The sequence below is a fragment of the Pinus tabuliformis genome, chromosome 1_2 (genome assembly GCF_031772625.1).
Source record: "Pinus tabuliformis cultivar Carrire ecotype Pingquan chromosome 1_2, CPIR1, whole genome shotgun sequence".
Classification (NCBI taxonomy): domain Eukaryota; kingdom Viridiplantae; phylum Streptophyta; class Pinopsida; order Pinales; family Pinaceae; genus Pinus; species Pinus tabuliformis.
The window spans coordinates 62,423,631-62,495,719 of record NC_142298.1 but is presented as its reverse complement, the minus strand read 5'-3'; the positions used below and the strand labels follow the sequence as shown (position 1 = coordinate 62,495,719).

Below are 72,089 nucleotides of genomic sequence, written 5' to 3'. Positions count from 1 at the left end.
TCGGCGTCCGGATGAAGGAGATATTGCTGATCTAAAAATCAGTGGGGTTGCAGACAATTTTTCAGGGTAGCAAGTTTGCAGCGCAAATCTAGACGTCCTGGTGCAAGATCTGCAAAATATAATTGTAGATCTGGATTCTATGTGAAAAAATAGCCGATTTAAAAAAACATCGATCGAATCGGAGTCCGGATGAGGGAGATATAGCTGATTTAAAATCAGCTCTTTTTGCAGAAATTTTGGTGACGGCAGGAGAGTTGCAGCACAAATATGAAATTCCAGTGCCTGGATCAAGATTTCTATCACATGGGTAGATGCAGAATGATTGTTCCATTTCTAAAAATAGGCCATAATAGGGATTCTGAGCAATATTGACTACACTGTGACAACTTCAAATTTTTGCCAAGTTTTTTCAAAACCCTCTTCATGGCGGGTTTAGGTTTTACAGGAAAAGATAATGGTCCTACTATTGAAGAATACATAAAAGAACAGAAATCATTAGGGAAAAACAATTGGAAATGGTGGGTAGTGGAGCTATTTAGAGAGGAAGCAGCCACATGGTGGGGATTACTTAACAAAACGAAGTGTTACAACCTGCCCGATGAAGAATTTGAAAAATTACTTTTAGACTGATGGTCTCATGCTAGAAAACACGATAAGGAGAAACATGTGGGGCTATTTCATACTGGTATATCCTTATTGCAAGTTCATGGATTGATTCAGAAGGAGAAGATCATTGTTTCTATAAATCCTAGTTGCAAGCATAATTTCATCAATGTTAATTTGGCAAAAAAAATTGCAAATTCTAGCAAAACACATTGAAAACACACAAGTGGATAATGAGGATGTTCTAGTGTATAAGGATTTGAAGATTTCTATGGATAAGTATGTGTTGCATGGTGATTTTTATACTTCAGAGATGGATGATATGGATGTTGTTTTGGGATATCCTTGGATGGAATCTGCGGGTACTATCAATATTAATGTGCAGAAGAAATTCCTGAAGCTCTGGCATAAAAAGAAGAAAATTACATTACAGGATATTTCCATCAATAAACAGGTAGAGTACATGGAGGCTGAAGCAGAAGATGTTCCAGGGACTGACATATCAGATGATGAGCCTTTGATGATCGACAATCAAACACAAACAGAGGCTGAAGCAGAAAAGGTTACAGGTACATCAGATGAGGGCTCAGTGGTTGAAGTCATATTGGAAAATAAGACACCACAACAGGCACCACAACAGGGTGAATTAAAGAAAAAGACACCGTGGGTTAAAACTTCAACATATCATCAGCCACATCACCCCGCAAGAAAACAACCAACAAGATGGCAACCAATTAGCCACAACGACAACAACCCCCGTATGACGGATAGCGAGGAGCGAAGATCCACCTACTACACATAAACACAGAAGAGCTGCCATGGTCAAATTCCATCTCAAGCGAGCGAGGCACCAACGAGATCAAGGGTTCACCTTTCTCTTAGATGGCTAGATGCACGTGCATGGTACCAGTGGACTACTCTTTTGAGTAGATCTTATTATTTGTGTTCTTCCCATGTTTCGGGGACGAAACATGCTAAGGGGGGTGGAATGTTATATACCTAGGGGGGATAATATGGGGTACCAAGGGAGGTACCCAAGGTAATAATGTAATAATGGGATGGGCCATAGTAATAAATAAGGTGGTTAACCCATATCATGTAAGGGACCACAAGTAGTCAGTAATAATGTAATGGGCCCATGGTATTAGTCGATGGTATGAGGGAACCATGGTAATGATCCATGGTATTGTATGTATGAGGCCTATATAGAGGCTAGAGACTCCACATGGAGGAGGTGAAGGAATAATGTCAAGGATTATTGTATGAACAGGCATATGGCTTGTGGAGTGTTCTCCTTCCTTAAGGAGTGAATGTATGGTGTTGCCCTACCTTAAGGGTTTGATATTAATAAAGTAAATCATTTCTATCTATTTCAATCTTGTTATTTCTTGGGTTTAGTCTATTATCACATATTTTTGGATCAGATCTATAACAAGCTTTGACCAGTTCTGAGTAGTTTTTCATGGAGAACTTCTGGGAGATGATGTAATCAGCTGACCTTGTTCTTTTAGGGGTTGGAACAACACTTTTAGGGACTTAGGAGCCCTTGTTTTATGGACATATATGATTGGGGTTGCAGTGCCCAAAAATGTCTATAACACCCCCCCTCGCTTTTCAATGTTTTAATGGTTATTATTTTTGTTGGACTTGGTATAAAGCCTTAAATAACCAAACTATCATCAAAGGCCATAGTTGCTTATATTTTCATGTGGTGCCTTGTCCATGCTTGCCTTTCCTCATCCTAGTTATCATTTTCTGAATGCATTATGGTTTGTGTCATATTACAAAGAATTATTTTCAAGCTTTGCTCCAGTGCTTTCTGCATTTCAGTCTACTATAGGTGAAAAGTGCATTTAGCGGATTGTGAGAACTATATTTATTTATGTTTTTCCTTTCCATGATTTGAGTGAGGCTGTAGTAGGATCAATAAATTTTCCACACTAGTAATGTTAATAAATCCAACAATTACATGAAAAGAACAAAGGACACCTTCATGGTCACAGTCCTATTGAGATAAAGGAAAAGGAAGTGTCTGGTCACACCAAAGCCATAAAGCAAGTATTTATGGAAAATTTTGGTAATTATCTCTCTAACATATATGCATCATTTGATGAGAAACCAATTTCTTTGACTTCTATTTCTCAAGAGGTAAAAAATGCATAAATAACAACAATATTTTTAAGAAACAGAAATTAGTTAGGTTCCTTCATATCTTCTGGGTATATCATCTGAATACTTATTAAGAAACAAAAATTAGTTAGGTTCCCTCATATATTATGGGTACATCATCTGAATACTTATGCCATGAAGTCCATATTTGACCACAAGGTTGAAATTTATTGGGAATATTTTATTGGTGGAAAGAGTGAAACCATTGAGAGGAAATAAAAACAAAGATTTAAACAACACATAATATGGGCATCATGCTCCTCAAAAGACTAATTATGGAATTCCAAAGGAGAATGAACAAGTTAGTAGGGGATGCAACTAGCAAGAGACCATATTAAGGCTACATATTTGTTGGTGAATCCATTTCTCCAATACGTGGTGTTCATTATACTTTTCCACGTCATCTTCAGTATGCATATCCTCCCCCATATTTGATATAATGACAAATATTGGCAATGCTCTTATTGATGCACCAATTTTATATACACAGGTGTTGCATTTAATGAAGATAATAAACTTACTATTTTGATTTCGTCCAACATTTCCCACACCAACTCTACCACTGCCACTACTTACTTTTCCTATCCCTGTTATTCCAAGAACTCAAGTTTGGGAGGTATCAAGTGACAAATCTGAACTAGAATCCTCAAATGAGGGTGAGATATACAATATAAAGGACACTGCAGGAGTCGATAAAGCGGTTGAATTAGAGAAGAGGAAGCCAAACTCTATCAAGAAACTTCCAAAGCATGAAGGAGTTGTCGTTTTAGTCCTAGATAAAGTTACATCATATGTAGTTGTTGGAAAAAATATAGTTTCCTTTTTATCAAAGGAGGTTCCTATAATAAAGAAAAAGAAGTTTGGTTTACATATAAACATCATTTCAAAGGGACTACATGGAATTAGTATGCATGAAATAAAATATATTTAAAGTAGTGAATGGGATTTGAATGAAAGGCTCAATACATATTTTTTCTGATTAAGGAAAACCCATTATTCTTTTGGATCATCATGAAATGCAATATATGGTGAGCACCCTAGTGTTGGAAAGTATTACCAATATTTTCCTGTCGTTTTTATAGATTGTATTATTAATATTAAATCCGATTTGGGAAAGAGTATGCCAATTGAAGAAAGGAAGCATTTAAGTGAGGAAGTAAGTCATTTTTGTTACTAATTTCACACTAATGAGGATTTGGAATTCCATTGCAAGGAATAGAGGCAAATGGTCACTCAGTAGAAGATTAGGAATTTAAATTGTGAGCAATCGCATGCTAGGGAGATAGATAGAGATCCTTCGCACTTATTTGTGACTCGTCGCATATAAAAATAGCAACTTGCTTCTATAAATTGTGATTGTGCAATTTCCCTTAGCACAGATCGCTATCACAAATGATGATAGGATCATACCTCCTGTCTTTATGATATGTGACTACAATTTGAGACTAAGCTAATAATAGTTTATCTCTCTCAAATTGCATTCTAACTCTGCAACTTGTGACCTCCTTCAACTTATTGCATCTTTCCTCGTAAAATTGTGACTTATCTCAAAGGAATCACACATTGATGATTGGTCTCTTCATCCTCTGATGAGTTTCCAATCAATATATAATAGTGCATGTAGGTCATTATGAAACTTTTTTTGATCCCATTCATGAGAAATTCCTTCCCATAATGTGGTCTATTGTGTATAAAGAGATACGTACGGCCAAGCTCATATTATAGCTCATTAGGTAACTTATTTGGTGTATGGATTTATTGCTCGATTTGTATACAATAATGGGGAACAATGTACACTGGATTGTAGGACGTAACAATAGTAGCCTCTTTGTGCAACCACTCAAATCAAGCATACACAAACATGAATCTGATCTATGGATAGGATTAACCAAGAAACCTTTGCTATTTGTTTTTCCCCTTTAGTGAATAGTGTGATCATAATCACCATAAAGGTTCCCATGTGATGAGTTAGGAAACATTGCAAAATGTTGCAAATTGATATAATGAGAAAAACTATGGAGGAAAAAAACCTTAAAGTCCATGCCATTGGGATTTATATCAGAAAATGGCATGACATAGATTCATTTCTAGTTTTTGTGGGTCCATTTGTAAGCTAGTTGATGAGAAACTCATAAATACCTTGGAAGAAAGGATTTATGTACTAACGACTGACAAAAATGCTCGAGTAATAGAGTTGGAATTTTTATGTGTATAGGAGGTGCTTTGTAGCATCCCACTTTTGTCTCTTAGAATAGGTTCTCAACCTCTACATAAACCTTCATTTACGTGCAACTAGTCACCTACAAGAGAAGCATGCACCTTTTATTGACCTCAATCCAACTACATCTAGGTGATTTTTCAATTCCTTTGCCTTTCATTATCTAGTGCATCTTTCTCATGTCTGCCAATTTTCAGCATCAATATAGATGTTTGAAACTAGCTCATAAGGTGTCAAAGAGTTCATTTTGAAAATTGACTCCTCTACACATTCTATCATCTCTATATTGTTACAAATGCTACAAGAACTAAGCAAACAAATCCAAGAAAAAACATCAGGTTCTATAGAAATTTCTCTATCAAGTCTAGTGCTTCATTAAGATGCCTAACATAGCTAAGAAGGTTGACCAACATTTGTAGTGTTAAACCTTGATTATAATGTAATAATCATAGAACCAATCAACTTCGAGTCCATCATTCATAAGGCCTAAATGGCTCTAATTTTAATGATGTAAGAATGGACTGCTTTTCCTTATTGTAGAGCTCCTAAATGTGTGAATGTTATTAGCAAAGTTTCCCTGGTGACTGAGTTCGGTATAACATCTTCAAGAGTAAGAAAGGATTTATGTACTAACGATTGACACAAATGGATTTTTGTTCCCCTGTACACATTTGGCATTAATTGGAAGAACAATTACAACATCAATGCTAAAATATGATTGAATAGGATATCATTTTCATATGTCATATGGTGGGCTTAGACATAGAAAAGCATAAATCACAAAATTAGGTTAAAGGAAAGAGTAAAATATTTTGGAAATGCTCTATAATTTAATAATGGAAAATGATAATCAACATGGTAGTATGATTGCTCAGCTACATTAGTAATCTAGACTTCAAATCTGATATAACATCAAAGTCCATTGCATTCATTTTTTCATATTGCAAATGTTATTTTATTTCATAATTATAAAAATAAAAAATGTTAAAATAATTTTCATATTGCAAATGTTATTTTATTTCATAATTATAAAAATAAAAAATGTTAAAATAATGAGCCGATATGAATAGGAAAAGTCATTAGAATTAAAAGTTCATGAGGCATATGAAAAGTCATGGGGAAGGTGAAAGATCACCTAACCTATTTGTATAAATATGTCATCATAGCTCAAGGGGAAGGGGCTTTTGGCACTTGAGCTCTAGTAACATTTAGATATTTGTTTGTGCTTAGGTAGCTAGACCACTCTTGCTCATGGTAGCTTTTATACTGAGTGGTGGTGAGGATATGGTTTTAGATTGGAGATGATATGAGCACCCATCATTCCACTATTGGATTTTGATGGGTTTGTGGCACATGTACTTGGATTTGCAATATTATTAAAAAGAATTTCTTCATTTTCACATAGATTCTCATGCATTCCTCTTATTGATGTTGTTGTAACCTCGAAGACAGTTCCTCGAAGTACGTGGGACATCTAAAGATTGATAGGAAGTTTTAAAATATGTGGCCGAGGGACAAGCCATGAGGGTTTGCAACCAAAACTTCTAATTCTGAAACCCTATATTTCCAAAACAAAATGGCCAAGGAAACTCTTAGGGTTGTAGGATCTTAGATTAAAGGAATGGTATGAAGAAAATAAATATGACAAAGTTGATACCGAAGAAATTAAGAATCTAAATATAACTTCTGCAAAAAAAATAACGGAAGGGAAAGAATCATGGGTGAATTCACAACATGGTGGAGCACTTTTTAAAGCTTCTTTAATTAAGATTTGCAAGTACTTTCAGCTAAGAAAACAACATTAGTAAATATGGTAAATAAAAAAACAACATTAGTAAATATGGTAAATAAAAAAAATTGACAACGTCATTACACTCACGCTAACAGATAAAACACATTTATGAAAAATAAAAACCAGAGAAAAGAAACATGACTGCAATTACATAAAACTGAAATCAAACTGCAATTTATTTTTCATATTTCATAAATATTTTCTGCTTACAATGCCGAGTCCTGAAAACTAGACTCTGAACCCCTACCAAATATTTCCCGCTAACTTTTATTCCCCTCACCCTTGAATAACGGTCGAATTAGTTTTGGAAACTGATTTCCAAAATAGTCACCGAACTGTTAACTTCTAAAAGGATTTGAAATAATTAAAAAATTCAGTACAATGTTATGATATTATATATATATATAATATTATCTTATCTTAGCTCCTTTAAATGTTTATTTAATGCACCTCTTTTTGACTTTCGACTGGAATTGATGATTCAAATATAATAAAGTATAAACACGTGGGTCCCAATCGATGTCACATAGGCATCAAAAGAACATTATGTGGTTTAATAAAACCCAAAACCACCTCAGGGATCACATTTGGTAGTTTCTGGAAATGATGAGGGGTGATGTCGGAATCAATATGGACCGTTGATCTCTTTGATGGTAGTTTAAGGATACTGGTTACATGACTATTCCTTTGCATATGTTTTTTGCACTTCATGTTGTCGGGACTCTATTGATTTGAAAAATAACGTTGTGGGGCGTTGATATATATAATGGCTAGGGTACAAGGCAATAAGTTAATGTTATGCTTGTCTTTGTTCCCATAAACTGCATTTGACCCAGTTCGTTCACAATCTGATAGGACAATATTTTGCTTTGAGAATTACTCTCCCACACAAGTTCATTCACCACCATATCAAACAATCTTGGAGCATGTCGTGAACAGGCCATTGTTGCTGGAGCTTTTTGCGTGCAATACCTCTTCTATACCAAGACAGAATGGTCGCCCTTCTTCCCAATTGTCTCAATAGCATTCACAAATGGTTATGTTTTTTAAGATGATGGAAGACCATATTCTAAAGGTTGATTGACCACATCTGCAACTAGCGATTGTTTCTCCATCAAACCAATGACAAATAAATCACCACAGGCTGGGAATAACCCAGAAGAGAGTAAAATTGATTACAAATACATGTTTGTAGGGGCATTTCATCCGCCATGATGAAAATATGAAATGAAATCAAATGTGAGAAACCAATAAAATGTTCCTCTGGTCTTTTCAGGCCTTGAGTCTTCTATGATGTCACGAATTCATTACTCTAAATCACTGAGAAACCCCAAGCACCTAACCTTCAATCACCAAATCATAATTAAGCTAACAAAATCGTTACTATTGCGGGCATATACTCTTTGCTGAGAAAACAACATTAGTAACATGTCCTCAATTAGTAACGATTAGTATGTACATGTTATTCATACAAGGTCTATCACTCCCACATTATGGCCTTTGATGAGCCTCAACGCTACCTAGCATTATATTATATAGAAATCGTTCATTGCAAATTTTCTTCATCAATCCTATGAATTCAGCAATTTCAGTTTTCAATCCATATACCAATCTATTAGAATGCTTACCAAAACATAATAACGCCATTCAAGATTGGAATAACACTGTTTCAACAAAGTCAGAATATCAACATCGACTGGAGAAATCGTAGAGTGTTTGTCATGAGCCAAAATATTTTCTTTAAAATGCACCTTGTTGTGTCTCAATATCTTTTTTATTAGAGCTAATTTCAGGTGTAACAGGAGATTCAAAGAGGGATTGAGATAAGGTGGCATCTCGATTTCCTCTCATATCTGAATCTAACTCATCCTTCTTTCCTGCACGAAATCTGTTATCAATCTCTCAATTTATAATTATCAAAGATAGTTTGGTGACCACATTTTTGTCTAACGATCATTGTAAACTATGAGCACCATAACAGCATCATAACCAACATTCTCAAGAATAAAATTCAAAGTTGCATTTGTAATTTTTAACTGAATGCCACCTCTCTGTCTAAAACAACTTTTTAAATCTTTCATCTATAATTTAGAAACTATGAGGAGCCCAACAAGACACAAAAAAAAATTAAGCATAACTATTTCATTAAAGTCCACTTAACAGCTACGGCCTCAAACACCTTCTAATTTATTGCATAACATTCTTTCTTGATGTTTCTATTGTTGTGTGACCAGACAATGCAGCAAGGGATCTACTCCAATGCCGGATGAAAAGATAATGATTGTGTTGGAGAAGCTAACCGTGCTTATTTACAAGTAAGAACTATACCAAATATCCCATAAGTGAGTGCCCTCCATATGACTTATTCAACAATAAAAGAGTGATTGGTGGTGGTGGACTTTAAAAAGGATACAACAACGACCACCCTTGTTTGTGAGCGATAGGTGATTCTTTTGCTTGTGAGCTAGCATTTTTTACTTTGGAGCTCAGATTTTAATAACCTCAAGTTGGAGATTAAAAAAAAAAGCAAGAGCGCAATAATGCTCATAAAATTTTGGTAAAAATTTAAAAACAAAATTATGGATTTTTTGACATATAATATCACCAACTATATCTCGTCCTTTCTTAGAAAGAAACAACCAAAAAAAATCAACCTCTATCATTTTATGTATTCCACTTTTAAAACCATCATTACTTTCCTTAGCAAAAATTGGCTATAACATATTGGCTTTGAGCGAGGACAATGCTTTCGTTACAAAGTGTTAGAGAACTGTAAAGAAACAACCAATAAAAAAAATATAAAAAGCAACATCTATCATTTTATGTATTTCACTTTCAAAACCATCATTACTTTCCCTAGCAAAAATTGGCTACAACATATTGGCTCTCACTGGGGGCAACAACGCTTTGGTTACAAAGTGTTGAGAACTGCAGACCAGTGGCCTCTATTAGGCATGGAGTAAGACCAAAATTGAAACTAATCCCAATCGGAAATCTCTGAAAGTTCCCATCTCATTGAAACCTTAGTCTTCCAAGCTCTTTATGTTTCTTTCCATCAACTAAAGAGAATAGTTGAAAACTAAAAATTAAATGCTTAGTTTCTGAGCTTAATTATACACAACTCCTAGCTATATATAGTACTGAATTTGCTCAAGTGAAATCCACTTTCCAGTGGTACTAGGCCAACATTTGAGTGCTAGACCTAATGGCTTCGTGCTTCCAAAATTTACAAACTTGCATGAACCATAAAATATTTTTAGATAAAAAGTTTAGCACATACCCCAAAATCGATAATCGTTGTTGACCAAAGAAAGATGTAATATAGTCAGCTACTGGGTCATAGAACTGATGAGAAAAAATTTCAGTTGCCTCCTTTTCTTGAATAGTCTGCAGACATATATCTTCTTGGATAGGGCAGCCACAAACATTGTTCAGCGCTTCACCTTTGGGCTTTCTTGGAAGGGTTTTTGTAGGACATTTTCTTGTCATTTTCCAGTAAGCCAATCTTCTTGGAAATATGCAACAAAATCTTCATCTTCTGAACTATAGGTGTCATAAATTGGAGAATCTGCTGAGGAATCAAAACCCTCATTTGAAAGATAAATATCATAAACAGGAGCACCAACAAAATAAACAAAATATGACCTTCAAGGGTTTGTCTGCAAGTGAATCAACTCTTTTTTTTTTTTTTTTTTTTTTTTTTTTTTTTTTTTTTTTTTGTTTTTTTTTCTGGAATAAGATTTTCAAAACAAAATGCAGAGAATGCCATCCTTAAAACCTAGAAAATTAAAACCCCAAAGTGAAGACCACAGGGGAGAATATACAACCAACTATTGAATCTTGTCACCTTCAAGAATCAACTCTAAATCTTAATGAAACCGAGGGAAAAATCTTCTAATCCCTTCCCTGTCAATGACGCCAAAAGATGTTGTAACCCCGAAGAAAGCAGTGCCCAGGACATCTGAAGATTGATATGAAGTTTTAAAACATGTGTCCGGAGGCACATATCATGAGGGTTTGTAACCAAAAATTCTAATTCTAAAACCCTAGGATTCCAAAACATAATAGCTAAAGAAACTTTAAGGGTTGCAGGATCTTGGATTGAATTGATCTGAAGAAAATAAAGATGACAGAGTTCATACCTAGGAAATTAAGAATCTGAATATAAATTCTGCAGAAAGAATAATGGAAGGGAAAGAATCATGGGTGAATTCACAACATGGTGGAGCGCCCTTTAAGGCTTCTTTAAATAAGATTTGCAGGTACTTTTAGCTGAGAAAACGACATTAGTAAAGATGCTAAATAAAAGAATCCAACAACTTCATTACACTCACTTTGATACATGAAACACATTCATGAAAATGAAAACAAGAGGAAAGAAACATGACTGCAATTACCCAAAGCTAGAATCAAACTGTAATGTATTTTAGAGATATTTTCTGCTTACAATTCCAATCATAAAAATTAAACTCTGAACCCCTACAAAATATTTCCCTCAAACTTTTATTCCCCTCCCCTTTGATTAAGGGTCAAATCATTTTTGGAAACTGATTTCCAAAACAGTTAAGGAACTATTAACTTCTAAAAGGATTCGAAATAATTACAAATTTTACTATATATATATATATATATATATATATATATATATATATACATTATCTTATATCCTTTAAATGTTTATTTAATGCACCGTTTTTACTTTCGACTAGACTTGATGATTAACAAACATATATATAATATTATCGTATGTCCTTTAAATGTTTACTTAATCTAGCATTTGCACCAAATGTTGCGAAGGAAATGTCGTAAGGCATAAATTGAATTAGTCAGGTAACATAAGTATAAATGGTTCCATATATTAAAATCCACAGGTCTAACAGATCTTGTCTAGTACCAAGGAGATCATCATAAAACACACTTTGCAACTTTGAATAGGGCTAAGACATATCACATACAAGAGTCTTCAAGCTGCAATGAAACCCAAACAATAAACATTGTTTCAAAGAATCAAACATAATGTAGATACCAAACTAAGAATTGAGCACAGGTCTAACAAATCTTGAGCTATGGTCTATGAGCTATGGTCAAAGGACTGCCCTTGTCCTCAGAATCATTACCAACAATGGAGATTATGGTAGTTAAGTAGAGGGTCCTCAGAATCATTACCAACAATGGAGATTATGGTAGTTAAGTAGAGGTAATAACCATCATCAAGGTCTGCTCATTCTTCGCATTTGCAATTTCATTTTGTAGAGTAGAGCTTGACTCCTAGGATTTTTTGCCTTGTTAATACGATTTGATTTGAGTTCATGGTTGTGTTGGATAACCAGATCTCGAAGGCCATGAAATTGTCATGGCACAACCTTTCAAGTGTTACAATGGCTATTTTGAGTGATGGTAAGAAACCCCTCCCACCTTTGCTTGCAACCATTATTTTATTTTTAATTCAGCATTGGTTCTTAGATTATGAATAATAAATTTAATAATAAATTTCATGTTTGCATTTGCAATTTCAATTTGTAGAGTAGAGCTTTGACTCCTAGCGTTACGTTATGTTGTGACCACCAACAACCCCCCTACTTCTTTTAGTATTAGAAATAACACTAAAGAAGTGGGGACCCTTAGTAAAAAATCCAAAAAGATTTTATAATTTTTTTTTTGTATTATACTCCTCAAAAATACATCACACGGAGAAGAGTGAAGCATTTCTTTATGAGCACATTAAAACAACTGCGAAGAAGCAGCGCTAAATTCATCACATCGCATACATTAAGAAGCACCCATAAATGAGAATCTTAAGAAATCTCCAATGGCCGATATGCGACATCGCATATCGCAATGTCGCATAAACAGCACACGAATAACTTGACAAATTGCAGCGATCTGCAATCTGCGATTTGCGATGCCGCGATGCTGCGATAAATGCGATCTGCGATCAATGCAATCTGCAATCATGCGATCTGCCATCTTGCGATCTGCGATAAATGCAATCTGGGATCTGCGAGTCACAGAAATTACCCATCGCAAATTTTCCTTAGCTCAGCATTCAAGAAAAGCTGTCCCTAAACCCAAAATTGGGCGCATGCCTTAAAGAAAATTAATGAATGTACGCCAAGGTATTAATGAAGGACAATTTTGTGTTTTTCGAAGAGTCAGTTCACTGTGGGTGTCATGATTTTACACATTCATAGAACTTGAAGCTTTCATGTCAAAATTTATTATCATTACTTTTTCCTTTGCGTGAACTGCAGGAAACATCTAAGGAAAAAGGGAAAGCGCCAATGCTCGGAGAACAAGGAAGAGATGCCCTCATAAATGGATACCGCATGCAACAGAAACACAGATTTCAAAGTGTTACTGAACAGATGCTGATATCAATAGGTGATTCGACACTCAAGGTCAAAAACTCACAAAAGCAGCATGTTTGCAAAATTCTGAAGCTCATGCCCGATAAAGGAAAAAGCGCTAAAGGCGGAAAACGCACCAGAAAGGCCCAGATCAAAGAACGGAGGCAGTTTTTGATGCGCGATTAGCGCCTAGCGCTAATCACGCATCGCTAAGAAAATTGTTCAGAAAGAAAAGTCCCTAACTTGCTCAGTCGTCCGCGAGTCCGGAAGCCGAGATAGCAAAAGCAGAGGCAGTTTGAGAGGAATCTGGGTTGTTACCAAGCATACACGTTGTAAATTCGCCCAACCAGAAGATGATTCTCAAAAATATCTTCTAGTTTACTAAAAAGAGGTGCCAACGCTTGCCATTTCTATTTTCTTAGCTCAAAGAAAAGCAGAAGACGACCAGCCGACTCTTCCCAAGCAAATGTTGCATGCTCGCAGCGCTAAGGAGCAAATGCAGAAATAGTTAGAAATTAGATTCAATTTTTAGAAATAAATTTGCTTAGATAAAGGGCAGTCATTTAAACTGTATCTGAAATTTATGTAATTAAGTTATTTAGTTAGCAGTATTTAAACCCTTCTCATGCATTTAGAGAAGGGTACGGAAATTTGTCAAAAACTTGTCCTCGGAACATGCACTTTTGCACCCTCAGAGGAGGTTTTGATGAATGAATGGATCAAGGTTTATTAATTTTCGCATTTGATATCTGCTACTGATGTTGCACTTCTGTACTCTTGGTAGATATCAGAATAAGGAGAAATAAATCATTATTACTTGAAGCTTATAAGTAGGACCAGTCATAAATGGTATTTTTATCTCTTGGCTATTTCTGCTTATATTCTTAAAGTGATATACAGTTTTTAGTTGTTTATATGTTATTGCATGAATGTGTGAGTTACCATTTGGCACTTTTGTATGGTGGAGTCATTTATTTATGTTTGATATATGAATAACTTACTATGCAATATGTTGTTCACAACTGTTTTGCCTATCTTTTTATGTAAAGTGGTTCATCTTAATTGATTTCCATTCTTATGATAGCTGAATGATCTTTATTACCAGTTATTGTTTGAAATCTCTTTAGATCGCATAATAGAAGAAATACACCCCGGGTTAGCATAGATTAGATGTGCTGTTTTCATTAGATTACAATAGCATAGAATTAGATTAAAGTAGATTAGATTAGAACTCTTATATCAGCATCATCCAACTTTGCACACACACACACCCTTAGATTGGGAAACTGGTCCCATTATCCCCAGTCGGACCCGCTGTACCAAACGGATAAGGAGCTGCCAACCAAGGTCCAGACCGGGTGGGTATCCCCTTGTTGTCAACCCAATTTTCAGGGCTTCAACATATTTGGTGCTAGAAGGAGGGCATGAACTATGAATGGCACTTAAATCAAAATCTAAATGCCATTCTGAGAGTAAATCGCCCTTATCATCTCCCCCGACTTCTCCAGTATATTTAAATCCAAAGTCGGAAGTCGCTCAAGTATCAATCACTGCTACACACCGTGATATTTCAGACCAATTTACCATTAAACCTCCTGGAGTCGAATCTCTGATTCACAAACTTCAGGGATTTTCCATTTCTCCTCAGAGGTCTGATAAATCTCAAGGCAGTGTGACTTCAGAGTACAATCCTGCTCATCGCCTAACTAGATTGAAAAGTGAAAAATATGGCATCCAGCCAACTAAGTTGCCTCTTCCCACCAAGAAAAGAGCGAGGAAATCACCACAAGAGTCTGACAGTGAGACTCTTTCGTCTACATCACCCATTTCAATTACCTCACTGTGAAGTCAACCACCCACGCCTCCATTCCAAACCATCATTCATCCATCTACCACAATCCCTCTTCAATCATCCACGATCATAATATCCTCATCTTCCCAACCACAGAGATCATATCCTGCACTTTTCTCTACTAGCAACTCAACGATGGCCCAATCTCCATGGAACAACCCTGGGGTAGTCTTGATGCCTGCGCCCTTGAGCCCAATACCGGCCCATCCTGAGAAATGGCTGCCTAAATTCAATCCAGAAGTAGGCATGCTAGCAGAAGAACACATAAACAATTTCATGCTTTCTATCAATCTCAACAGAGTTACTAATGAAGATGTTGTTGTTCAGCTTTTTCCCTACACACTGCAAGGAACAGCCAGGTCATGGTATTTTTCATTACCTTCCGGGTCTATCACAAGTTGGGATATCTTCCACAATCAGTTCCTTATCAAGTTTGGTGATGACAGATCAACAACAACATTAATCAATGACCTATCCAATATTAAGGCCAAAGCTAAAGAACCGGTCAAAGATTTCGATTTACGGTTCAATAAGATTCTGAACAAAATTCCTACTGCTTCCCAACCCAGCGAAGAAGTACGATGTGAATGGTATATTACTGCTTTACCATCAAACATAGCAATTTTCGTGGATAGAGCAAATAAAACAACCTTAGTTGAAAACATGACAGAGGCGATAGCAGTAGAGAAACGCGTAATAGCCCTGGAAAAGAGATCCACGATAGAGGAACGAAAGTCCAAAAAAGTCACCTTCAAGGAAGATTCCAAGAAGAAACAAACAAAAGACCCTTTCGATTTGGAAGGATTGTAGAAAGTATTAAAGACCATGTATAATGAGATGATTGACATAAAAAAACAAGTAGCAGAAACTTCTTTAAAAAATCCCTACAAAACTTTTAAAAGAGGTCCTTCAACGGATGCAAAACCACCCAATGCCATCTCCAATGCTGAAACTAAGGAAGAGGAAGAAGAAGAAAGTGCCACTGAAGGGCAAACCGATGACGAAGAAGTTGTGGAATTACAAGGAATGTGGGATTTCATCCTCCCACAAGAAGAAGATCAAGAAGTATTTAAGTTAGCACACGAAGCAAAAATCAGCTTGATCCTCCCCAAACTACCCCTAAGCAGAAGGGCACAAGCCCCACAACAAAAGATAAAGTCGCAACAAAGAAAACAACAACTAAAGCGACTCAATCTAGCCCAGTCTGAGCAGATCAAACAACTCCATCAAAAACACTGATAGTGTCGGATGAAATGGAGTACAATATTGTAGATGACATGAAAAAGAATAGGGCTAATATTACCTTTTATGAATTGAGCAAATTGAAGCATCAACAGAAGATAATGATGAAAGAATTACATGCTGTGCCTATTTTACCTTTGCCTGCCGCTGTACTCTCTCAAGCTTCCCATAACATGGGAAGACCTCCAACTAACGCGATCAATAAGATTGATCCAAATGATATCGCCTTAATTGGAGGAAGAACAAGATCTCACACTCCCCTGTTTCTTCTCACTTACGAGATTTTCAACAAAAATGTGCACAATTGTTTGGTAGATTCCGGTGCTTCTTCGAATATTTTACCCAGATCAATATGTGTTAAGCTAAATGTTCAACCACAAAAATCCACAGTGTGTATAGTTCAGCTTGATCGATCTCAAGTCGAAGTGATTGGTGAAATTAATCAAGTAACCATAAGATTGTCATCTAACCCGAAGGTATGTCAGGGTATTGACATTCTAGTGGCCGATATCCCATAATTCTATGGATTAATTCTTAGCAGGGATTGGTTCGAGAAACTCCACGGATACTTTGCAACCGACTGGTCGCACATGTGGTTACCCTACAATGGTAAACTGAATCAGATAAAGGTTGAATGAGAGTTACACCAGAAGTACATAGTAACGGAATTAGAGGGAGAAAATGAAGCAGTATCGTATAACAGCAGTATCATAGGCAATTACTTGGTAGATTCTTTTCTCGGTAATTTCAATGCTCACCCATCACCTTACTTAGAAAATTCAGTTTTTTCCCAAGTCGAAATTTTTTCCCAAACTGATAGTTCAAAGTGTGTTAATTTTGTAGATGAACCTGTAAATACATCTTTGTTTTGGAAATTATATTTCGATGGCTCTAAATCTAACGAAGGAGCAAGAGCAGGATGTGTTCTGATTAGTCCAGAAGGAAACAAGACCGTGCTTACATGCAGACTTGAATTCAATTGCACAAACAATACAACAGAATATGAGGCCTTGGTACAAGGCCTATACAAAGCAATCAGGTTAAAAGTCAAGTATCTTCAGGTCTTTGGAGACTCTGAGATTATCGTCAAACAGGTACGTAACACTATACATTGCCTATTAGGTAATTTAAAACACTATCAATCTTTAGTACAAGATCTGACTCAGCATTTCATAGCATTTAATATCTCTTCAATCCCGAGACTCCAAAACGCGAGCGCAGACCTTTTGGCTAACGTAGCCTCTAGGCTTATTCCCTCCGAAGATTTTAGTCCAGATAGATTCTCAATAGAATTAATCTTTAGACCATCCATCCCTGACAACATTACAAATTGGAGAGTATTCAATGACGATCCTGATATTGTAAATTTCCTAACTTCTGAAGGATCCTACTCCAATCAGATAATTGACGAAGACCATCACGATTGACAAACACAACAAAATAGCACTGATAATGCTATACCTAAATTGGTGGTTAAGTTAGAAGACTTGTACGATTTGAAAAATCAGTTTAAAAGGTCTACCAATTCAAAGCTCTACAGTTCAACTCTGAACTACGAATTAGTAAACCTAGGAACCGATGATAAACCACAAAACGTTAATCTAGGCATAGGCCTCACCCCTGAAGAAAAACTAGCGTATATTGGTCTTTTGAGACAATATAAAAATGTTTTTGCCTGGAATTATGATGAGCTGAAGACGTACGACACTTCTATCATTCAACACACTATTCCTATGATTGACAACGAAAAACCTGTCCAACAAAAACTGAGAAAGATCCACCCCAATTTAGAAAATCAAATAAAAACTGAGCTAAATAAGTTATTAAAAGCCAGAATAATTTTCCCCGTCAGACATTCCAAATGGGTCTCCAATATGGTACCCGTTAGAAAGAAAAACGGAGATATTAGAATCTGTATCGATTTTCGGAATCTTAACAAAGCCTGTCAAAAAGACAATTTTCCTCTTCCACCTATGGAACAGATATTACAGGCAGTAGCAGGCTCAGAACTGATGTCTTTCTTGGACGGATTTTCAGGATATAATCAAGTGCTGGTGCATCCCAATGATCAATTGAAAACCATATTCAGAACTAAATGGGGCACATACGCATATCGGAAGATGCCATTTGGTTTGATTAATGCCGGCGCTACATTTCAAAGAGCCATGGACATCGCATTTAAGGGTCTAGTCAACAAATCTGTAGTGATTTATTTGGATGATATAACAGTGTATTCCAAGAAGCGAAGCGACCATCTCAGAGATTTAAAACAAACTTTTCAACGATGTTTAAGGTATGGGATTTCACTTAACCCAAAGAAACCTTTTTTCGCATTAAGTGAAGGAAAACTTCTAGGATTCATAGTGTCAAAATTCAGCATTCACATTGATCCTGATAGAATCAAAGAAATCTCTGAAATATCCCTACCTCATAATAAAAAATCTATGCAATCTTTCCTTGGTCAAATCAATTTTGTAAAGAGATTTGTACCAGATTTTTCACGAATTGTGTCTCCTTTGCAAACCATGATTAAAAAGAATTCAATTTTCAAATGGGGTCAAGATGAACATGAAGCATTCAACCTTATCAAACAAGCTATTATTAATGCTCCATCTTTAGCAACCCCGAATTTTTCAGAATCTTTTGTTTTATACACATTTGCCTCAGAGAAATCATATGTTGTGATTCTAACCCAAGCAAATCAAGAAAAAATAGAAGCTCCAATTGCGTTTTTTAGCTCAAATTTACAAGGTGTTGAACTCAATTATTCAGACATAGAGAAATAGGCCTATGTTGTTTTCAAAGTGGTCAAATATTTCAGACCTTTCTTACTCAAAACCCATATTAAGATCATAGTATCGTTTCTAGCGGTAAGAAACCTTCTAGTACAAAAGGATATGGGCGAGAAAAGAGCAAATTGGATCACTGCTTTACAGGAATACGATCTTGAGATTAAACCAGCAAACATTGTAAGAGGTCAAGGCTTCTGCAAAATGTTGGCTGGAGCATCGCAAATCCCTGAAATTTCATCCGAAGAGGTACAAATGTATGAGGTAAGCCTAAACGATGTAGAATCATTGTATGTTGATATCATTTATTATCTTAAGATCGGGTATGCTCCATTGCACCTAGATCACTCTAAGAAAAGAGCTCTGAGATTGAAAGCTAAACAATATCAGCTCATAAATGATATTCTTTTTAGAAAGAATTATGATTCTGTTCTTCTTAGATGTCTTAAAAAAACTGAAGCCGAAAAAGTTTTGCAGGAACTCCACGATGGACCAGCAGGCGGACACTATGCTGGAGATGCTACTGCACATAAAATTTTAGGTGCAGGATATTACTGGCCTACGCTGTTCAAAGATTCACACAGTTACGTGAGGAAATGTCAAGTCTGCCAAACAACTGCTAGAAGACAAAAGAAGCTGTCCCTGCCACTACAACCGGTAAACATCGAGCAACCATTCAGCCAGTGGGGCTTGGACATAATAGGTGAGATCGTTCCTCACTCTTCTAAGAAACATAGTTACATCCTCATGGCAACAGGTTATTTTACTAAATGGGTAGAGGCAGTTCCTCTCAAGACAGCTAATTCTGAAAATATTATCGAATTCATAGATCAATTTATAATCACTAGGTTTGGATTGCCAACGGCTTTAATGTTTGATAATGCATCATACTTTTCTGGAAATGCAATGACTGAGTTTGCACTTAAAAGAGGATTCAAACTAAAATATTCGGCCAATTACTATCCGCAAGGTAATGGGTTAGCTGAGTCAACAAATAAAAACCTAATCAGGATTATTAAAAGAACAGTTGACCAAAACCAAAAGAATTGGCATAAAGCTTTGATAAATGCTTTATGGGCAGATAGAATAACAAAAAAAGCTTCGATCGGCACTTCCCCCTTTAATTTAGTTTATGGGAAAGAAGCGGTTCTTCCAACTCACTTAGTCATTCCCTCTTTGTCTTTAATACAATACATTGATGAAGTACCTACTTCCTCCATACAACTAAGACAAATGGAAATAATTAAATTAGAAGAACAGCGAGAACAAGCTAAGAGAACCCATGCTCATCATCAAGCGCTAATAAAATCCTCTTTCGATTCAAACAAAATGACCAGAAATTTTTTTCAGATGGGAGATTTAGTTTTAAAATGGGATAAGGCTCATGAAGAAAAGGGCAAACATACAAAATTTCAAAAGATGTGGCTTGGTCCTTTTCAGATTGTTGAAGTCATAGGTCCATCAACGTTTGTCTTACAGGATCTAGCAGGTAGAAGGGATTCTTTGCCTGTTAATGGTCAAATCCTTAAAATATATTTTCCATAGAAGATTATTCTTCTATTTTGTAGAGTAGTTTTGTCTTTTCTTTTTTCCCTTTTCATAATAAAACGGGTTGTTAATGGTTACTATTGGTATTCGCGAAAAGACACCAATTCTCTTTCAGATTTTGAGCTTTTCACTTGTATAAATAGAAAATTTTTGAAAATCTGATGTTTATTATTGATAGATATAGTTAAAAACCTTAGCCTAGATATGATATTAGTTTCAACTTCAAAAAATTTTTATGAAAGCAACCTTTAGCGAAGGAATTGTTTTATATCAGCACAATGAAAGGTATCAATAACAAAATAAAGGTTCTCTGTAAAACTGCTATTTTCAAACTCTATTATTGTCGTCCAGAGCTTTCTTAAGGAAAACAATGATATCCTCCCTGTTAAAGAAAATCGCAGCATTCAGAGGGACAATCCAAGAAACACTATATCTCAAAGAATAAGAGGTCTCATCACGAGTCGGCTTATCATGATCACAAATATTATAACTTTGCTGACGTTGCCAAACACTGTCCATCAAAACAGGGCAATGACTCAAGATTATTGAAATCAAAAGACAAGGGGTCTCATCACGAGCCAGCTTGTTCAACAAAAGTGTAAATCAAGTGAATGACTGTGTCATAATTTGGCTACCAAACTAAGACATTGTTCTTTAAGAATAAGAAAGGAAAAAATGTCAAAATGGACTTTTCTTTGAGGGTTGTAGGTAACCTTAAACAGGATAAAGGATCATTGCTGGGTAACAGGTAACCATGTCGAGACTATGGACGCCTGCTGGCAGCAGAGGCTCTACCTACGGCAAACGAGCATATTTTAAGGCTAGCACACAGAGAAGACTTTATTTTATCTTTACATGACCAAGTAATGGCTGATGTAGATACAAGGACAAGCCTGAGGAAGCAAACAATTAGAAAAGAAAGAAGTTGAAACAAAATATCATTGATAGAATGAGGCATAATGTACTCTATCTTTCCATAACAAAGTTTAGATTTATGACAATTTTTCTGTTTTGGAAGTTTAAAGAATTCAATAGAAAAGCAGAGATAACTGCTTCTTCCAAGTGAATCGCCATTGTTGTGACCACCAAAAACCCCCCTACTTATTTTAGTATTAGCAATAACACTAAAGAAGTGGGGACCCTTAGTAAAAAATCCAAAAAGATTTTATAATTTTTTTTTTGTATTATACTCCTCAAAAATACATCACACGGAGGAGAGTGAATCATTTCTTTATGAGCACATTAAAACAACTGCGAAGAAGCGGCGCTAAATTCATCACATCGCATACATTAAGAAGCGCCCATAAATGAGAATCTTAAGAAATCTCCAATGGCCGATATGTGACGTCGCATATAGCAACGTCGCATAAACAGCACACGAATAACTTGACAAATTGCAGCGATCTGCGATCTGCGATAAATGCGATCTGCGATCAATGCGATCTGCGATCATGCGATTTGTGATCTTGCGATCTGCGATAAATGTGATCTGCGATCTGTGATCTTGCGATCTGCCATCTGCGAGTCACAGAAATTACCCATCGCAAATTTTCCTCGGCTCAGCATTCAAGAAAAGCTGTCCCTAAACCCAAAATTGGGTGCACACCTTAAAGAAAATTAATGAATTTACGCCAAGGTATTCATGAAGGACAATTTTGTGTTTTTCGAAGAGTTAATTCACTGTGGGTGTCATGATTTTACACATTCATAGAACTTGAAGCTTTCATGTCAAAATTTATTATCATTACTTTTTCCTTTGCGTGAACTGCAGGAAACATCTAAGGAAAAAGGGAAAGCGCCAATGCTCGGAGAACAGGGAAGAGATGCCCTCATAAACGGATACCGCATGCAACAGAAACGCAGATTTCAGAGTGTTACTGAACAGATGCTGATATCAATAGGTGATTCAACACTCAAGGTCAAAAACTCACAAAAGCAGCATGTTTACAAAATTCTGAAGCTTATGCCCAGTAAAGGAAAAAGCACTAAAGGCGGAAAACGCACTAGAAAGGCCCAGATCAAAGAACGGAGGCAGTTTTTGATGCGCGATTAGCGCCTAGTGCTAATTGCGCATCGCTAAGAAAATTGTTCAGAAAGCAAAGTCCCTAACTTGCTCAGTCATCCGCGAGTCCGGAAGCCAAGATAGCAAAAGCAGAGGCATTTTGAGAGGAATCTGGGTTGTTACCAAGCATACACGCAGTAAATTCACCCAACCAGAAGATGATTCTCAAAAATATCTTCTAGTTTACTAAAAAGAGGTGCCAGCGCTTGCCATTTCTATTTTCTTAGCTCAAACAAAAGCAGAAGACGACCAACCGACTCTTCCCAGGAAAATGTTGCATGCTCGCAGCGCTAAGGAGCAAATGCAGAAATAGTTAGAAATTAGATTCAATTTTTAGAAATAAATTTGCTTAGATAAAGGGCAGTCATTTAAACCGTATCCGAAATTTATGTAATTAAGTTATTTAGTTAGCAGTATTTAAACCCTTCTCATGCATTTAGAGAAGGGTCCGGAAATTTGTCAAAAACTTGTCCTCAGAACATGCACTTTTGCACCCTCAGAGGAGGTTTTGATGAATGAATGGATCAAGGTTTATTAATTTTTGCATTTGATATCTGCTACTGATGTTGCACTTCTGTACTCTTGGTAGATATCAGAACAAGGAAAGATAAATCAGTATTACTTGAAGCTTATAAGTAGGACCAGTCATAAATGGTACTTTTATCTCTTGGCTATTTTTGCTTATATTCTTAAAGTGATATACAATTTTGAGTTGTTTATATGTTATTGCATGAATGTGTGAGTTACCATTTGGCACTTTTGTACGGTGGAGTCATTTATTTATGTTTGATATATGAATAACTTATTATGCGATATGTTGTTCACAACTATTTTGCCTAACTTTTTATGCAAAGTGGTTCATCTTAATTGATTTCCATTCTTATGATAGCTGAATGATCTTTGTTACCCGTTATTGTTTGAAATCTCTTTAGATCGCATAATAGCAGAAATACACCCCGGGTTAGCATAGATTAGATGTGTTGTTTTCATTAGATTACAATAGCATAGAATTAGATTAAAGTAGCTTAGATTAGAACTCTTATATCAGCATCATCCAACTTTGCACACACACACATCCTTAGATTGGGAAACTTGTCCCATTATCCCCAGGCGGACCCGCTATACCAAATGGATAAGGAGCTGCCAACCAAGGTCCGGACCAGGTGGGTATCCCCTTTGTTGTCGACCGGATTTTCGGGGCTTCAACACGTTATCAATCCAAAATTAAGATAAATATAAACTAATATCTATTATTCAACAAAATATTAATATTTTGATATAAAATAATATCTAAATTTATATAATATTTTTACATAAATTTCACACTTATAACCTTGCCTTTTTTTTCTTAAATTTCAATTGATAATAAGTTATATTTTAATATTTAAAACAATTGTTTTTCAAAAATGTAGTAAACTAACAAAAAAAATGTATGCAATAATGTGCCAAATTATATAGAGTAAGTTATGTATGAGTGGGTACTATGAGATATTAAGTGTAATAAAAAGTAATTGAATTGTGTTTCTGATATCTTTGGAAATTATAATAATTGTTGATTTTTTTTTATGGTAAATTAAATATAAAGGTTCACATCACTATTAGCTACACACAGTAAAGATGCATTTGGTTTATTTAATTGTTTCCATCAATGCGGCCACGAGCCCTTGCCAAACCTGCAGAGCATAAACCACAAAAGAAAACAAAGACATTAGAACTTAAAAAAAACTGAGATCAAGCCTGAGCTGACATTAACAGCAACGTTTTTAGAAAATAAAGTAACCTCACCTGGGTAATTACAAAAGAACTCCCTATCTTGAGTGCAAAACCCTCGAGCAGCACTCAGAACGATCTAACCACAACAGGAGGCATGCTTGCAGCACAAGCACCACCGCCATGGACAGAGAGCAGAGCCGGCGCAAGGAGGAAAGGGTAGAATGAGCCACGAAGCCAGACCTGGTAGAGGGTAAAACACCTAGAATAACCCAGAACCGTTGGATCAGGGACTGGCAACCTCCTTCGTAGATGAGGCGGAGGATCCCGAGGTTCACTGACAGCTCCACTGCATGTATTAACTCTGCTGGTCCGGAGAAGTGTATGCCAGCGATAACCCGGTCACGCCAAGCTCGAGATAAGTCCTGAAATCTGAGCTGGAGGGGTGGACAATAAATCCAAGTGGATAAGGACCTGTCCTCCACTATACGGAAGATCAATTCATAAACAGATCATTAACGATTGAAATACTCGGGTCTCATGTGGTATATGTTGCACATCCGAACGATTAAGTTTTCAGCTAAGGATTTGATGCATTTTCGCAGTGGATAGTTGCATGGGGACTGTTGTGCTGTACAACAACCCTCCCATTTCATAAATTTTTTATACAAAATCATAATAAGAAATGGGTCCCTTTTAAAATAAACATTAGATGTGTGAATAAATTGGTATTAACCCATCATAAGAAAATCCCTTATCAAAAGGATTAATGTAAATGAAGTACTTTAAAAGCCTTTTGAATAGAAATAAAGTGGGTCTTTTAAATAATTATAAAGTTCTTCGTTATTGCGATAAAGCGATCGCAAGATCGTATATCACAATAACAAGGGAAACATATATAAAGGCCCATTTACTCACTCCGATTCGAAAAGGTAATCACTATCGGATATCGGGAAAGGCAAATCACAAAGCATAATGAAATAGCCCCCTGAATCCTCCAATGCGATAAAGCGTATCGCCATCAGCAATCGGTGATAACAAGCCAACACATGATTAAAGGCACATTCAAATCCTCTGATGCGATAAAGCATTTCGCAATCGGTGATTGGCGAAATCATATTGACATGGTAATAAGACCCAAATCCATTCCCCGATTGCAATGCATTAAATGAGGCGTATAGTTCAAAAATGTATTTAAAGGGATTGCATGCATTATATCACCTTTCGGTGATAGGAGATATTTTAAATGAATATTAAAGCCTTTCACTTCACGTTATCAGCCTCTGATTTGTGATTTACCTCTGATTATCAATCAAAGAAATCTAAGCCACACTTTAATGAATCTTTTGGCATATAAACGACGTGATGGACATTTAAAACCTCAGTTAAGGGAAGATTTTCCTTTAGATTTTATCTGCGGAAATTTCTCTATAATCCATTATCACCTATGGATCGACGTAATTCTTTCATATTATTCTATAGAAGCATTTCTCTGTATCACCTTTTTCTCTTCGCTTGTGCAGAACTCTGCTTAGATAAGAAATTTGAAACATATGGGGAAGAAATCAAAGGAATCTGCAGCCGCGGCTACTACAGCAGTAGTGCAGCCAGCCAAGGATCCAGGGCCAAGCAAAAAAGGGTTAATTTCAGACACTACATACCTCAGCCTTGGAAATACCAGTTGGGAGAGCATTTACAATTTAATTGCAGTTGGAAAGCCCTCAGGAGAGCAGAAATACACTATCGGGAGGTGAAAGTACTCTAAAACCATGAAAAAACCCACAGGCGCAGGCTTAAACAATGGTTATACAGCAGCCGTTCGATCTGGCCGATCAATGGTCCAGATCTAATCAGCGGATCGCAAGCGGAAAAGGCGGATCAGCGTTATCAGCACAGACCAGGGGGAAGGAGCGATTGCAATCGGCGATTAAATGTTGACCGTCGATCGCGTGCGCAGATCAATGACCCACATCGTATCGCTATATCACTATCGACGGAAACCAAACAGGCACAACCTTTACCTGTCTATGTGCGCGATGCGATAAGACCCGAACCCGATGGGTTTCAGAGACAAAATGTTTAATCTTTCACGTCTGCCAAGGCCCATTTTCAATGTATTTTGCGTGTTTTTGTTGTATAAATGAAATACAAAGGAACCTTGGGGCAGTGCGATATGCAACAGTGACTTGAAGGGTGGACCCGATAAAGGAAAAGAACCATGCTTGAGGACTTTTGAAGTCCGAAAGAAGCAGAATGGGCGGGATTTACAGTGTTTTCTGTGTAAAATAGAAAATGTTCATTATTAAAACATTTTAAAGGGACATCCAAAACCCTTAAAAAAGTTTGACAGAAGCAGGTATGGCCTTCATTTCCTTTAAAACATTGGCCAGGAACAAATGAAGGGATGGAAGTATTCAATAGGCTCAGAGAATAGAGGTTGCAAACTTTGCCTCTGAACTTATTAGCTACCACCCCAACAATCCAGTCAAGCGAGCTTGAACAACAAAAAACTTCCTGCTGTGGAAAAGATTCCCAAGAAAGGAAAAGAGAAAGAACAAGAGAAAGAACAGGAGAAGGAGAAGGCTTGATCAATCTTCCCTTTTACCTGTACAAACAGAGATAGCTAATGTGGTATGGAAAGAAGAATTCAATCCCTCTGAAGACCTCACAAAGCTCTCTCAGTATGCCAGAGCTTACTCAGCAGCCAAAGCGTTGGAACAAACATGTAATCAGGAATTGGAAAAGAAGGAGCGATTAATCGGAGGCATCCAAAGTTTAACCTGGGACACCTTTTGGTTCTTCTTAGTTAAACCATACAGTCAAAGGGCAGCACTCAAATGTTTAACTAATGCAATCGGTTACATAATTCCCGAAATTCATGATGCTATGTATTCAGCTCAACTGCATTCTCGTCTGAGTCACCCTCTAGAATTGCAACCAATGCTTGCTATCTGCCAGCTCAAGCCAAAGGATGATCGGCCGAAACAGTGAACCAATCTACCGACTGCAAGCAAGCCTATTTTAAGGAGATCTTTATGATTTGGTTATACCACCTAATAGCATTTTTATTTCATAATTAGTTAGCTTAGATAGTATTTATAGACCCTTTCATGTCTTTAGAAAGGGTCCTCAATTTTTGTATAAACTTGGATCGAGAAGTCACACTATTGTGCTTCTGATATATTTTTTTATGAAGACTGGGCCAATATTCTAAATTTTAATGAAGAATGCTTTGATGAGATATGCACTATTGCTTTTTGTGGAAGTGTTTCTAAGTTAGAAGAAGGAATTTGAATGCGATTGATATCGGGAGTGATCCAAATAACATATGGTACTATTATCTATGCTTTTGCTCCATTCTTTCATATGAATCAACATTTATTTAATCTTGCTATCATTGGATATATGTATGTGTTTTAACAGTAGTCCTTATACTTATCACTATTGAATGTTTAAGGAGTGTTATTCTTTCAATCATATTTATGTCAATGATATATGAAGAATAGTGTAACAATGTTTTAATGATTACTTTGTTCAACTACTTGAACAAAGTAATTATCATATGAATAAATGTCTTTGTTTACCAATAGAGTCATCTATATGCCTGTTTGTAGATAAAGATCATCAAAAGTTACACTAAAGCATAAATTTATAGATTAGTTGTTTATAATTTTACTTTTTAGATTAAATCATCCATCCATTATCATTAGGTACTAGAAAATCAACCACTTATCCATCCTATTTACAAACCATTGGGAAACTGGTCCCATTATTTTCAGTCGAAGCCACTACACCAAATGGAAAAGGAGCTGCCTTTAAGGTTCGGACTGGGTGGTTTTCCCCGATGTTGATGCAGTGATTTTCGAGGCATCGACATTTTTGGTGCTAGAAGGAGGGCATGAACTGTGAATGGCGAGCCAACCCAAACCTATAACCCATTCTGAGAGTAAATCTCCCTCCACCTCACCTCCGACCTCTCCTTTGCATGCTGGAACTCCAATCTTCAAACGAGAAGAAGAGGAGTCAACTACCACTGCTCAAACCCAACATACCCCAGAACGATTAAGTCCTGAGTCTCTTGAAGTTCAGTCTCTCATCCATAAACTTCAAGGCTTTTCGATATCACCACAGAAATCTGAGGTATCTCAAGGCAGTGAGACTTCACAATTCATTCCACCTCATCACCTCACCAGACTTCAGAGCGGAAAGCTTGGTATTGAACCTACTGAGTTGCCTTTACCGAAAAGGAAAAGGGCAAGAAAAACCACTGAAGGATCTGACAGTGAGACTTTCTCATCATCATCCTCCATTTCATCTTCTCCAGTGTGAAGTCAGCCATCCACTCCTCCATTACACATTGTTGTTCAACAGGGATCAGGAACTTCAACATCCCAACCACCTCAAACCTCAATATCATCTCCTTCCCAAACATCTAGAATTTCATCGGCAATATCATCTACTATTAGTTTTACAATGGCTCAGAATCCATGGAATAATCCTGGTGCGGTCACTATGCCTGCACCATTACATCCATTGCCAGCACATCCTGAAAAATGGTTGCCGAAATTTAATCCAGATGCAGGAATACAAGCCGACAAGCATATTAACAATTTCATGTTGGCAGTTAACTTAAAAGGAGTGATAGAGGAACATGTTGTTGTTAGGCTTTTCCCTTATACCTTACAAGGATCAGCTGGGTCTTGGTATTTTTCCTTGCCCTCGGGATCCATTACAAGTTGGAACATTTTTCAAGAGTAGTTCCTGACTAAGTATGGTGATGACAGATCCCTAGCAACGCTAATCAATGATCTCTCAAATCTTAGGATAGAATCTAAAGAACCTATAAAGGAGTTCAACTCATGGTTTAATAAACTCTTGAATAAGATTCCAACCGCCTCTAAACCAAGTGAGAAAATCAGAAGCGAATGGTATATAACAACCCTACCTTCAAATATAGCTATTTTTGTAGATAGAGTTGCAAAACCAACTCTAGCTAAAAACATGAAAGAGGCACTTGTTGTAGAGAAACGCATTATTGCTTTAGAAAAGAAAGTTGCTCTTAAAGATAGAAAATCCAAAAAAGTTTCTTTCAAAGATGATTCAAAGAAGAAAACCCCTAAAGATCCATATGATATGGAGGGTCTCCAAAAAGTTCTCAAGACTATGTCAAATGAAATGGTAGAAATCAAAAAACAGGTAGCTGAGACTTCAACAAAAAGGCCATTTAGAAACTTCAAAAAACCAGAATCAAAGCCCCCAAATACTATATCCAATGCAGATTCAGATCCTGAAGAGGAAGAAGAGGAAGAAACAGTCTTGTCATCCGCAGAACCTGAAGAAGAGGAGACTGTAGAATGTCATGGGATGTGGGACTTTATTTTGCCTAATTCCGATACAGAAAATGAACAGGAAGCTTTCCCTGTGACTACCAGGAGTAAGGGTACTCCTGAACCTGTTCAAACAACTTCAAAGAAAAGGAATGCAGGTACCACTACTACCAAAGAAAAGGTTCCCACAAAGAAAGTTGCAGTGATACCACCCCAAAATCAGCCATCATCTTCAAATCCACCTTCAACATCTAAGACATTAGTAGTTACAGATTCTATGGACTACAATATTATCGAAGACATGAAGAAGACAAAGGCAAATATCACTATGTTTGAGCTTAGTAAACTCAAACATCAACAAAAATTACTTCTTAAGGAGTTAAATGTTGTACCTTCTTCTCCTCTTCCCAATGTTGTATTGTCCAAAGCTGCTAATGAGTCAGGTAAACCACCTCCTGGTAGAGTAGAAGCTACTGATGCTGTTTTAATTGGGGATAGATCCAATTCCCATACTCCTCCTTTCCTCTTAACCTACGAGATCTATAGTAGAAATCTACACAACTATTTGATTGACTCAGTGGCTTCCTCTAATATAATGCCAGCTTCAGTTTATTCAAAACTGAACATTGAACCCCAAAAGTCTACAATTCATATTGTACAGTTGGATAGAACTAAGGTTCAGGTTTTAGGAGAAATCAGTTCAGTTACTATTAGGTTATCAGCTGATCCAAGAGTGGTTCAAAGAATTGATATTTTAATTGCTGATATACCTGAATTCTACAGTTTGAGTTTGAGTAGAGACTGGTCTGAGAAACTTCATGGGTATATTTCCACCGATTGGTCTCATATGTGGCTACCTTATAAAGGAAAGCCAAATCAGATCAAGATTGATTGGGAGAAACACATGACCCATACTGTTACTGAATTCGAACAAGAAAATCAACCAATAGCATTCAATAACAACATTTTGTGGAATTACTCATCTAAATCATTCTTTGGCAATTTTACTGCTCAACCATCCCCTTTCTCAGTTAATGATGTCACATCTCAAATTGAAAATTTGTCACAAACAGATACATCAAGATGTGTTAATGTTGCTGAGTATAAATAAAATTGTAGATAAACCTTTGTTTTAGTCATTATATTTTGATGGGTCCAAGTCTAGTGAAGGTGCAGGAGTAGGATGTATTTTAATCAGTCTTGAGGGGGAAAAGATAATGTTATCATGCAGGTTGGAATTTGAATGCACAAACAATACAACTGAATATGAAGCCTTGATTCAAGGACTCTATAAAGCAATTGGTCTTAAAGTTCAATATTTGAAAGTGTTCGGTGATTCAAAAATTGTTATAAAACAAGTTAGAAATACAATTCATTGCCTTTCTAGTCACCTGAAACACTATCAGTCTTTGGTACAGGACCTTATATCTCAATTTTTAGCATTCAATATTTCTCCCATCCCTAGATCCCAGAATGCAGCAGCAGATTTACTAGCTAATGTTGCTTCCAAACTCCTTCCATCTGAAGATTACAGCCCAGACAGATTTTCAGTAGAGTTAATTTTTAGACCATCAATTCCTGATAATGTCACTAATTGGCGAGTGTTCAATCACGATGAAGACATTATAGATTTCTTAACTTCTGACAAGTCCTATGATGATCAAATTATTGATGAAAGTGATCATGACCTTCAAATGAAGGAAAAGCAAGAAGGAAACTCAATACCAAAACCAGTGGTTAAGATTGAAGATCTTTATGACATCAAAGACAGGTTTAAACAAGTTACTAATTCAAAACTCCAAAGTTCTACTTTGAGATTTGAATTGATAAACCTTGGTAGTGAGGATAATCCTCAAAAAATCAATTTGGGATTAGGACTTTCTTCATAAGAAAGAATTGCATTCATTAGATTATTGCGTAAGTATTAAAATGTCTTCACTTGGAAGTATGATGATCTGAAAACATACGATACATCTATCATTCAGCATACTATTCCAATGCTTCCTGAACAAAAACCAGTACAACAAAAGTTAAGGAAGATTCATCCTAACTTAGAGAGTCAAATAAAAGCTGAATTAAACAAACTCTTGAAAGCTAAGATAATTTTTCCTGTTAGACATTCAAACTGGGTGTCCAATATGGTGCCAGTAAGGAAGAAAAATGGCGATATCAGAATTTGTATCGATTTCAGAAATCTTAACAAAGCAAGCCAAAAGGATAACTTCCCTTTACCTACCATGGAGCAGACACTCCATTCAGTAGCTGGTTCTGAGTTAATGTCCTTTTTAGATGGTTTTTCAGGGTATAACCAAATTTTGGTCCATCCTGATGACAGACTTAAGACTACCTTTAGAACCAAGTGGGGAACTTATGCCTACCAAAAAATGCCTTTCGGATTAATCAACGCTGGAGCTACATTCCAAAGAGCGATGGACATAGCATTCAAAGGATTGATCAATAAATCAGTAGTTATCTATTTAGATGATATCACTGTATTCTCTAAGAAAATGACAGACCATTTGCATGATCTGAAACAAATCTTTCAACGCTACAATAGGTTTGGCATTTCACTCAATCCAAAGAAGTCCTTTTTCGCTCTTGATCAAGGTAAGCTCTTGGGCTTCATTGTTTCAAAGGATGGTATTTATATTGATCCAGATAGAATCAAAGAGATTTCTGATATTCCATTCCCTCATAATAAAAAATCCATGCAGTCATTTTTAGGTCAAATTAACTTTGTAAAAAGATTTGTTCCAGATTTTTCCCAAATTGTTTTACCATTACAAACCATGATCAAGAAAAATTTGGTGTTTAAATGGGGGCCTGCAGAAAGAGAGGCATTTGATTCCATCAAACAATCAATCATAAATGCCCCTGCTTTGAGCACTCCTAATTTTTCAAATCATTTCATCCTATATACCCTTGCATCTGATTCATTTTATGCAGCAGTGCTGACACAAATTAACGATCAAAACTTGGAAGCACCAATCTCATTTTACAGCTCAAACCTTCAAGGTGTTGAACTTAATTACTTCAAATTTGAAAAACAAGCCTTTGCTGTGTACAAAGCCATAAAACACTACAGACTCTTTCTCTTAAAAGTTCATACAAAAGTTATAGTTCCTTTTTCGACAGTAAGACAATTACTAGTTCAAAGGGAATTAGGGGAAAAGAGAGCAAATTGGGTCACAACATTACAAGAATATGACTTGGAAATCAAACCAGCAAAGATTATCAAAGGCCAAGGTTTTTGTAGGTTGTTAGCAGGAGCATCCAATATTCAGGAACCTGAAGTTACAAAACATACTGAAGAAATCAATCAGATAAGTATCACTAATCCTGAATCTCAATACGTAGATCTGATTTTATATTTGAAAAATGGATATGCTCCTTCTAATATTTCCTATAAAAACAAATGTGCCATAATATTGAAAGCAAAAAACTTCATAATTGTAGATGCTACGTTATTTAGACGAAATTATGATTCAATCTTGTTAAGATGCTTAGAAAAACCTGAAGCGCAAAAGGTTTTACAGGAGCTACATGACGGACCAGCAGGAGGACATTTTGGAGCTGATACAACAGCTCACAAAATCATTCATGCTGGATATTATTGGCCCACCCTGTTTAGAGATACTCATGAATACGTAAGGAAATGCCAAAGTTGTCAAACCACTAGTGGAAGACAAAGAAAGCCAGCTTTCCCTTTGCAACCGGTCAACATTGAACAACCTTTTGAACAATGGGGATTAGACATCATTGGAGAAATCACTCCACATTCATCCAAACAGCATAGGTATATCCTTACAGCCACTGATTACTTCACTAAGTGGGTTGAAGCAATTCCTTTGAAGGCAGCAAACTCTGAGGCAATTATTGAATTCATAGATCAGTTCATTATTACCAGGTTTGGTGTCCCAAACGCTCTTGTTTTTGATAATGCATCTTATTTCTCTGGAAATTCTATATTTGAGTTTGCTATCAAAAGGGGATTTAAATTGAAGTATTCTGCAAACTACTACCCTCAGGGTAATGGTTTAACAGAATCATAAAAACTGGCATAAATCATTGATATTTGCACTATGGGCTGATAGAATAACACAGAAGGCCTCCATAGGCACTTCTCCATTTAATCTAGTATATGGAAAGGAAGCTGTCATACTAGCAAATTTAGTACTTCCATCACTAGCTTTAGTGCAGTTTATTGAAGAAAGTCCCTCATCTTCTATTCAACTAAGACATGATCAAATCTTGAAACTAGAAGAAGAAAGGGAAAAAGCCAGAATTATACATGCAAAACATCAGCAAATTATTAAGTCATCTTTCGATGCAACTTCAACCAGTTCAAAACAATTACAAGTTGGTGATCTAGTTTTGAAATGGGACAAAGCCCATGAGGATAAAGGAAAACACACTAAGTTCCAGAAAATGTGGCTTGGACCATTCCAAATCAGTGAGAAGATAGGCCCTTCTACATTCATATTGCAAGATCTATCAGGAAAGAGAGATTCTCTTCCTGTTAACGGCCTTATCTTGAAAAAATTCTTCAATTGAGGAGGTAACCCCTTCTCCCTTTGTAAATATTCAATTTTCAGCAGAATTTGTGTGCATAACTTATTTTGTTTAGAATCTTAGGAAAATAAAGTTGTAAGAAGCCTCCCATTGGTCTTTGCTATATTGAAAAAGTTACTCAAAAGAAATAGTTCTGATATTTACTTTTAAGAAATGGAAGCCTTAAACGAAAAGGAAATTTCTAGGAAATTAGGTATATTTAGATTCTGAAAACCCCATTTTATTTTTGTGAAATCTTCTCAAGACTTAGAAGTACTGTAAATCATTTTAATGTTTTCAAAAAGCCTGAAGATGGTTATCAATACAAAACAGAAACTGATTCAATCTTAGCATCTTCAACTCTCACCCTATCATCCATATTCTCTTAAGGAGAAAATTGTTCATCCCATTCATCAAAGTTTATAATTACTCAGAGTGTAATTCTAAAATATATTTGATATAAAAGATAAGAGGTCTTATTATAAGCCTGCTTACCATGATCATAGGGGAATAGTTCAACTGACATTACCAATACTGCATACCAAAACAGGGTAATGGCTTATAATATAAGACAAGGGGTCTCATCACGAGCCAGCTTGTTCAATTAAATTACAACCAGTGAATGGCATTGTCAACAGCTAGCCAACAAACCAAAACAATGGCTTTTTATCTTACAAAATAAGGAAAAAAAGGGATAAGTAATACAAAAAATATGGAAACATATTCTTTGGATTCATTCTTTTTAATTATACTCTGAAATGGATGGGATAATGAATAATCAAATGGTTAAAAGGTATCCTTGTTGAGACTATAGACGTTTGCTGGTAGCAGAGGCTCTACCTATGACAAAGGAGTCATTATAAAAGCTAAGTTGGAAATGTCTTTTGTTTTATCATTATCAACCAATTAAGGCTAATTTAAAACTTAGAATGTATTTAATTTTAACAAGAGAAGGAAATAGCAGAAATAGTTATCATTATATTCAGAATTTATGATTACCTAGTTATATTAGATTTTCTCTATCAGATAAGATTTCCAGATTAAGAAAGTTTAAGTATTTTAATTAATTTCTCAGAGATAACTGTTTCTCCCAGTGAATTGCCAATTGTTGTGCTATACAACAACCCCCCCATTTCATAAAATTTTTATACAAAATCATAATAAGAAATGGGTCCCTTTTAAAATAAACATTAAATGTGTGAATATATTGGTATCAACCCATCATAAGAAAATCCCTTATCAAAAGGATTAATGTAAATGAAGTACTTTAAAAGCTTTTTGAATAGAAATAAAGTGGGTCTTTTAAATAATTATAAAGTTCTTCGTTATTGCGATAAAGCGATCGCAAGATCGTATATTGCAATAACAAGGGAAACATATATAAAGACCCATTCACTCACTCCGATTCGAAAAGGTAATCGCTATCGGATATCGGGAAAGGCAAATCACAAAGCATAATGAAATAGCCCCCTGAATCCTCCGATGCGATAAAGTGTATCGCCATCGGCAATCGGCGATAACAAGCCAACACATGATTAAAGGCACATTCAAATCCTCCGATGCGATAAAGCATTTCGCAATTGGCGATCGGTGAAATCATATTGACATGGTAATAAGACCCAAATCCATTCCCCAATTGTGATGCATTAAATGAGGCGTATAGTTCAAAAACGTATATAAAGGGATTGCATGCATTATATCACCTTTCGGTGATAGGAGATATTTTAAATGAATATTAAAGCCTTTCACTTCACGTTATCAATCTCCGATTTGCGATTTACCTCTGATTATCAATCAAAGAAATCTAAGCCACGCTTTAATGAATCTTTTGGCATATAAACGACGTGATGGACATTTAAAACCTCAGTTAAGGGAAGATTTTCCTTTAGATTCTATCCGCAACAATTTCTCTATAATCCATTATCACCTGTGGATCGATGTAATACTTTCATATTAGTCTATAGAAGCATTTCTCTGTATCACGTTTTTCTCTTCGCTTGTGCAGAACTCTGCTGAGATAAGAAATTTGAAACATATGGGGAAGAAATCAAAGGAATCTGTAGCCGCGGCTCCTACAGCAGTAGTGCAGCCAGCCAAGGATCCAAGGCCAAGCAAAAAATTGTTAATTTCAGACACTACATGCCTCGAACTTGGAAATGCCAGTCGGGAGAGCATTTACAATTTAATTGCAGCTGGAAAGCCCTCAGGATAGCGGAAATACACTATCGGGAGGCAAAAGTACTCTAAAACCATGAAAAAACCCACAGGCGCAGGCTTAAACAATGGTTATATAGCAGTCGTTCGATCTGGCCGATAAATGGTCCAGATCTAATCAACAGATCGCAATCAGCAAAGGCGGATCGGCATAATCGGCATAGACCAGGGGGAAGGAGCGATTGCAATCAGCGATTAAATGTGGACCGTCGATCGCGCACGCAGATCGACGGCCCACATCGTATCGCTATATCACTATCGGCGGAAACCAAAGGGGCACAACCTTTACCTGTCTATGTGCGTGATGCGATAAGACCCAGACCCGATGGGTTTCAGAGACAAAATGTTTAATCTTTCACATCCGCCAAGGCCCATTTTCAATGTATTTTTGTGTGTTTTCGTTGTATAAACAAAATACAAAGGAACCTTGGGGCAGTGCGATATGCGACAGCGACTTGAAGGGCGGACCTGATAAAGGAAAAGAACCATGCTTGAGGACTTTTCAAGTCCGAAAGAAGTAGAATGGGCGGGATTTACAGTGTTTTCTGTGTAAAATAGAAAATGTTCATTATTAAAACATTTTAAAGGGACATACAAAACCCTTAAAAAAGTCCGACAGAGGCAGGTATGACCTTCATTTCCTTTAAAACATTGGCCAAGAACAGATGAAGGGCTGGAAGTATTCAATAGGCTCAGAGAACAGAGGTTGCAAACTCTGCCTCTAAACTTATTAGCTACCACCCCAGCAATCCAGTCAAGTGAGCCTGAACAGCAAAAAACTTCCTGTTGTGGAACAAATTCCCGAGAAAGGAAAAGAGAAAGAAGAAGAGAAAGAACAGGAGAAGGAGAAGGCTTGATTAATCTTCCCTTTTACCTGTACAAATAGAGATAGCTAATTTGGTATGGAAAGAATAATTCAATCCCTCCAAAGACCTCACAAAGATCTCTCAGTATGCCGGAGCTTACTCAGCAGCCAAAGCGTTGGAACAAACATGTAATCAGGAATTGGAAAAGAAGGAGCGATTAATCGAAGGCATCCAAAGTTTAACCTGGGACACCTTTTGGTTCTTCTTAGTTAAACCATACAGTCAAAGGGCAGCACTCAAATGTTTAACCGATGCAATCGGTTACATAATTCCCGAAATTCATGATGCTACATATTCAGCTCAACTACATTCTCATCTGAGTCACCCTCCAGAATTGCAACCAATGCTTGCTATCTGCCAGCAGAAGCCAAAGGATGATCGGCCGAAACAGTGAACCAATCTACCGACTGCAAGCAAGCCTATTTCAAGGAGATATTTATGATTTAGTTATACCACCTAATAGCTTTTTTATTTCATAATTAGTTAGCTTAGATAGTATTTATAGACCCTTTGATGTCTTTAGAAAGGGTCCTCAATTTTTGTATAGACTTGGATCGATAAGTCACACTATTGTGCTTCTGATATATTTTTTTATGAATACTGGGCCAATATTCTGAATTTTAATAAAGAATTCTTTGATGAGATATGCACTATTGCTTTTTGTGGAAGTGTTTCTAAGTTAGAAGAAGGAATTTGAATGCGATTGATATCGGGAGTGATCCAAATAACATATGGTACTATTATCTATGCTTTTTCTCCATTCTTTCATATGAATCAACATTTATTTAATCTTGCTATCATTGGATATATGTATGTGTTTTAACAACAGTCCTTATACTTATCACTATTGAATGTTTAAGGAGTGTTATTCTTTCAATCATATTTATGTCAATGATATATGAAGAATAGTGTAACAATGTTTTAATGATTACTTTGTTCAACTACTTGAACAAAGTAATTATCATATGAATAAATGTCTTTGTTTACCAATAGAGTCATCTATATGCTTGTTTGTAGATAAAGATCATCAAAAGTTACACTAAAGCAGAAATTTCCCGGGATAGATTAGTTGTTTATAATTTTACTTTTTAGATTAAATCATCCATCCATTATCATTAGATATTAGAAAATCAACCACTTATCCATCCTATTTACAAACCATTGGGAAACTGGTCCCATTATTTCCAGTCGGAGCCACCACACCAAACGGAAAAGGAGCTGCCTTTAAGGTCCGGACCGGGTGGTTTTCCCCGATGTTGATGCAGCGATTTTTGAGGCATCAACAGGGACTAACACATATAAATAAACCAAATGCATGTTTACTATGTATAGCTAATAGCGATGTGAACCTTTATATTTAATTTACCATAAAAAAAATAACAATTATTATAATTTCCAAAGTTATCAGAAACACCATTCAATTACTTTTTATTACACTTAATATCTCATAGTACCCACTCATACATAACTTACTCTACATAATTTGGCACATTATTGCATATGTTTTTTTGTTAGTTTACTACATTTTTTAAAAATAATTATTTTAAATATTAAAATATAACTTATTATAAATTGAAATTTAAGAAAAAAAAAGGCAAGGTTATAAGTGTGAAATTTATGTAAAAATATTATATAAATTTAGATATTATTTTATATCAAAATATTAATATTTTGTTGAATAATAGATATTAGTTTATATTTATCTTAATTTTGGATTGATAACGTAACCCTAGGAGTCAAGCTCTACTCTACAAAATGAAATTGCAAATGCGAACATGAAATTTATTATTAAATTTATTATTCATAATCTAAGAACCAATGCTGAATTAAAAATAAAATAATGGTTGCAAGCAAAGGTGGGAGGGGTTTCTTACCATCACTCGAAATAGCCATTGTAACACTTGAAAGGTTGTGCCATGACAATGGCCTCCAGGATCTGGTTAACCAACACAACCATGAACTCAAATTAAATCGTATTAACAGTCCCAAAAACCCTAGGAGTCAAGCTCTACTCTACAAAATGAAATTGCAAATGCGAAGAATGAGCGGACCTTGATGATGGTTATTACCTCTACTTAACTACCATAATCTCCATTGTTGGTAATGATTCTGAGGACCCTCTACTTAACTACCATAATCTCCATTGTTGGTAATGATTCTGAGGACAAGGGCAGTCCTTTGACCATAGCTCATAGACCATAGCTCAAGATCTGTTAGACCTGTGCTCAATTCTTAGTCTAGTATCTACATTATGTTTGATTCTTTGAAACAATGTTTATTGTTTGGGTTTCATTGCAGCTTGAAGACTCTTGTATGTGATATGTCTTAGCCCTATTCAAAGTTGTAAAGTGTGTTTTATGATGATCTCCTTGGTACTAGACAAGATCTGTTAGACCTGTGGATTTTAATATATGGAACCATTTATACTTATGTTACCTGACTAATTCAATTTATGCCTTACGACGTTTCCTTTGCAACATTTGGTGCAAATGCTGTAAACAATATAAATTATGAATTATACAAATTTCTTTAACTAATCCTAATTATTTGAACATAACATAAATTACCTTAAATTGCTTTCACTCTCGTGATATGAACAAAAATAAATAATGTTTTGGTTAAAAGGTCAGAAAGGAACTCAGCTGTTTTACTTGGCTCCTATCATCATATTTCAATCTGCAATCAAACAAAAATTGTTTCACTGTGATGGCAACATCATGAACATACATTACTCTGAGCTATAATGTTAAATCTCGCCCCGAGACCATCTTGTTTGGATTTTTCGACACTTAGAGGTGGATTGGTGAAGTAAATATTACCATCACTCACATCTTTGAACTCTGCCATGAGCTTGTCCCATTTTTCTCTACACTGCTTCCCATCGCGCTTAATACCCTCCGCCCCCAAAAGCTCAGCAAGCTCTTCCCATAGCGCCGCCCGCCGAGCAGACTTGGCAAATCTCGACTCCATCTCAGCCCTAAACTTAATTAACCGTAGAACCTCCGCTCGCTTCCAATTCTTTGACCTTTTCTTTGGCCCTCTGCCACCGCCGCCAAAATTGGGAACAATTACACCACCGTCGTGATCAGTCTGGTCAGAACCCCTGGTGGTTGGTTTGGGTTTAAATTCTTCAGCGCCGCAAAACCCTGGGTCGTGACCACAAAACCCTGAGTCACCATCGACGAGCTTCTTGGCTAAAACAATCATTGCGTTATTAAATAAACACTGCTGCGCTCTTTCCTCCGCCCGCCACTTTTCCTCCTTTTCTTGACGAATCCGCTCGCGGATTTCCTCTTTCCGCTCCATGGAATCCAGCAGATCCACGAAAAACCTCTGCTGCCGACTCACCAGGCTCTCCAGGAGCTCACGAACAGCATCCAGGTCCGTCTCTGAGAGGCCTCTGGGCATCGTTTTTCTCTGCTTCCCAGCAGGGGACCCTTCTTCCATCATCTCGTCGTCAGTCGGAAAATTGCTGGGAGTCTCGGCGGAAACAAACTGCAAATAAAACATAATGGGTTGGGGGCACTGTAGAATTACCTCTGGGAAGTTGCGCGACGGTTGAAGCCGTTGCTGCTGCAGAGACTATGAACATGGCCATCAACCAATATTCGTAACTACTTTTTCTTGATCGAACCGCTGTGTTTTTCTTAATCGTCTAACATCTAATCGTATGGTGTACAAGGATGACACGTCGGCAAAGAGGGGAGTTCATTTCAGAGGGAACGCCTTACGGCGTAAATATAAACATGTGGGTCCCAATCGATGTCACATAGGTATCAACAAAACATTGTATGGTTTAGTAAAACCCTAAACTGCCTCTGGGATCACATTTGGTAGTTTCTGGAAATGACAAAGGGTGATGTCATAACTAATATGGACCGTTGACATGTTTCATGGTAGTTTGAGGATACTGCTTACGGGACCACTCCTTTTCATATGTTTCATGTACTTCATGTTGTCAAGACTCTATTGATTTGAGCAGGAGCGTTGTGGGGAGTTAATATATATAATGGCTAGGGTACAAGTTAGTAAGTTTATGTTTTGGTTTTCTTTGTTCCCATAAACTAAATATTTACCCGGTTTGTTCACAATATGATAGGAAAATATTCTTCTTTGATAATTAGTCTCCCATATAAGTTCATTCACCACCATATCAAACAGTCTTGGAGCATGTCATGAACATGCCATCGTTGTTGGAGATTTTTGCGTAAAATCAATCTTCCATACCAGGATAGAATGGTCACCCATTTTCCTAATTGTCTCAAGAGAATTCACAAATGGTTATGTTTTTTAAGATGATGGAAGACCATATTCTAAATTTTGACCGACCTCATCTGCAACTAGCCATAATTTCTCCATCAAACGAATGACAAAGAAATCACCACCAGCTGGGAATAGCCTAGAAGAGTGTGCAATTTATTAGAAACACATGTTTGTAAATGCCTTTCATCTGCCATGATGAAAAGATGAAATGAAATCAATTGTGAGAAACCAAGAAAATTTTCCTCTGATCTTTTCGGGCCTTGAGTCTTCTATGATGTCATGAATTCATTACTTTAAATCACTGAGAAGCCCCAGAAACCTAACCTTCAATCACCAAATTAGAACTAACCTAGCAAAATCGTTACTATTTGTTGGAGGTACTACACACCTAGGACCTTCATTACTGGGACATGCAGACACTTAGTTAGAAAATTCACTAACATGCAAGGCTTCAACATTGGAATATTCACTAGATTGGTGCCTTTGACTGTCCATGCATGCATGGGACTACATGCAAGATCCTTTCTGCATGATTTACTCCCTGATTTGCTCCTCCTTTCACTCTGCAACTGGCTAGTTCTCTCTGGAACTTGTTGTAGGTGTCGAGTCCTCTCATTGATCACCACTATGGTGCATTACCTTGGGATCTTCACCCAGTGATGCATATTAGTTGACTCTCATGTAGTATATCATGAGCATTGTAACCTATTTTATGTTAATCAATAATTTTTTTTGTTCTTTCGATTTTTTTAGTGTTTTTGCTCTGCAAAGTTGTGTGTTCAACCTTTACTAGCTAGATTCATCTGTGCAGGTTTTCTAACACATTTACATGGTATCAGAACCCACAAGTTGCTAGATAAAAGGCGCACCAGTACTTTATTTTGTAGGTATAACAGCTTGGAGATCGAAGATCGACAGAAAATGGAGTTTCCCAAAGCATCAATCCTAACACCGTACAACTATCATGAATGGAAGGACCAAATGGCTCGATACCTTCGTCAGAAAGGGTTGTACATGATTACCATGGCTGCAGAAGTGGAACCCACTTCAGCCATAGAGAAATCCAAGTACCTCAACCGCATGGATGAGGCCCACGGATCCATATGCATGTGCATCTCCCTAGAGTTGCAGTTTCATCTATCTGCCTGCAGTACTCCCAATGAGATTTGGAAAAAGGTTGAAGAACTCTATGGGAAACAAGATGAGATGAAAGGAAATCTACTCGAGGTGGAGTTTCTCTCGTTGGATCCACGAAACTATGACAGAATTCAAGACTTCTTCACCAAATATAATGATCTATTGCTGCAACTCAAGGGTTGTGGAATTGACAAATCCAAGGAATAGAGTCGCCAAGTTCTCTCTATTATGTCAAATCTTGGACCAGAATACTCCATCTTTATGTCTACATTTCTTTCAGTAAGGCTCGCAACAGGTAAATCCTACACTATGCCTTCTCTCAAAGAGTACATAGAGTCCCTCACTTTTAAGCAAGATAAACTCATTGGCATGGGGAAAATCAAACCTCCAAAAGCACATGCACTTGCTGTGCATGATGGCATCCACAATAAAAATCATAGATCTGATTCAAATCAGAAAAATCAGCAGAAAAAAGACAAGGGAAAAGCGCATTCCCATCCAAAGAAGGAAGGGTACAGCAAGCCCTTCAATGACTCCTCCGGCTCCAGAAATGAGAAAGGGAGGAGACAAATGCACCTATTGTCATCGAGGATTCCATCCGAAATCCTCTTGCATTAAGAAACAAATTGACAAAATGCAAGAAATTCTCCAAAAGCACAACCTTGGACACCACATCCCTCAGGGCACCAAGAAGAAAACTGAGGATCCACAACACGGGAAAGGTAACAATTTTCATGCTTTAGTTTCAATTAACTCTTCCCCTGATGCATGGATTATAGATTCTGGTGCATCACATCATATGGCTACTGCAAAGGAAGTCTATTCCTCTTTGGATGCATGCAAAGGACCTCCCATCCTCATGGGAGATGACTCACCTATTGAGGTCACCAGGAAAGGGAGAGTGGAAATTTTACACGGAAGCTTTGAAGATGTGCTTCATGTTCCAAAACTTTCAGTAAACATGATTTCAATTTATCAGATCACTCATTCTGGCACCAGAAAGAGAGCGGAATTCACTCCAGATGTAGTGAACATATATGATCTACATAGCAGCTCCAAAATTTCAAACAGTGAGGTAAACAATGGAGCTAGACTGTATACATTTTCTGAATTTATTGAATATGAATCCTCCTTATTGATTACACATGCTGATGATAGTAGTATGTTTTGGCACGAGAGGTTTGGTCACTTAAATTACAGGTATATGCAGCAGCTAAGCAAGCATGAGATGGTGGAAGGCTTGCCAAATATCAGTTTCTCCAAAGGAGTTTGTGAAGGGTATGTCCTTGGCAAACATCCTAGAGAAAAGTTTGATACCGGCAAGACTCACAGAGCATCCTCTCCTCTAGATCTGATCCATAGTGATCTCATGGGGCCTTTTCCTCATCCTTCCATCAACAAAGCAAGGTATGTGCTTACATTTTATCAAAACTCATCATCTGGACGTTGTAGAGTTCATTCCTCACATCGGACTTGCAGCTCTGACATCCCACATTTCATCTAGGAGTCGTCAGCACATTCAACTCGATTGTTTTGGGGTAAGCCCGCTTTTCATGTCTTACGCTGTGTTTCTATCACTTTTGTGTTTCGCTTTGTGTGAGTGATGTCTTCTTGATTTCAGTGAACGCTTGTTGTCATTTTAATGTATGTTAGCTTGTGGAAGAAACGTTTCAGTTTTCGTTCGCATCTCATTGCTCTCACATGCATGACACTGTTTTTGCAAGAACGGTCGCCGTTGCGGCGACTCGCTTCACATGCATGCATGCTTTCCCGTTTTTTGAATCCTGCACTTGATGTTTGCATGTATGATCATTCACTCTTTTTTGCACTCATCTTACCATTCATTCAGACTTGTCATGTTTTCAACCACCCGTCAGCCAGACTGGGCTGCCTTGGCCCCGACCGTGCCTTGCCTGGCTAACACTGCGCATTTCCTGAAGCGAAGGCTCAGCCTTCCCTCCAGAAAGTGTGCAAGCCTGGCCCAGTACTGACCTCCATTCTTGCATTGCACAATTATTGGAGGCAGTGTCCTACTGGCCCCAGAAACTATGCAATGTAGTTTGCTGGTTGCATGTCACTGCTGGCTGCAATTGCACACTACGTAGTTTCAGTCCTCAGCAAGCCAGATTGGACTGTGCAGTTGTGGCTGTAACATTCCACTATCAGAACTAGTGGTTGGAAATGGATGTATTGTATGACTGGAACTTACAATTCTTAGTATAACAAGAGGCAACACGTTTCATGCATATGTTGTATTGTATTTTAGCTATCTGTTTACTCTAAATGATATATATATTTGTTTGGTTACACATGCATGTATAGCTATTTTTGTGTCTGTATGTATGAATCTTTCTGAAATTTATTTTTGGTTTAACCATCACTTTGGATTGCTAGCTAACTTACCTTCCATGTTGTGATGCATATTTTCTCATGCATTCCCTTCTTAACTCCGTGCTATCACAGGTTTCCAAGGGGCACACTCATCTCAACCCCCGTCTGTTAGAACCTCTCATGCACCTTCCTTGGCTTACTGCATATGTCACACCCTTGCTACCAACAGAGACATCTCACCTACCTCTATGTGAAATCGCGGTCAAGGTATTACCGTACAACCCACTGCTGGGACTCCTACACCAAATGGTCTGAGGTCTAATTGGGTCTTTTTAGCGGGGAGATCCCCTGACATGTTTGCGGGTCCAGCACCGTCAACATTTACCTTGTTGTGTCAATAAATATGCCCTAAACACCCACACATATATCATCTCTCATGGAACTCCAATTCCTTAATGGATACATCCATAACTAGAAACCATCTATTTACCTGTCAAGTACATGTTCATAAATATAGCACATATTCAGATACTGTCATATAAAATCAAGGTTAAGAAGACTTTCGGTATGTAAAGCACTCATTCGTTTGGAATTATGGTTTCCAAACATAGCCAAGGGAATTCTTACCCAAATCCTTTCTTTTAACATTTACCTTGCTGCAATTGAGTCTTTATTATCTACTATCACATCACCCAATTGTGAGTTAAATAAACAAATCAACTATCACCCTGTCATGCTAACACGAAGCATGTTTCCTTACAACTGCTCACATATGTCAATCACACGTTCCAAAGATAAAGATAACATATTCATTAATTTGAAGTCAACCTTTTCCAAGACTAACAAACATATCATAATCAACTCACAGTCACTAGTCATAATACTACAACTAGCACCCACTTACACTCAAGTACATATCACTGCCTCAACACATATGTATTAGTACAACCATCTTAAAACAAGATCATTTAATCATGCAATATTAGACATATACTCATATCATTCAATTAAAAAAACATTCAAAGAACAGATAGACGACATAATAAACACCAAAAAATCGAACACCAATAGACAACATAATCAAACCTTCAAGTACCAAGTAGACGACATAAGCAAACTCATACCTTAATGTATCTCAGGCGAGGCTATCTTTTCTGCACAATCAATCTAGATTAGGATAATATAACTTCACAACATATCACTCAAACATAAATAAGGTCATGATTTCCATATAATAAACTAGCTAACAGTTCACAACATAAACTCATACACAATTATCATTCATGCATAACAGTCACATATGCATTACCAGTTTAGATTGGTACAACACACTATCATAATTAGGTCGACTCATACCTAAAGTTCATAACCCTACCCATCTACATAGGTCAATCCAAATTAGTATGATACATAGAACACCAAGATCTTAAATGAAATAACCCTGATCATCAGTTAACTAACATATAACAACAAAAATTTAACATATAACATACTCATCAACAACATTTAACATAATCATCGAGTTAACTAAGATAAAACAACAACAAGTTACTACCATGCATGACTATCCGACGAATGTGCATATGACCACACTGATTCACTAACATCTATCATAGATGTAACCACAAAAACCATGGACTAAGAAACATGTACATAACCCTAATTCTTATAACAACCACTAACCAACATACCTACATACCCACCATAGAAACCTGTATGACGATCTTCTCTTACCCTGATGTTCATTCCTACAACTTCACTTTGATGATCTGCATCTCCTGCTCTATCCCAACCAACACATCAACAACATAACATACTAACAACATCATGATGACCTAAAATGTATACAGTGACCTAATGAACAACAACCTTAACCATGACAATGCATGAATAACAACATATAGACACTGACATGCATAACAAATGCATATATAGCCGAAATACATTCATGACAAACACATCCCGACGACCACATCATTAACTCCTACATGGAAATGAAACTGTAACAATGACCACTACCATGCATACATAATAAGCACATATACAAAGCACATGCATGCATGAAAAACACATTCCATCCATCTAGTCCAAGTGTTGAACCATGCTTTGATACCACTCTGTGGTTTCAGATATCACACTTGGAGAAAAAAAACTAGACACCACCCAAAGATAATGAAACCATGCTCTGATAACACTATGTAACACTCTCCTCCCACATTTACCCAAGCTAACCTGTACACCGGGCTAAACATGTGATGAAGAGTTACTATGATATGATTCAACTCTCTAATTGCAGTTAAGGAATTGAACTGACGAACCAACACTTTACAGACCCTCCTCTAGTGCTACAAGACCCCCAGGAGCTAATCCACCACTCCAAGTTCCCAACCCCTAAGTTAACCTATTATTTCAATGAATTAAACACCCAGTTTCTCCCATGACATGGGAATGCATGTGAATGGGACCCTGCAACCGCTCCCACAAAGCCTACAAGGGAGAGACTGCAATCTTTTTCAGCCCATTTTATGCTAGAGACTGCGACATTTAACCTAATTTTTCAGGGCTAGTCTCCAAACCACTGCCTGAAACTTGATGAGACCTTCCGAGACAATAAAGGACACCAAGACAAAGCCTCTAACACAAAACTTTATGAAGGACTTGACCTAATCAATCGCAACCATGACAATCATTTCACCAAACATGTCACAAATATGCATTCTACAGGTGATAACAATAGATCTGAGCATAATGGTCTCATACTTCTATGAGAATCTCTAAGAATATTTGATTCCTTATCACATTAGTTCCATTATCATCTATTAGGTCATATATTCATTTTACATTCAATAATTAACCAAAACATGATGAGAGCCATACATTTTCACTGTCACAAAACATTCTCATCACCAATATATAACCGACAGAAATAACAAGGATATTTCAACCATAAATACTAGATATAAACAAGTACATTTACCCATGAAATACAAGAGGAAAGAAGCTCTTATTAACATATTAAAAATGAAACCAGGTCTAGGACTTCCACATACCACTCGACCATGGACTAGTCTCAACTAAATCTCTTTTTCAACGAGTCAACCCGTGCCATATTCTAATCATGAATGTGGGATCTCATGGAATAAACCAATGAAAACCAAACAAGGGCTTCTAGAGGCCAAACCACCTCAACCCTCAACTAATGATTCCGCCTCATGGTTGGACATCACTAACCGTCACCAAATCGATCTCTACCCAAGCTGTCGAGGGCTCCGGAGCATTTGTTTCAACCAAGGCTTTAAGGACTAGTAGCTCAACTAATCCAAGTGAATATTGGTGTCCACCTACCAATTGCACTTGGACCCCCACTATTGTTTCTTTCAATTTTTCAGTTTCCTTAATTGTAATAGAGTTTACTATTTTTAGCAGTTTTTCGGGTCCTAAACCTACGAAGCCATTTTGAGGCCCTAAACGATGTTTTTCTTGGCTATCTACCGCCAATGATGTTTTGATAAAATTGTCTTTTCTATCGTATTCCTTGGAGATATCTTTCCAACGGGATATCATGCACGTCAAATGGAGATAATATGACCAAGCCACGACCCCGAGAAGTTGGTTGTCCAACTAACCCCAACGGGGCCCATAAACTCTTGGTGTTACATCTCCTCGAGTTACGGTTTTGGTTATTTAGGGTTTGCTCTTATTTTTCAATAATAAAAAGGCCCTTGAGCCTCATTATAACACAATTCAGAGGCATGTAGACGCCACATCTCTCCTGAGAGATAAGCTACCATCGCTCGAGCTAGTTTATTTCCATTTTTGTTTGTAAGCATATTTCAGTATTTTACATTAATGAAATGAAGTATTATTTCTGCTGCATCTTTGTATTTATGGCTGTTTCTATAATTTGTTGTGTTCCTCTTTAAATCCAGATCAGTAGTATCATAGCAGTCTGCTCTTTCTCTGTTTTTCCTTACATGTCCCCAATGAGGTCGGGATATAAAGAGTTAGGGCTTGAACTGGTTGAACCTTTGCAAGACTAGCCTCGCAAATCATGATGGCCTCCCATGGAGGATGAAAAGAAAGATGAGGGGGTAGGAGATCCTATCAAAATCTTGTCCGAAGAAGCCCTCGAGCGAGAAAGGAACACGATGATGAACAAATTTTCCGAGATCCTTCAGCAACTACGCAGGGGTGACAAATCTAATAGATACTCCGGAAACACCACAACCTTTACGGTACAAGTTATCTTTTAAATCCCCATATTTGAGGGTCAGATAGATGCATATGTCGTAGATAAATGGTTAAATTTGCTAAAAGGGTATTTTTTTGTTCATGATTTCTCCAGCCGGGAAAAGATTACTTTCGCTCTTCTCAAAGTATTCCCCCACATCAAGGACTAGTGGGAAACCTACTACGAGCAGAAGGATGCAAGTACAACCTCACTATTTTCAGTTGCTCCCACTTGGAATTCATTCGAGGACGCCATCAAGGACCAGTACTACCCTGTCGGGAGCTATGAGGACAAATACAAAAAGTGGACCATGCTGCGGTAGGGAAGGGACCAAGACGTCCCAGAGTTTACCAATATTTTTCATACCCTTCGTACAAAGTTCGGTATCAATGATTCTGAGCAGCATTTGGTACTCAAATACCGTGGATGCCTACACAAGTACATCCAGGATGAGATGGAGTTCCTGGACATCTCCTTGCTCAACATGACATACCAATATGCTGTCAAGATCGAGAAAAAGTTTAAACAGAAGAAGTGGGACTTTGGATCCACGAATCTGAAGCAAGGGAAAGGCTTCTGCAAACCTCAGAACAAGGACAAACCCAAGATGGTGTGACCCAAGACAACCCGTCGAAGCCACAAGAAAATAACAACACCACGAAGTCAAAGAAGGACACAACAAAGTGGGGTGAGTTACATAACAGCCCCAATCATAAAACAAGTGAGTGTCAGACCAAGCAGTGGCTAGTGGCCAAGTTGAAGGCTTCAGAATTATATGCATGTTACAACCTTGAGTCAGAACCTGACAAGAGGAATGATAAAGGTAAGTATATCATTGATGCGGAGCCCAACTCCACTATAATTTGCCACTGCCAAGATCCAGAAGAATTATCCTGAACCTCCAGAGGAGGGGGAGCGTCTTTTCCACTCATAGATGTGGGTGAAGGGTTTGCCGCTACAATACATTATTGACAGTGTAAGCCAAAAGAACCTCATTTCAGCAGAGGTCATAAAGTAGTTGAGCCTACCAACTACACCACACCTGTAGCCGTACAGTATCAAATGGCTTCACCAAGGACAAGATCTCCGAGTCCACTAGCAGTGCCACCTTCCCTACTACATCAAGCCCTTCACAAATGAGGTGTTGTGTGATGTTGCACCTCTTCATGTTTGCGATGTATTATTAGGCCAACTATACTTGTGGAAGCGACATGCTGTGTATGAGTCAAGGCCTCGTGCTGTTATTATTTCTTTGGGTAATTCATTATACAGGATACCGGAGGTAGCCCCACCTACCACCACCTATTTGATCTCTGCTAAGAAATGTAGTAAGATCATCTCCCAGACTAGGAAATTTATTTTCCTTCTGGTTCACTCTGAAAGTAAGGGGAACATCATAGCCACATCCATGGCCCCCAGGAAGGGTTCCTGCACGCAGCAAAAGAAGGTGGATACGGTCATGAAAGAAGACAGGAACAACTTCTGCTCACCCACACGGGTATCGTTGCACTGTCAAGTAAAGCATTCATTTGATCTGACTCCCAGAGCACCTATACCCAACGAGCTGATATATCGCTGCTCCATTGTGGAAAATGCCAAGTACAAGAAGCGACATGATCAACATCGGGTTCCACAAAAGTTTCAGGTGGGAAACAAAGTCTGGTTTGCATTTGCAGAAAGAACGCCTTACAAGAGCCCATCAGAAGCTCAGATCACTCCGATATGGTCCTTACACCATTACCAAGGCTATGGGAAATAATGCTTTGGAGCAGAGCATTCCCTAATTCCTTGGCTTGCACCGAGTGTTCAATGTGGACTGCCATTGACCATGCTTCCCACCATTACTAGACACATCAGAGATTGCAGAATAGCTCACCATGGACCAAGTTCAATAGAATTTTCCTCATCTCATGGAGGAACTCAACGCATTGGGGACCATTGCTTCCTAAGGGGGAGGAATGATCCAGGTGGATATTGGTGGCCACCCACCAATTCCACTTGGACCCCCACCATTATTTCTTTTAGTTTTTCAGTTTCTTTAATTGTAGCACAGTTGACTATTTTTAGCATTTTTTCGGGTCCTAAACTTCTAGAGCCGTTTTGAGGCCCTAAATGACGTTTTTTTTGGAAATCTACTGCCAGCGATGTTTTAGTAAGATGATATTTTCTGTCGTATTCCTTGGAGAGATCTTTCCAATGGGGTATCATGCGTGTCAAACGGAGATAATATGACCAAGTCACAACCCTGGGAAGTTGGTTGTCCAACTAACCCCAACGGGGCCCATAAACTCTTGGTGTTACATCTCCTCAGGTTAGGGTTTTGGTTGTTTAGGGTTTTCTCTTATTGTTCAATAATAAAAAGGCCCTTGAGCCTCATTGTAATGTAGTTCAGAGGCATGTAGTCGCCACATCTCTCCTCAGAGATAAGCTACCATTGCTCGAGCTAGTTTATTTCCATTTCTATTTGTAAGCATATTTCAGTGTTTTAGATTAATGAAATGAAGTATTATTTCTGTTGCATCTTTGTATTTATGGCTATTTTTGAAATTTGTTGCATTCCTATTTAAATCTGGATCATTAACCCACAACTGTCGCCAGGCTTCCAGAGCGTTTGTCCAAGTAGGGCTTCCAGGACTAGTAACTCAACCCACCAAGGGCTTCCAAATCATTTTTCCAACCAAGGCTTCCAGGACTAGTAACTCAACCCAATTTTTTACAAAGCTTCCGTAACATTTGTCCAACCAAAGCTTCCAGGAACCAATAACTCAACCTACAACTAAAGTAACATGAGAACCAAGAGTGATCCAAGAAAACTCTAAGTTTCCAAGAGTATGAGAGAGAGAGAATAGAATGATAGCTCCAAAACTGAACTGACATAAGTACATGAAATGATCCTCAAAAACCTTTTTATCAATGAGGCCTCTATTTTCTTCATTATCTGTTATTTTCCTTCATTTTCCTCCTCACATGCAACCTCTGACCTTTCACCTTCCTTTTCTCCTAATTTCCATTATTTTCTTAAATAAATTTCCAAAAATACCATTTTTCCTTTTCAAAGCCTTTGCCTATTTCCTTAGCCATTAATAAACTGAAGTGACACCCCACTAGGATCCATTCATCTTAGAATAAGTGTCCCATTACCTTGGTCTTATATATTTTTACATGGATTTTTAACCAGGGCTATTACAAAAGGTCTTAACTTTGTTTGTGGTAAATGGAAATCACTTCCACCACTACCTAGTCTCATGAAGACAAAATTCAGCTATGTTGAGATTGATAGAAAACTTCAGGTTATGTGATGATACTAGTACTACTAAAGATTTAGAAAATGTTTGTATATTGATGGTGCATTAAACAGTTGGAGTGATATTCCAAGTATATAGATAGCAATCCATGCCTTTGCTTGTGTAGGGGTTAATGGCCTTGTTTATATGTTTGACCCAAAATAAACAAATAAATCATGGCTAAAATAAATGTGATTTCAAGGGATGTTGTGGCTGAAGGACATGCCAACATAGCTATTAGGGTACAATCTTAGAAATTTTTCAGCACATGTGGGTTGTAGGCTTAATAAACTCAACTACCTCTTCTCATGTGTATGTCAAAGCGTTGAAATACAAAAAGTCGACTCAAGTTTATGTAATTAATAGTGAATTTGAGATAGATGTTTCTATGTGGAATTTCCTTATATTTGTGAATAATAGGTGTGGGAATAATATGATCACATGGTTTGTCTTGGTTAGATGTGGTGTCATGGAATGAATGGATTAGTGTTTATGCACAGAATGGACATTCCTACCCAGTGTTGACATTGTTTCTTGAAGATTTTATACTTAACTCAGTGACTAGGGAATCTTAGCTGCCATCATTCGCACATTTAAGAACTCTACAACAAGGAAAAGGAGTCCATGATTACATAATTAAAAGTAGAGCCATTTTGGCCTTATAAATGAAGGACTGACATTTGATTAGTTCTATCATTATTACATTATACTCAAGGTTGAAAACTGCATATGCATGGTCTACCTGCTTATCCATGCTAGCCATCTTAACAAAGAACTAGAATTAATCAATAATATTCCAATAGAACATGATGATTTTACTTGGAGTTGTTTGCTCAATGCTTGTAGAATTTATAATAATAAATAGATGACAACATCTACAAAAAAACTGACTTTCAAACTGAACTCATTTGTACCTTATGATCTATATCAATGTTGAAAAGTGGGCAGACATGAGAAACATGCATTAGACAATAAAAGACAAAGGCATTGGAAAGGAACCTAGATGCAGTTGGATTGAGGTCAATAAGAAGGTGAATGATTTTCTTGTAAGTGATTGTTTGCACATAAATGAAGAAGACCTATTCTAAGAGACAAAATGGGTAGGAATACAAAGCACACCCTATACACATATGCATTCCAACTTTATTAGTTTGGCAAGATAAACTAGATTTTGGTTTCAATTTTTTTGTGAAGACATAATTCGGCTATGTTGAGATTGATAGAAAAATTTAGGTTATGTGATGATACTCGTACTACTAAATCTTTAGCAAATGTTTGTATATTGATTGTGCATTAAACAATTCAAGTGAGATTCCAAGTATATAGATAAAACTCCATGACTTTGCTTGCACAGGGGCCAATGGCCTTGTTTATATGTTTGACCCAAAGATAAATGAATAATTGATGGTTAAAATAAATGAGTTTATGGGATGTCGTGGTAGATGGACATACCAAAATAGGTGTTAGGGTGTAGTCTTAGAAATTTTTCAGTAGATGCGAGTTGTAGAGTTGAAGAAAAACTCAACTACCTCGTTTTGTGTGTATGTTGAAGCCTTGAAATATGGAAATTTGATTCATGTTTATGTAATTTGAAGTGGATTTGAGTTGGATGTTTCTCTATGGAATTTCCTTATATTTATGAATGCTAGGTATGGGAATAATAGGATGGCATGGTTTTTGTCTTAGTTATATGTGGTATCATGGAGTGCATTGATTGGCGTTTATGCATAGAATGGACATGCCTATCGAGCCTTGGCATTGTTTCTTGAAGATGTTATACCTAGCTTAGTCACTAGGGAATATTTGTTGCTACCATTCACACATTTAGAAGATCTACAACAATGAAAATGAGTCCATCCTTACATAATTAAAATTAAAGCCATCTAGCCTTGCGAATGAAGGACTAACCATTGATTGGTTCTATGATTATTACATTATACTCAAGGTTCAACACTACAGATGCATGTTTGACCTTCTCATCCATGTTAGACATCTTAACAAAGCACTATAATTAATCAATAAAATTTCAATAGAAGTTGATTTTTTTTATTGGAGTTGTTTGCTCAGTGCTTGTAGCATTTATAACAATAAAGAGATGAAAAAATGTGCAGAACAATTGATTTTCAAACTAAACCATTTTTTACCTCATGATCTACTTTCAAACATATATACTCATGTTGAAAAGTGGGCAGGCGTGAGAAATATGCTTTAGATAATGAAAGACATGGGCATTGAAAAGGCACCTGGATGCATTTGGATTGAGGTCAATAAGAAGGTGCATGCTTTTCTTGTAAATGAATGGTTGCACTTAAATGAAGAAGATTTAGCTAGAGTTTGAGAACCTATTATAAGAGATAAACAGGGCAAGAATACAAAGCACATCCTATACACATATGCATTCGAACTTTATTACTTTGGTAACAAAAACTAGATTTTGATTTCATTTTTTCTAGTAAAGTGATTTATTTGGCCACCTACACACATTTGGAATTGATTGGAAGAACCAATGCAATATTACTACTAAAATATGATTGAACAAGATATCATTTTTGTATGTCATATGATGAGATCAGACATAGACTTGGAATTGGAAAGCGATGATTTTTCATAGCCCAAATTTGCGGAGATGATTTAATTCTTAACATTGTGCTTCATTGCAACTTGAACGAGGAAAAGCTATTAACCTTGTGATTGAGATTCTTTCTTGGGGAGCAACATAAAATCTCTTGGGGAACAACATAAACCAAAAATAGGTTATAAAGCTTTTAAAGGAGTTATTCAATATTAAGGAGATGGTAGAAGCATATGCATCCAAGGAAATAATTCACCTTATGGATCTAGAGTAGAACAAATACATTGGGGTGGATTACACGAGAAGGCGTTGGGCTTATCAAAGATTCACTGGGAAATGCACTAGCTGAGAAGTAGAAGTCACGAAAACAGGTTAAAGGATAGAATACAATCTTTGGAAAAGAAATATCAATTCACACTAAGATGGTATAAGCAAAGGAGAAATCTCTAGATGATCCATAATTTTATCAATGGAACATGAAAATCAACATAGAAGTCTAATTTCTCAACTACAACAATAATCCAAAATCAAGTCATATGTAACATTAAAGTCCATTGTGTTCCTTTCGTCATATTCCAAATGTTATTTTATTTCATAATTATAAAAATAAAAAATGCTAAAATCATGTGAGTCAATATGAATAGAAAAAGTCATTAGGATTAAAAGGTCATGGGGCATATGAAAAGCCATGGGGAAGGTGAAAGATAAATAACATATTTGTATAAATATGTCCTCATACCTCAAGGGGAAGGGGAATTTGCCACTTCATCTTTGCTAGCATTTAAATAGATGTTTGTGCTTAGTTAGCTAGAGCACTCTTGCTCTTGACAACTTTTAGGCTAAGTGGTGGTCAGGCTAGGGTTTTGTCTAGGAGATGATATGAGAAACCCTCTTTTCACTATTAGATTTTGATGGGTTTATGGCACATGTTGTTATAGACATTTTTGGGCACTGCAATCCCAATCATATATGTCCATAAACCAAGGGCTCCTAAGTCCCTAAAAGTGTTGTTCCAACCCCTAAAAGAACAAGGTCAACTGATTACATCATCTCCCAGAAGTTCTCCATGAAAAACTACTCAGAACTAGTCAAAACTGGACCATCTCACCTGCTCCATGGTCAAAGTGCACTGCATCCCACCTAAATGCACACGGGAGGTGCGATGCATACTCAAAATCCTTTCTATGGGGTGCGATGGGCGAGAGTGGACAAATGGCAGAGTCAATTTGAGAGGTGGAGGATCATGGAATCTTCCAGAAACTTCTCATGTGACACTTTCCTCTCTGCATTCACCCAGGGATGAGTAAGAGATCATCAATCTCCAAGTGGAATCAAGAACTATCAGAGAGAGGACACTAATCAAATCTCAGAAGCTGACTCACCTCCCTGCAATCATCTATATATAGATCCCTCATCCCAGAGATCCAGAGGCTGGAATTTTGTATCTTGTAAGGAAGTTCTGCTGGTTTCTTGGTGTAGCATCATAGTGTTGGGTGATCTAAGCTTTTCATGAGGTGAAGAAGGGCTTTCTTGTTGAGAGGATGACGCTGGGTCAGAACAATTGGTTGTAATCCTCTTTGCTATTCTTGATATTAATAAAGCTATTCAAGTTTTCCTCCACATTCTTGTATGATTGATGATATATGCATTTGTGTGGTCAATATATATCTGGTCCTATATTTTTTATGATAATAGATCTCTGTTCTTGGATAGTGTTGTGCTGCTTTGATTCCACAGGTGCTCTTTGAAGCTGGGTAGACGAGGAAGCGAGTGGAAAAGATCTATCAGAAGGGAGAGGAATCAAGCAAGGAACCAAGCGTAAGACAGAGGTTGGTCTCCTTTGTTCCCCTCTTATCTACTTCTCATAAAGGAAAACGAAAGTAGTTTTAGTTTGTTTGTTTCTAAGATAACTACTAGTCTTAGTGGGACTAGCAGCTCTACATAGACACTAGATTTCCCGATAACACATGTACTTGGCTTTGTAGGATTATTAATATGAAGTTCTTCATTTTGGAACAGATTCCCATGGATTTTTCTACTAGTTGTAATGGCTAACTGATATTCCAATTATGTGTGTATGCGTGTTTCATATTGGTTTATTGTTAGTGTACTAATCCCTGGCGTATAACTTATATGTTTGCTTTGAATCGTTTCTCTCTTATTCCATGTTATTCTAGTTACTAACTATGAACTAATTTGTAGTTAGCCTCTAGTACTTTCTCACTGGTAGTTTTCAGATGGTCTTAGCTAATTGATTACTCTTGAGGCATACTTTTCTTGTTGTTTTTTTGCTATGTTCTTGTACATTTTTCTACACATTTTTCAACTGTGGGTTGATTTCGTCCTCGTTGATCTCTAGACATTTCACACTTTCTCTGATGCTAGATTATCTACATTTGATAGCCAAGAGAAAACATAGATGGTGGTAGTTGGGCCCACACACCGAATAGGGATCCTATCCCAAATTGTGTGAGGTCTAATTGGGAATTCAAACCTTTTTGGTTTGCAAATTTCTATGGTGTGGTTTTTGAGACAATGAATTCGGATATTCCACAGTTTTCATTTTTAATTTGTCGACGTTTTGAGTCTAGACCAAGACTCATCATCAGGACTAATGATGAGTCTTGGTCTAGACTCGAAACATCAACAAATTAAAAATGAAAACTGTGGAATATCCAAATTCATTATCTCAAATTCAAACCATGTTGATTCCCTTACTATTGGCATCTCACTTTGGCTTGTGAACAAAAGTTTGTGCAAGGAAACAGGGGTTATATAAACATTGTTGGTTCTAATGGCTAACTGATACACCAATTATGCGGGCATGTGCACTTTCATATTGTCTTTATGTTAATGAACTAATTTGTGGGATATGAATTACATGTTTTCTTTGAATCATTTTATCTCTTATTCCATGTTATTCTAGTAAGTAACCATGAACTAATTTGCAATTAACCTCTAGTACATTCTCACTGATATGTTTGAGATGGTCTTAGCTAATTGATTCCTCTTGAGGCATACGTTTCTTATTGTTTTGTTTCTATGTACTTGTTCATTGTTCTACATGTTTTTTTCAATTATGGGTTGATTTTGTTCTCATTATCTAGGCATTTGACACCTGTTGTCATGTTATATTCTCTACATTTGGTAGCCAAGATAAAACACACATGGTGGTGGTTAGGCCAACATACCGAATGGGGATCCTATCCCAAATGGTGTGAGATCTAATTGGCACTTCAGACCTAGTAGATCCCCTTACTATCGATAGTTCATTTTGGCCTATGAACATATGGTTGTGCAAGGAAACAAGGGAAATAGAGGTAACTCTTGCTAAAAATAACCCACCATAAACTAATGCAGTTACCATATGTCATAGATATATTAATTAAACAAAAGTGAATTCATACACCCCTACAACATACATTGAAATATTTCTAGCAGCTACATGTATTCTTTAAACATAATGCATGGTTTAACCATAAAATTAAACATTCGACAATAATTCATTGTGTCAGAGAAAATCCAGCTCCATTGCGAAAAAAAAGAAATAAAGTTCATTTATTTATGTAGTGAAATAGATATTTACCACTTCAAGCTTGGACAATTTCACTTCTATGGGAGTGTCAGTTTCCATGGGGACACCCAACATCTTACTATATAGTGCTCTAATAGCCCAGTAGACTGTTCCTTCTATTTCTTCGACTTGATGCCTTGATTCTTCCAATTGTGTGTGTGTGTCGTACAGAGCGTCATGCTCATTACTGAGTTGGATTAAGTCCACCAAGTTTGCTTGTGCATGAAACTATACTTCCTAGGCAATGGACTATTGCTAAGAATGTAAAACATGCATTGGTAACTAAGAAATAATTAGATCTTCTTGGGGCAACACTTAAGCCCGTTATTGGTAATTAGTGTCCAAAAATTGTACTACGACTTTAAGGATGATCATGGTGTGATGCTAAGCCAAATTTGAGGATGGATGTGACGGTTATGGTTAGATCTCTAGTACAAGAGGTGCATTGGTTTCCTTCGTTGTAGTTTTTGGATCTACTACACTTGGTGTAGGAGTAGTTTTCTAATATCCCTCAATCATTAGATGAAATTTCTCCAACTATTACTAAGTTTGATCCTGTAACTCCCTTTGCTTCTATGCAACTTTCTCAATAGCTATGCTGAGAGGGGTAGTTCCCTACTCTGTCAATTCTTTGATTTGCTGAACCAATTTATCTAAGTCCTCCTCTAATAGAGAAGTTTTTTCAAGGCCTGTTATCTTGGTCACATTTTGCTTCCTTTTAGCACCCTACTTTTGACCTTCCAATGGCCTCTTATCACTTCTTGGCACAACTTCCTCTTCCTTGGGTTCCCATTGGGGTGTGTTGGGAAACTCTTGTTCAGGTTCCTATGGCAAAGGTTCTGGGCATTCCTTCGGTTATGGGGCAGATGACCTTGTTTATTGTGGGCCTTGGAATTCCCCCTTTGTGCCATAGTTAATTGTATATACCTGCGACTACTCATCAAGGGTTGGTATATGCCAATCAAATAGCCAGTTCTTCACTACCTGTGACATTGTATTCTCATCAAGCTTGTAACAACACTTCCACCATTATTTGTCAGGGTATACACATGCATGTACATACATGTGGTGAGGAGTTGCATGGAACATTGCAATTTACTTATAGGTTTCAACAACTTGTATCAAAATGCGCGGTAGCTTTAAAATAACATGATTAATGTCTTATTTTGATATATAAAATTTCATATTTCTGTTCATCTAGCTCTTTTTATGTTAAGTATACTGGAATGATCTAAACCATGGTGCAATGAATTTTCACTTATTTGGCAGAGGAAATTTGGTATCTTGAGAGACTTTCCATTTTTTCAAAACAATAAGGATTAGTAGCCATGCATAGTGGAAATCTACATTCTTATTCTGTACCTACAAATAGTCCTACATAAATTGATTTAGTAGACAGGTGGCCCATTTCATCTAGACACTTGCAATGTACTTTTTTGTGGTAGCCACTGATCCTATGGGGAATTTCTCCTTTTGGCACTTCCTAAGCAACTTATAAGACATTAGTTCCGTGGAAAACTACAAATAATCATCACTTACAGAGGAGATTAATAACCCCCTCTATCTGCAAACTGAACTGTATTTTTCTATCACCTCCCTAGCAATGCCCTTTTCATTATTTTTGTCAAAGAGAGGTTATGTATCCTCTCCTAAAATGGATAACCTTCTAATCCTAGATATAAGCTATGAATCAATTTTTATGGGCTCATAGAGCCACATAACTTTACTTTGTACACAAATCAAGAGTAATTTAACACTAATATTTACTTCGTTACAAAGACAAAAATGGGGGATATCTAGAAAATTCAAAATACAAGAGTTATCAGGCCTCCTAACCCATTACTAAGGTTCGTAGACCTGTGGAAGTCTTGGTTGCACTATGATATTCATGTACGTGTCCTGAGAAAATTGGGGAAAATTTTCGTGGTATGCGACATAATGGTCATTATATTTCAGCTTGTCGATGATGTTGAGCATGTCACCTTCTTTGATAACCCCTTGCAGAATAGGAATCGTTAAGAATTTATACTTCGACTCTTTTAGCAACAAAGTTTTTGGTTTTGCAACGAGGTGTGGAGGTGGCACACCACTGGCCCCCTTTGTACTTGATTTCTTGGGAACTACTGATGAGGCCATGGAATATGTGTCTAAAAACTGAAAAATTCCTTTGCAACTAAAGTTTGATCATAGAAATTTTCTTTGTTTTGTGCTTCATACCTAGCCTCTACTCTTACAAATACAAGATAATGAGAAAATAATTTGATGAAGTAATAGTGACTTAGATTCCTTGTGAACATTTTTAGCTACAATAAATTTATTGATCTTGGTCATATCCTATAATAACTTCATCAAGGAAGCACATCATTTGTGACTCTAGCCATGATGAAAGTCATGTGAGTAACCTTTCTGACAATATTTTTCTTTAATTAAATTTGATGTATTTTTACATAAATTTCCACAATTTTCCATCCACATGGGTGGCACATGCATCTTCCAGTGCCTTTATCTACAATTTCTTTGTTTCATTTTCCATCATCAACCACTAGCTATACTCCTGTTTTCACGTTATCACTATTACTCCAGACATTCCTTGGCTATTGTTCACCTGATTGTGCAGTGTTATCGGTGCATAGCGTGCTAGTGCTTCACTTCAATAGGAAATATCTACTCTTCCAATTATGTTGCATTGTTCCTACACGCACAACATTCTTTGGGTTCTCTAATTCACAACAACTACCTACAAACACCAACAAGGTTACAAAAACAAATATTTTTTCCCCTACAAACACATCAACTTTGGAAAGTGGGGCAATTGTCTCTATACAATTTTAGTCGGTTCCCATTGACAAGTTCATTGATGGGATCCTCATTCAGTTTCTCCAATTGTACTTTCATTGCATTTGTGACATATTGGATAATATACAATCCAAGCCAATGCATATGAAATTTCCTAGGGTGTTTCAAAACTTTGTTGTCATACATCAACATGAGATCATCAACTTGGAATTGATTTTTCTTGATATGGAAATCACACCATGCCTTTTCCCTAGCCTTCACCTCCTAATAGGTCAACATTTTTCACCTCTTGAGTTCAATAAATATGGAGAACTAGAAATGAAAAGGTTCATTACTAAACTACATATCAAAGTATTTTTTTAAGAGGAAATCATTTTTCCAAACACACTTGCAAGCAATATTTCAAAATACAATATTTTCAAATGTGTTATTTGATTTGATTTTCTCTATAGGAGCATGCAATGTGAAACTTTATAATTTCAATACATAAATTTTGTTTTTTGGTAAATTGATATATAATTGTAATTTAAAACCTCTCTAAAATGAGAATTCGAGATACTCTCAAAAATCCTTTCAAAAAATCCCTCTTGTTCGATACCACCGTGAAACCCTCTATGGTTGCTTTCCATTTTCCTCTCTATGTCATCCCCAATGCTCGGTCATTAGTTTATCCTTCTTTGACAACACGATCCCTTGATTAGTCACTCAACCTTCCAGAATATATCCCTTCTCCCCTTGGCTAGTTTGTTTCATAAAGCCCTCTGCAATCCATTCCAATATATTTTCTTTATTTGTTAGTGAAAAGTCACTAGGTCAAATCCCAATGAGTTTAGGGTAGTTTTTTTGACATAAAAGAAATTCTCTAACATGCCAAGTAAAGAATTGTTAGTAGGTGCCATCATGTGAAAATTAAGTTTAATGCTTTCAAATGCTCATTTTCTTTAAAATCAAGTTTAATACTTCTATTTTGAAACTAACATGGAATTTTTTTGGCTCAAGTCTTTCTTGAATATCTGGCGAGTCTCTCATGTCAATAAGATTTTTTATCTCTAGCTTGGCCTAGCCATTTATTGAATATCTGAAAAGTGTCTTGATGATCTTGTCAATAATAGTGGAAAATTCCTATCATGGACCTCTCCAAAGACCAATATCAATCCATAACACGGTGAAATCTTCGATGGTCACATTCCCTTTCCTTTTCCCTGTTGTCCCCAATTATTGTTCCATCATTATGGCCTTTTTGATAGCAAGCTCCCTTGATCAGTCACCGACCTTCCAATTAACTCTATTCCTGCTCCTCTAGCCTAGGTTATTTCACAAAGTCATCTGCAATCCATCCCAATAGGATTTTCTTCATTTGCTAGTGGTAGGTCATGAGGTTGAAACCCTATGAATTTAGGGTAGATTTTTGGTCATTAAATAAAGCCTCTGACATTCCAAACAAAGCCAACACCAATTTACATACTTTTGGCATGATTCTTTTTGGAATTTCTAGCAAGTCTCTCAACTTTCAAGTCAAGAATGTTTTTCTCAAATCTGGTCCAACTGTTTATGGAATATTTGGAAATCTCTTGAGAATCTTGTCAATAATAGTGGTGAATTCCCCTTATGAACATCTCCATAGACCATTCTCGTCCTATAGCATGGTGAAACCCCTGATGGTCATTTTCACTTCCCACTCCACATCATCCCCAATTCTTGTTCCATAATTATGGCCTTCTTCATAGTAATCTCCCTCCATGGTCACTCAACCTTTCAGAATCTATAGCTGGTCCTGACTAGGGCCATTTCAAGGAGCCCTCTGTAGTCTTGTTCAATACAATTTTCTTTATTTTCCAATGGTAGGTCACAAAGTCAAAACTTGGTGATTCTAGGAGAACCTCTTAAACTCTTTCTTGAATGTCTAGGGACTCTCTTATGTCAATAATGATTGGTTTGGAGTCTAGCCTAGATTTTTATTGAATGTCTTGGGACTCTCTCGTATCACTAATGCTTTCTTTGGAGTCCAAACTGGATGTTTATTGAATGTCTAGCAAGTATTGAAAATCTTCCCAATAATAGAGGTGAATTTTTGTTTCATAAATTGAAAGGAATAAAAGTGTCAGTCATTTTGTCTAGAAATTCTTTGGGAATTACCTGAAAATTTCACTAAACTCTTGGAGGTGGCGAGTTAGAATCATCTCCTTGTGGGTGCTCTAGTTGGATGAAAACGAAGGAGAAGTGTATTTTGCATATATACCCGACTCTTGAACTCTCAAATCAAATGAAAGAAACCTAATGGAAAAATTTGACACAGTTATATGGAGGATGTGAGATGTCTTTCAGTGATTAATTTTGCATATATACCCGACTCTTGAACTCTCAAATCAAACGAAAGAAATCTAATGACAACCAGAAAGATTGATTTGTTGAGCTTGGATTACAACCTTTCCATTCGGGTAGACCATGGGATGTTTAGATGCAAAGGAAATTTATTTAAAAGTATATATATACATACATACACATATATATCTATATATATATATATATATATATATATATATATATATATATATATATATATATATATATATATATATATATATATATATATTCATTTAATATGCAAAATGTGTAGGAATATTTGTACAAATTATTTAAATTAGTAAGGATTTCGTAAATTTTTTATAGAGTTTCAGTGATTTTATTATATAAAATTTGGGTGAAACATTTTTAATGTTTTTTAGAAGAGAGAGAGAGAGAGAGAGAATTTAATCTATGAATTAAATTTAGTCTAATTTTTTCTTATATTAAAATCTAAGTAGTTTTGAACTTCATCCTTCTCAAAATTGTTGAATAGATGATAATTAAGATGTTATTTGTAATGATTTAAATTATTCCATCGAAGAGGATGATCATTTATCATATATTCAATGATAAATCTCAAACTCATTATGAAAGAAGTTTGACCAAATTTGTTTGGGTATATTGCTATTGCCAAGAAAGTCTAAATAAAGAATTAAAATAATAATAATAACAAAATAGGATGTTTTCATAATTAATTTAATTTGAAGTCTAACTCTGGTATGTTTTGCTTTTTCTTGGGCATATTTTCCACTCAATTTGGTCGAAAATATAGCAAGGACTTATGGGATTTGAAGGTCTAAGTTGTATTCTACACAATCCACATGCTCTAAGAAATTTTTAGGGTGCTAAATCCATTTATATATTGAAAAAAAGGTAATTTAACAAGAAAACATACAATTTCGAGAAGAATTTGATTCCTGGATTCTAATTAAGAAAGCCAAAAGATAGAATAGTTAGACTGCAACATTAATTTAAAGCATGGTTTAGCTATTTGAGGATCATATTAGTGAATGCTACCTTTTAGAGGATTCTCACATACACTAGGAAGTATGTAAATCAATGTTGGCTTTATTTCGAATACCAGAGGCTTTATTTATTGACCAAAAAAGTACCCAAAAATCGCGTAGGGTTTCGACCTCGTCAACTATCTTTAGGAAATGAAGATTGGGGTGGAATTTAGATGGCTTTGTGAAATCACCTAGGCCATAGGAGAAGGAATATAATTTGGAAGGTTGGGTGACTAGTCGAGGGAGATTAATATCAAGAAGGCTATAATTATGGAATGGGAATTGGGGACAACTGTTGGGATTCCTCTAATTCAGTAACTATAAGGGCCAATGACTAACCTTGGCACTTAGAATTATATCCCTTAGAACCCAACCCCTAATCCTTATGCTTTTAACCTTAACTCGTATACCACTATCACCATTAACACATATCTCGTATCACCCCTAAACCTTATAACCTCTATAATTAGCATCACCATTATGATTTTAACATGTGATGATAACAGTTGGGACCCTCAAATCTTATAAAATTTTAAAAATATATAGCACCACACTCCCATCACACAATGTCATTATAATTATCGCCTATTAACTAGTAACTCTTGTAACTCATGCAAACGAGAAAAGCTCATGTTTCATGCAAACAACACTTGCAACTAAACCTTAAAAGACTCTTTAAAGGTTGTGTATGCCCACACATGTGCAGGAATGATCTAAGGTCCTCTATAACCTAGTATCTCATGGTAGTTGTATATCTAGTGTTTCTTTTGTACCAAGCTTCTTCATGCTACCGATGACAATTATTATATATTATTATGCATGGCATATGTGCTTCTCTTCTCCCCATCACATGTCAAATGTGTTAACCGTATGGAAATCCATGAAAGTAGTGTTTAAGAAGGAGGAAATTAATGAATGAAGATGAAATCAATCTCTTTGACATTTTATAAATGGATAGTGAAGTGACACGATAATGAATGAAGAAAGAGAAGTTGGAAAGTTGGAAAGGTAATGATACTCAATGAACCTTTCTCATGACCTTCCTTGATCAAGTCGCTAATGATCACCAATGCCAAGTGCATCACTAGAACTATATATGATCCTTCAACAACATGTCATACCTCTAGGAACATGAACATTTTTCAGTGTATCTGCTTGTAATTCCCTTTAAGATTCCCTTTCCCAAGCTATAATAAGTTTGGTCATTATGAATGGGAGTGTGTTTTGGGCTTATTTTAAATCTAGTTGTTCCCTTGGATAGGTAATCAATAAACCTAAACAACATGAATAGTTTTTTAAAATATTGTGAAACAATTCTAGAGTTGGTAACTTGATTGGTTAGGAGCATTCTCCAATTTACTAAGAACAATTTCAAAAGATAAATTTAACTTTTATTACACTCACCTAAAATATACATTCTTGCTAAATTATAAATTAGTAATATATGTACTTTAAAACTATAAATATGTGTGTAATGCTTAAAAAAGCCATTTATTTATGATAAAATAAGAAATATATCTACTTTAAAGCTATAGATATAGATAGGTGTGTCATGCTTAGAAACAACCGATAAAATAAGAACAATGAGTGGCATTCAATTATCTTCATCACAAAATTTGGCATTCAATTATATTTGTATTGGCAGCAAAATCAAGATGTTTTTTCCACATGTCCCCACAAAGTTCTTTTTATCATAGGTGGCAGTCAAGAAAAGTGTTGTGTGTTTTTTTGTATGGGTGGCAGTCAAAGAAAAAGCAGGACCATTGAATCCAACCAATATATTTGTTTCCCATCCTTGTCCTAAGTGCTTGTATGCAGAGGTGGAAGTAAAAAAAAGCAGGACCATTAAATCCAACCAATATTTATTTCCCATCCTTGTCCCGATCTCTGTCTTTTCCGATTCTTCTCCTCATCCTCCCATGGCTACTGCGTTGCGCTGTATGAGTCTGGTCTTGGAGCTCCATGACTGTATGAGTCTAGAGTCTAGTCCCTGTATGAGTCTGGTCTCTGTATGATTTTTGTGTGGTGTGGTGTGGTCTGGTTTTCCTGTTGTTGTGTATGTGTTGTGTTGTGCGGTACAGAGAGGTAAAGGTAGAAAGACATCACATTAATTCAATTTCAAATCGGCGGGCGCGAAAGGTTTATGAATGAAGAGATATCCACCCATATCCTTCTGAATCCCAGGTATGAAAATTTTATACATGTAACCTTCACACATATGTTAGATTAGATTGGCTTAGTAATTGGCATGCACTGCAAGAATTTTTAAAACCTTCACACAGATGATTCTTACTATGAATTTGTAATTTCATGCATTGATTTATTTTTAAACCTTCCCACAGATGTTGTTAGATTGGATTAGTAATGTATTTATATCAATTCACAATCAATTGTAGCTAGAACAGGTAAATTTCTTTGCATCTCTGTGTGTGAGGTTAATTTGTTTGCATCAAGTCTCTGTCTTTGCATCTCTGTGTGAGTGTGAGTGAGGTTAATTTGTTTGCATCGAGTCTCTCTGTTTTTCTTTTTTCTTTTTCTTTTTTGTAGTTATAGATTCAAATATACATGAGTAGCAGGAACTAATTTGTCATTTGGGATCAATTTTGCAGTATGAGGATCATTCGGCCCTTTCCAAGCTGTTAATTGGGTGGCTATGGCTATGGCAATGGCAAACAGAGGCTGCCCCTTGAGGACATGTTACATATATACTCACCACGGTACATTTCCTCGTATTAATATGACCTCCTTTATATTCAATATAGTTACTACTGAGAACTCATTATATATTCTTTTGGGTTTTAATGCCATTTGTTTTTTATTGGATGTGGATGGTGTGATACCCCGTTCGGTTTGCTGGTTTTAGCTCATTTCAACATTATCCTCTATCTATAAAATTAGGCTGGAGGCACTACCAGGCGCTTTCCTCGAATGTTTGAGTTATGGTTCTCTGTAACATTTTAGTTCTTGTTGAAATTTGTATGCCATTTCTGTTTCGACGTCTAACTGACCTAGATCCACAACTTGCTTCTGTGTAGTAGTTTATTGTTCTCATTTAGCATAAGGACTGACTTTGTTTAGTTGTTCTCCAATTAAATGTACTTGGATTTTGTATGCTTTCCCCATTTAATTTCATCTCACATATTATGCTCCAAGGGATCCTACACAAGGACAAGGATTTTTGTTGGGGATGATGAAGTTATCCATTTTGCAAGAGGGTCGGGTCAGGCCGGGTCGGGTCAAGAACTTGGAGCAGGGGTCAGTTTAATTAATATTCATTTTCCTCTAGTTCAATACCAAAACAACATCTGAGTTGAGTTGCGTAAGATATCCTGACAGCTGCGGCCTCGAATATGGAAATAGTGGAGTCATATGGTCTTGTTTAGATTTCTTTCTTGAGGGAGGAGTTGTGCATTGATTCTATTATGGTGTTAGTAAAGCTGTATTTTGAGTATAAGTCTTGTTCAACCAGAAACACAGATAGGTATGAATCTTTTGTAATAAGAAATTTAAGAAATAGAGGGATGCTTTTCTATATATTTTTATTTTTTCCATGTAAGGTAATGAAATGACGAAAAAGATGTGTAGATATTCGAATACGTTATAGTTCTGAAAATGGATGACCTGACAGTGATCCACCCGGATGATTACATGGAGAACATGAGCAGCGTGGAGGAGGTGGAGTCCATGTTCAGCCAACAGCAGATTCAGGCATCACGTTCACAAATCAAAATGTTTGACCATATTCTTCCCAGTGCCAGTCCACTCGGTTTATTTTCTTATTTTTCACGTAAAATTTTATAGATTGAAATTTGGATAACCCACTCAATTTTACCTGTCTAAGTAAGTAATTTGATTTGATTTCATGGATGTGGCATTCATTTTCAGCTGTGTGACGGGCTCTCAATAGGAATGGGGCGTAGGGAGCAAACCACTAATGGGCTTCAAGATACACAGGTGCTCACCATTTGATGATTAAAATTTGATGTGAAATATGTGTATATTTGCAATATTTTATATGCGGTGATAAAAATTTGATGGGTGATATTTGTATGTTTTTCTATTTACAATATTATTTGTGTATGGTGATCAAGATTTGATGTGCATTCATGATTGTAGCAATATTTTTGGTTTTAGTTTCATTTGTATGGTTGTTTATTTACAATGATTGTGTATGACATTTGGATATGTACTTTGGAATGTGTGTGAAATTTCATTTGGCAATGCTTAGTATCTCCATGTGCTTGTATCTTATGCATTTACAATATTTTTAGGGTGTAATTGATATGTGATGTTTCTATGTTTGTGTATTCTTGTATTTTGATGTGTATTCATGATTGTAGCAATGTTTGGTGGTTTTGTTTCATTTGTATGGTTGTGTATTTACAATGCTTGTGTATGGCATTTGGATATGTACTTTGGAATGTGTGTGAAATCTCATTTGGAAATGCTTACTATCTCCACGTGCTTGTATCTTGTGCATTTACAATATTTCTAGGGTGTAATTGATATCTGATATGTGTATGTTTGTGTATGGTTATATTTTGATGTGTATTCATAATTGGAGCAACATTTGCGGTTTTAGCTTCATTTGTATGGTTGTGTATTTACAATGATTGTGTATAACATTTGGATATGTACATTGGAATGTCTGTGAAATTTCATTTGGAAATGCTTAGTATCGATGTGTGCTTGTATCTGATGCATTTATAATATTTTTACATTGTAATTGATATTTGATGTTTCTATGTTTGCGTATTCTTGTATTTTGATGTGCATTCATGATTGTAGCAATGTTTGTAGTTTTGGTTTCAATTTTATGGTTGTGTATTTACAATTATTGTATATGAGATTTGGATATATACTTTGGAATTTGATTTGGCAATGCTTAGTATCTTCATGTGCTTCTGTCTTATACATTTACAAAAAAATTAGGGTGTAATTGATATGTGATGTTTCTATGTTTGTGTATGCTTGCATTTTGATGTGTATTCATGATTGCAGCAATGTTTGCGGTTTTAGTTTCATTTGTATGGTTGTGTATGAAATTTGGATATGTAGTTTGGAATGTATGTGAAATTTCATTTGGCAATGCTTAGTATCTCCATGTGCTTGTATCTTATGCATTTACAATATTTTTAGGGTGTAATTGATATGTGATGTTTCTATGTTTGTGTATTCTTGTATTTTGATGTGTGTTCATGATTGTAGCAAAGTTTGTGGTTTTTGCTTCATTTGTATGGTTGTGTGTTTCCAATTCTTGTGTATGGCATTTGGAAATGTACTTTGGAATGTGTGTGAAATCTCGTTTGGCAATGCTTACTATCTACACGTGCTTGTATCTTACACATTTACAATATTTTTAGGGTGTAATTGATATGTGATGTTTCTATGTAAATTGTATATGCTTGTATTTTGATGTGTATTCATAATTGTAGCAAAGTTTGTGGTTTTAGTTTCATTTGTATGGTTGTGTATTTACAATGATTGTGTATGACATTTGGATATGTACTTTGGAATGTGTGTGAAATTTCATTTGGCAATGCTTAGTATCGATGTGTGCTTGTATCTTATGCATTTACAATATTTTTACATTGTAATTGATATTTGATATTTCTATGTTTGCGTATTCTTGAATTTTGATGTGCATTCATGATTGTAGAAATGTTTGTGGTTTTGGTTTCAATTGTATGGTTGTGTATTTACAATGATTGTGTATGAAATTTGGATATATACTTTGGAATGTGATTTGGAAATTCTTAGTATCTCCATGTTCTTGTGTCTTATGCAGTTATGGTATTTTTAGGGTGTAATTGATATGTGATTGATCTAGGTGGATATTGGTGGCCACGCGCCAATTCCACTTGGAACCCCACCATTGTTTCTTTCAATTTTTAAATTTCCTTATTTGTGGCACAATTTACTATTTTTGGCATTTTTTCAAGTCCTGAACTTCCGGAGCCGTTTTGAGGCCCTAAACGATGTGTTTTGGGAAAACTGAGAGGAACATAGGTCCTTGGACCGATGTTTCTCATCCCAAAGTTGTAGTCCTCGGATAGATCTTTCTAACGAGGTATTGTACGCGTCAAATGGAGATCGTATGCCAAACTATGGGCCCCGTTTTGGGTAAGTCCTTACTCAACATGGTGATCCGGGTCTGGGTGTGACAAAGGACCCTTCCAAGGCATTTAACTTTGGTGATGTGATTAGAATTGCATTTTTAAAAGAACATAAATGAATACATCTACAAGTTGTAAAGAAGAAGACACATGACAATCATCAGCAACATAAAATAACAAGACGTTGATAACGGAGTTCGTCCAGGAGGCACTACGTCTCCAGGCCTCGGTGTCAAGATGGTTTAGGATGCTGCATTAAGTGTTGTCAATAGTGATGATGTACATAAGAGGTGATGTCGCTATCATACAAGGAAAATTTCCTCACGCAGGAGTGGCTCCAAGCAATGTTCCGCTATAGGAACTCTCACTCCAAAAAGGAATCCTATCAATATGACCTAACCTCATGCATGATGACGATGAGCATCCCGCCAACATGGCATAAAAGGGATCTCAATGAAAACATACATGGCGACAACATGAGTATCCCATCAACATGACGACAAAGGGATCTCAAATAAAACATGATGAATCATGACAACAAGTACATCCCACAAATGATTCCGCATCACATCAAGCAGGAATCATGAACAAGTAAGAAAACAAGATCCCACATCAAACATCAAACAGGGATCTGTGTAGCACAATGCATCGCAAAAAGAAGTACATGAACACACTGCATATACCTCACATCCTGGGGCCATCTGAAGAAGAGGATGTCAAACTGCTGAAGCTGGCCATACCATCAATCTTGCGGCGTCGAATCTCATGGAATGACTACTCGCATGTTGAATGCTGACACCTGCACTCCACTTTGAAAAGTGGCCGAAAAATGAAATGAGAAAATGGAAAATATGAATGCACCATCAGATTTGTGGCGTCGAATAGTGCAAAATCGACTGTCAAATTTCTAAATTTTGAGAAAGTGGCAATCTGGGGCTTAAGGAATCTTTTAGATTCCCCTTAGATTCCTTAAAGATTCTCTCCTCTGGGTCCTCTACAGTTCGGCTGCTCAGATCAGGAAACTGACTACGCCATCAGGTTCGTGTCGCTGAGAGGTGTAAGATCGACATAAAATTTGTCCAATTTGGACACTACAAAAATTTCACCCTCTTGAGAATTTCGCCCAATCATGGTTCCGCCTG

The 72,089-nt window shown here is 36.6% G+C and overlaps 1 protein-coding gene across 1 annotated transcript; it reads right to left on the bottom strand.

Annotated features, from left to right (window-relative positions):
- Window positions 1-40,005: 40,005 nt before the first annotated feature.
- On the bottom strand, window positions 40,006-40,800 carry LOC149204427 (uncharacterized). The gene has a single exon (XM_089397121.1). It carries the CDS (start codon window positions 40,798-40,800, stop codon window positions 40,006-40,008), a length of 795 nt encoding a protein of 264 aa, XP_089253247.1.
- Between the last annotated feature and the right edge of the window lie 31,289 nt (window positions 40,801-72,089).

What these genes read in the sequence shown, in the direction of transcription:
- LOC149204427 (XM_089397121.1), bottom strand. Translation starts at nt 40,800, where the DNA reads ATGTTTTATTTGCAGTTTGTTTCCGCCGAGACTCCCAGCAATTTTCCG.